Genomic DNA, 58,041 nt, shown 5'->3' on the forward strand with positions numbered 1-58,041 from the left:
AAGGAGGGTGTCAGTGGAAGGGTACTGGTTGGTACGGTGGGAAAGGAAGAAGCGGAGGGCTTTGAGTCCTTCGTGATGGGGGATGGAGGTGTATAGGGACTGGATGTCCATGGTGAAGATAAGGCGTTGGGGATCGGGGAAGCGAAACTCATGGAGGAGGTTGAAAAGAGAACCCAGTCAAAATGTTGGTATTATGAAGCAAGTGATAAAATGTATCCAGGTAACTTTGAAGAAAGCTTCAAACATCAAGTTAAAATATAGGAGGAAGATGGGAAATCTTCCAGCTCAACACATCTGTTGTGCTTAAAGACAGCAACTTTGCTGCAAACAGAGCAGTTTTGATGATGATACAATTAATAAATCAAATATGAAACATTGTTCTGCCCGTTCCTTACTTTCTACTTTCCATGGGACTACCTCTGTTTCTCAAATAACTCCTGGAATCACTTGCCCTCTATATAATGTCTGAGTCTGAATATTAGTTCACCTGTATTTTATACTGACCTGACTCTTTCTACAATTCAACTTTATTAAAGGAATATAGGAACAGGAAGAGGCCATTCAGCCCCTCAAGCCTGTTCTTACATTCAATGGGATCATAGCTGATTTGTGGCCCTCTGTGGGAGATGCTGGCCTAGTGGTATTATTGCTGGACTGTTAATCCAGACACCCCAATAATGTTCTGGGGACCATGGTAGATGGTGGGATTAGAATTTAATTAAAAATAATTCTGGAATTAAGAGTGTAATGAGGGTCACGAATCCATTGCCGATTGTCGGAAAAACCAATCTGGTTCACTAACGTTTTAAGGTAAGAAACTACCATCCTTACCTGGTCAGGCCTACATGTCACTCCAGACAACAGCAATGTGGTTGACTCTTAACTGCCCACTGGGTAATTATGGATGGACAATAAATACTGGTGCAATGCCCTCATCCTGTGAATGGATTTAAAAAAACTCCAATATTACCAATTCATCTACCTTGGATTTTAAATTAACAACTGACCTGGCTTCAGCTGCCATTTGAGGAAGAGAGCTCCAAATCTCTACCACTCTTTCCATATACAAGTGCTTCCTAACATCTCTCCTGAACAGTCTGGTCCTAACTTTTGGATTGTACCCAGAGTTCTCGAATCTCTAACGTATTATCTTTATCTCCCCTGTCTTTTCCTGTTTATATCTGAATACTTCAATTAGATCATCCCTTAACCTTCTAAATTCCAGTAGAATCAGGATTATTCTGTATAACATCTCTTAATAATTTAACCCCTGAAATTCAGGTATCATTCTTGTAAACCTCCATTATACTCCCTCCAAGATGAATACATCCTCTCTAAGGTCTGGTCCCCAGACCCTCTCACTGCACTCCAAGCGACACCTAAACAGCTGACTTACATTTCAAACCTCTAGACATAAAGGCCAGAATTCCTTTATCCTTCTTGATTATTTTTACACATGCTAATGGCATTTTAAAGATCTATCCAACCATGATACCACTAATTTAGTGTATGACTTTTCCTTATGATCTGCCCTTTATCCTCAGTTTGAAATTAGGACCTATCTATTCGAATTTCTACTGTAAATAAGGAGTGTAAATTTACTGAGCCTATCTTTCAGGCTTCTTGGTCCTCATTCTGCTCCTTTATTTTCCACTTGCAGTACAGGATTCTTTTGTGTTCTGCAGCCTGGCTTATCAATGATATTTCTTAATGTCCAGAATGGTTGTGCCCTATAAGGATAAATAGAATGGCATTGGACTCAGCACATTCAAGACTCTAGATAATTTTGTATGGCTTTGCTGGGCCTTTGCTATAACAGAGATTGAATCTGTGAAGCTACTTATGCTGAGACTTACGTACATTTTGTTATGACCACGTGAAGACGGGTAAATTTCAGCACACAGCTATATCAACTTTCAATTAAAACATTGTACTAGTCAAATTTAAGGAATTAATTACAAGGCTTTCTTTCTGGGTGAAAGAATGGGACATTTAATCACTTGCTAACCCTAAGGAAAATAACATAACACAACAGCAAACATATGTGCAAACACAGGTATAATGTTTAAAAAGGGAGAAGGGTGTCTAGTACAAAAATAAAATAAAGAACTCAGACTTAAAAGATTGTTATAGGCTTTGAATTGTGAGGATTGAGGAAAAGAGATGGAGAGAGAGGCAGAGATAGAAAGAGATCCGTCCAGGATCGAACTTCATTCATTCATTCAATGAATCAAATTTCATTCATTCGTTCAATGAATCAAGGTTCATTCATTATTTCACTTATTAATTTGTTTTCTTTCTAATATGGTTCAATTGTCTATTCCCAAGTCTGACTCTATTTTCTTTCCATATTTCCAAATTCTCATACAAATGCAAATTAACACAAGAGAAATTAACACAGGAGAAGCAAGTTTCTTGATGCCTGACTCACTTGGCTGGTTTTGGTATGTTTAGATAAAATGGCAATTTCAGTTCAGAGAACTTTGTTTATTCCACTGACCATAATCTCTGGTCATGTGATCACTGCAACTACTGCAGTCCCACATTTCCTTTCCACTTTAAAACCGTTTTAGTTAGTAAATGTCTCAGGCACTAAAATCAAATGATTATATTGAAAATTGGTAGTTAAAATGTTACCACTACCAGAACAATACATTGTTATGAGAACAGCCCTGAACTCTTTAACCTCTGCTGTGAGCTGCATCCCATGCATGTACTAGAAACAGCTTTTTCAATTTACTGGCGGATTCTCTGGACCATCACTCAATACATCTGGCAGCGTGCTGCTCAGGCTATACTGCTCTATGTTCTATAAGCGAACGTGCAATCCATTAACTCCAGTATGCCTTCATTTGGTATTGCTGCCCTTGAGTTTTAGCTACTTTTTGCTGTATCCTGCAGATCTTCCTAACAATGCACTTTTAGAATGTAGTTATCTACATTAAAAAAAAGTCACATTCTCTGCACTGTTTCAGGGTTCATAGTCTAATAAAGTTAAAGAATGTCTAGGTAGCTGATATAAACATACATATATAATTGATTAATAAAATAGACAGCACAGAAACAGGTTATTCAGCCTAACTGGTCTACAATCGACAAATGTAATGCTACCACATATATTTCATCCAAGCAAAACAGCATTATTTTCAATTTCTTTCTCTTTTATGTGGCTTGATTGAGTTCCATATTTATCATGCTCAACTCACGTACTGGTTATTCAGTTGGCTGGGCAGCTGGTTTGCGATGCAGACGCACGCCACCATCCTGGGTTTAGTTCCCATACCAGCTGAGGTTAATGTGAAGACCAAGCCTTATCAACCTCATCTTAATTGCGATGAGCCTCAGATTCAACTCACTGCCAGTCATCTGTCTCTAATGAGCGAGCAGCCTGCAGTCTTCTATGGGTTATGGCAGCTTTTCACTTCAAGCTCCACATTCCGAATTCTCCTTAGGTTATTCACAGCTACCTCAAACTTCTGGACCCAAATTATTTTCTTTCCCACAAGTGGAACCAGGTTCCAAACCTCCATCAAAATGTTATAGGTTTTCATGAATAAAGAAGAAGACTATTTGCAAATATAAGAAGATATCAATGAACTTTCAAAATGGTGTTTAAATCCATCCAATATAATATATCCACAAGACCCTTCACAAGCCTATATTTGCTTTTCCCCAATCTGTTCAATCTTTGCCCCTCAGTTCTGATATAATTTGGAGATGCTGGTATTGGACTGGGGTGTACAAAGTTAAAAATCACACAACACCAGGTTATAGTCCAACAGGTTTAATTGGAAGCACTAGCTTTCAGAGCACTGCTCCTTCATCAAGTGGCCTGGTGAAGGATCCGCAGTCAGAAAGCTTAGTGATTCCAATTAAACCTATTGGACTATAACCTGGTGTTGTGTGATTTTTAGTTTTGATATATTCCTTGTAAGTAAAATATTGTGTACCTCTCCACTGTCTCAATATCCTTTTCATGTCCTCAAAACATTTCAGAAAATCTGGAAGAGTCTGCATGGATTCATGAAGCATTAAGCATGCCTGACAAACCTCAGAGTTTATTGAAGAGCTGACAAAGGTGGTGGACAGAAGTATGTCAACGGAAACTGTTTATAAGGACATCCAGATGACTTATTAAAGTCCCACACAAGAAACTGTCAGCTAAGGTGGGAAGCCTAAGGACTTGAGGGCAAATTACTGACCCCTTGTTGGATTGATTGGATTATTCTTGGGCAAGGCCAGCCCACTCTGAAGCATGATTGACATGTTTAGATCCTATCTGTTGATATTCCCATTGAGGGTGAGCCTATTTAATGGGAAAGTTAATACAACACAATTTATCAGGTTATGGAGGTAGGTACACAGGTTCCCTTCGGTATGCTGCAAATATTGTCTAATCAACCTGCTCAGGCACATTATTACATACCTCTGTAGCAGGTGGGACTTGAACCCAGGCCTCTTGGCTTCGAGGTAGGGTTACTAACATTGCACCACAAGAACCTCTCCATGCTGCATGTCAAACAAGGACATAAGGTGCAAACCAGAGACTGATTGTATTGAACAGCCAATGGGTGGACATTTTAGATAAATATAATCTTGAGGTATGTGCTGAGAAAGGAGGTTAGATACATACAGAGAGTTTAATGGTAATATTCCATTTCCAAAAAGGCTGATGATAAGTGGAGAACGTTTGGGCTAGTAAAGCTAAGGAGTGGTGCATCTCTGAGGTGGAACGTGTGTACCTCATATTACTTATGCTGACAATTGCTTCCCACTTAAAAACAATAATTCCTCCTATAGGACTGGAAGAGATTTGCAAACTAACCTTGAGGTACACTTGTGGTTATGTCATCATCCATCTCCACTCCCATTCTTTGCTAGCCCTCAAGTCGGAAAGACACTTTTATATTTATTGAAAAGAATCCCAACATTTATCTCAATTCAGACACTTCAAAGGTTTGTTTCCATGAAGTTTCTCAAACCGATTAGAAACTTACACAGGATTGTTAGAAAGATTCAGCAGAAATCATCCTAGCTTTTTATTTATAGTTTAAATCAAGCTTAAACTCGCCAAGTAGTGAACATTGTAGAGACATCCACCAGAGTTTCAGCAGCAGACAATGACTGGGTCTTTCCATACTGCCATAATTTCCATAGTACAATGCACTGCTGCCATCTACTGTGCAGATTCCAAAAAAAAATCTTCAAAATAAATTGTGTCAATGACAAAAATATGTACAAAGGCAGAAATCTCTATGTAAGGTCAAACATTGAATAACAGAAGCTGCACTTTATCATACCACAAGCAATCTAGATTGCCATACAAATACTGTGAGTACAAGAGGCGAGGAATTCTGTGCACCTCTCTCCCCACAGCCTCTCCATCACCTCCAAGGCACAAATCAGGAGTGTGATGGAATAATCTCCACTGACCTGGACGAGTTATGTTCATTAGAATTACACAGCCATTTCTTCAAAGTCTCTGGGACAAAATCCTGGAATTCCCTTCCAAACAACACCACAGATTTCCCTACCTCCCAATGACTGCAGTGACTCACAAGGCAGGTTACCATCACCTTCTCCAGAGCAATTAGGAATGGGCACAAAATTCTGGCTCAGCCAACATTACCCACCTCCCATGAACAAATTGAACAACACTGAATAAAATGTTCCATTTCGACTTGTGTTTGGCAGAGGGAGATGTCGGGATCCACAACTCTCATAGAAACATGAAAAATAGGTGGAGAGTAGGCCAATTGATCCTTTGACTCTGTTTTGCCACGCCATAAGGTTTGGTTGATCATCCAACTCAGTGCCCATTTCCAATTTCCTCACCCCTTCCCCATGCCCTTTGATCCCTTTAGCCCTCATAACTATATCTAATTCCTTCTTGAAAACATTTAGTGTATTGGCCTCAACCACTTTCTGTGGCAGAGAATTCTGCGGGATCAGCACTTTCTGATGAAGAAATTTCTCCTCATTTCAAACAGAAATGGCTACCCTGCATCCTTCAACTGTCACCCTCTTGGTTCTCTCTAGATGTGGTCTGTCTGAATGCTCACGTCAGAAGAAAAAGGCTGGATATTGGAAACAAAATGCTAGAAATAAACAGCCCAACATCCATTCAATAAGAATAAGTAAAGTCAAATTAACGCGTCAGGTGTTGCAGAATTATTTGATAAGGTTACAGTTGTGCTACGTTTAGCTTTTACCTTAATCATTATATTGGCACAGTGGTTAGCACTGCTGCCTTACAGCATTTGGGACCTGGGTTCGATTCTAACCTTGGGTGCCGGTTTGTGCGCAGTTTGTACATTCTTCCCTGTGCCTGCGTGGGTTTTTGTCAGATGCTCTGGTTTCCTCCCACAGTTCAAAGATGTGCAGATTAGATGGATTGTCCATGCTAAATTGCTCATAGTGTCCAGGGATATGCAGGCGAGGTGGATTAGCCATGGGGAATGTATGTTACAGGTCTGGGTCTGGGTGGGATATTCTATGGGGTGGGGGGGGTCAGTGCCGACGTTCTGTGTCAGACTACTTTCCTGCGAGCCTGGTCCTTGACCTTGAGAATTTTTTAAAACAGGATTCTATGAAATGGAAGGACAACAGCTCGATGTATCTGCATCAGAAAGTCCCAGGTTCAAATCCTATATCGAAGTTTGAGCCTAGAATTCAGGCTGACAACTCCCTGCAATACTGATGATCTCAGTATTGTAACACCATTAGTCAGCTGAGGTATTAAGTGAGGTGTCACCTACTGCACCAAAGGATGTTGTAAAGATCATGCCTCCTTCAACCAATGTAATCGAATAAACTCATTTATCGTTGCTGATTGAGAACCATCACAGGTGCACTGCACAGCTGCCATTTTTAGAGTCATAGAGATGTACAGTACGGAAAAGACCCTTCAGTCCAACCCGTCCATGCCGACCAGATATCCCAACCCAATCTAGTCCCACCTGCCAACACCTGGCCCATATCCCTCCAAACCCTTCCTATTCATATACCCAGTCAGATGCCTTTTAAATGTTGCAATTGTACCAGCCTCCACCACTTCATCTGGCAGCCCATTCTACACGCGCACCACCCTCTGTATGAAAATGTTGCCCCGTATGTCTCTTTTATATCTTTCCCCTCTCACTCTAAACCAATGCCCTCTAGTTCTGGACTTCCCCACCCCAGGGAAAAGGCCTTGTCTATTTACCCTATCCATGCCCCTCATGATTGTATAAACTTCTATAAGGTCACCCCTCAGCCTCTGACACTCTAGGGAAATCAGCCCTCGCTCTGACCAATAAAGGAAAGCATACCAAAGGCCTTCTTCACTATCCTATCTACCTGCGACTCTACTTTCAAGGAGCTCTGAACCTGCACTCCAAGGTCTCTTTGTTCAGCAACACTTCCGAGGACCTTACCATTAAGTGTATAAGTCCTGCTAAGATTTGCTTTCCCAAAATGCAGCACCTCCCATTTATCTGAACTAAATTCCATCTGCCACTTCTCAGCCCATTGGCCCATCTGATCTAGATCCTGTTGTAATCCAAGGTAACCTTCTTCACTGTCCACTACACCTCCAATTTTGGTGTCAGCTGCAAACTTGCTAGCATTTTTACTTATGCAAAGTTTCCTTTATTTTAAGTAAACAATTGTGTGAAGCATTTCCCTGTTAATGTTTGGAGTTTTGATGAAAATAAAAGTATTACTTTTCAATAAATTCATTCAATTGATGAAAAGCAGAACTAAACTGAATATTTTTGTCAGAGATGTAACTGTAGGCTCAGATAAAGACTTAAAGCTGCTGCAACAGCTTCTGGATTTTTCTTTAAATTCCCATCACTAGGCCATCACCTCAATTTGAAGCGATGGCCTAGTGGCATTATCGCAGATTATTAATCCAGAAACCTTGGTAATGTGCTGGGGATGCAGGATTCACACCTGGCAGATTGTGGAATTCAATATAAATTAAGAGTCTAATGATGGCTATTGTTGATGGTAATGATGACGATGCCTGTCAGGAAAAACCCATCTAGTTCACTCATGTCCTTTGGGGAAGGAAACTGTTGTCCTTACCTGGTCTGGCCTACATGTGACTCCAGACCCACAGCAATGGGATCGACTCTTAACTGCCCTCTGGGCTGGCCAGCTGCACCCACATCCTCTCAATGCATTAAAAAAAACACATCAGCCAAATCTTGCTTGTTTTAATAATAAGCAAAATGAAGTTTTCGACAGTGGAGCACGAGAAAGTGAATTTAAAAATCATGTTATTAGTACAGATGTAATCATTACAAAAATAAATGCTGTAAATCAGGGAGATGAAAGGGAGAGAGGAATGATTTGGAGATGCTGGTGTTGGACTGGGGAGTACAAAGTTAAAAATCACACAACACCAGGATATAGTCCAACAGGTTTAATTGGAAGCACTAGCTTTCGGAGCGCTGCTCTTTCATCAGGTGGAACTTAGTGCACTTATGATCACTAGGGGAGCGATACTGAACAAACTGATCAAGCTTCATGTTGACAGGTCCCAGGGATTGATGGACTCCATCAAAAAGTTGGCTAATGGGCGAACTGATGCATTGGTTTTAATTTTCCAAAGCTTTCCCCACTCTGGGAAGGTTCTGTCACTCCAGAAAACATTAAATATAACTCCGCTATTCTCGAAGGGAGGGAGGCAGAAATAAGAACATCTATTTGTCAGAGGGAAGGAGTCAAATCAATCATTTTAAGGAAATTATTGTTTGCATTTAGAAAAACTCAGGGTGATCAGCATGAGAAAAGGAAATCATTAAAATATTGAATTTAAAAAAGCTTTAGGAGTTGTTTGCATGGATAAAGATGAGTCCATTAATGTAATGAATTGATGGGGTGGATAATCAGAGGGGTTTGTTTTCCCAGAGTGGAAAGATCAATTACATGAGGGTACAGGTTCAAGGTGAGAGGGGACAAGTTTAGAGGAGAAGTGTGGGGAAATTTTTTACCCAGAGGTATTACGACATGGGGTAAGCACTACACCCCCACCCCTCTCCCCCAACCCCCGACCCGTTCACTAGCAACACAGAAAAGATTTATCAGGTGGTATAATCTGTGAAAATTCAAGAGGCCAAAAACAATTTAAAGTAAAAATTAACAACTTTATTTCTTAAAGTATAACAGAGAATACTAAACTAACAACTATTCACACTCCCTCCTTTAACCTATCTTTTACTTTCCCTTCTATAATACTTGTCCGATAAAACCCCCGAGTAAGATTTACCAAAACTTCAGATTTCAAAACCAGGCAGCAGTCAAATCTTCCCTTTGTATCTTCCTCTGTAGATTCTCTTCTTCATAGGGATTTCCGTTTCATAGGTCATTGACTGATTAAGGTACCTTTAAGAGAGCTGTGTTTCGGGCAGTCTGTACATGCTGGTGGCTTGGCAGTTCTCCCTCAACTGTTCTAGTTTTCCCCGTCTTATACCCCAAAGCATCAGATTGTGTCATTGGCTTTTACTATTGTCAATACACTCAATTCAAACTTGATTGGAGTTTGGTATTTTTTGGTGTATAATTTAAACTACTTGGCCTAATTTGAATTTGTTTTTGTCTCCAGGCAACCAGCTACCCTAGCTGCCGGACCAAAAGGTTACATTGTATCATGTTCAGAACTCTTGGTGCTGTTTGGTAGTTCTGCTAGCTTTTAACTTTCTTAAAGGTACAGTACTTCATAATAGAGGGTGATGGGTGCCTGGAACACACTGCCAGTGGTGGTAGTGGTGGGACCAGATACATTAGCAAAGTTTAAAGCATATCTTGATAGACACATGAATGGGAGGTGAACAGCAGGACAGAAACTTCATAGAACATAGAACATTATAGCACAGGACAGACCCTTCAGCTTTTGATGTTGTGCCAACCTGTGGAACCAATCTGAAGCCCATCTATCCCACACTACTTCATTTTCATCCATATGTTTATCATACGGGCAATAAGTAGTTTGTCTAAATAAGGAATAGGAATCAGAGCAGGCTTGATGGGCCAAAGGGCCTGTTCCCATGTTGCATTGTATTGTTGTATCTTGACAAATTAACATATTACAGATTATTTGCAAAATGGGAGCTTATGGTGTAGGGGATAACATACTTATATTGCCTGAGATTGAAGGGCTGGTAGAATATAGAGTTTGTGTAAATGGGTATTGTTCTGATCAGCAGAATTGCACTTGTAGGTCTACAGGGGCCTCAATCTTTTGCAATTTATATCAATAACTTGGATAAGGCTGACTGAAGGGGAGTGAAGGCACAGTAACTAAATTTGCCGATGCCACAAAGATAGGCAGGACAGTATGTTATGAATAGAACATGAAGAGGTTGCAGTCAGATACAGATTGGCTGTGAGTGGACAAAGATCTGGCAAATGGAGCATTAGAATGAAGTTGACCACTCTGACAGGAAGAAGAACAAAAAAGCAAAATATTACTTAAAGAGAGAACCATTACAGAATTCTGAGGTGCTGAAGGATCCAAGTGTGAGAAAGTGCATGAGTGACAAAAGGTTAATATAAAACCAGAAAGTGCTCAAGAAACTCAGCAGGTATGGCAGCATCTATGGAGAGAGAGAAAGTGTTAACATTTTGAGTATGCTATGACTCATTGTTTGGAATCCCTACAAAGAATTAGTATGAGAGTACAGCAAGGGTGGTTACTGGAATTCTTTCCTTTGTTAGCAGAGAAATGAGTATGAAAGTAAAGATGTTCTGCTTCAGTCATACAGGGTATTGGTGAATATTGTGTGAAGCTTTGGTCTCCTTGTTTAAGGAAGGATGCAAATACGTTGGAGGTGGTTCAGAGGAGATTCGCTAAATTGATATTTGAAAATAAGCATGTTGTCTTAAGATGGAAGGTTGAAAAGACCAGGCTTAATTTAACTGGAATTTAGTGACCTAATTGAAGTATGTAAGATCCTGAATGGTCTTGACAAGATGGAAGTGGAAAGAACGTTTCCTCTTGTGGGAATTAGGAAGCATGTTTGAAATTTAGCAATTGCCCTTTTTGAATGAAGACGCAGAGAGGTTTATTCTCAGAGACTATGGATCTCTGCCTCAGGAATTGGTGGAGACAGGTTTGCTGAATATTTCTCAGACAGAGATGGATAGGTTCTTGTTGGATAGGGACATCAAAGGTCATTGTGGGTAGAGAAGAATATGGAATTCTAAACACAAAAACATCAATGTCTTATTGACGGTGGAACAAGCTCAAAGAGTCCAATGATCTACTTCTGTCCTAACCTTTATGTTCATATATTCTTCCTTTTACCGCCCATGTTTCAACAGCTGATGAAGTCCTCATACTAATCAAGAGCAAACAGTATCTCCATACAATGCTCATCAGATAACTGCTATGATCCTCATGATTGGTCACCAAAGGTAATCAAATTTAATACCTATACAAGTATCCAAGACCAATAGAATCTCTCATTTATAACCTTACAAACTATTTCAAAAGAATGATTTGATGATGAGTGGGTCTCACCTTCAGTAGTTCATTCGAAGAAATTTCAAAGATTTATCAATTCACATTGTGTTCAAAGCAAATATTTACAGGGAACTAACAGGAAAGAACTACCAGGACATATATCTAAGATTCTGCCACTGGATAGAGATGTTGTTTTCACCATATGAACCTAGTCAGTCAGTACATGGCTTCTGCTGTTCCTCAATGTGGAATTGGGGTTCCACAGCATTATTCATTTCTGATAATTGTGTGACTGGGGTCAGTGCACTCCCAACAATGATATCTCTTCCATGGTCTGCGACAGATTCCATTCATTTTCTCTTCCTGGTCTTTATCCATGTGGCTAAGAAGGAACATCGTCAGTCAGCATGGTCAATTTTCAGTTACGTCCCAGCGACACCCCAGATTTAGTTCTGCCATATCGCTTTTGATCTCAATTAACTGCACTTCCACCCATAAATATTAAACCCAGTACAACCTTAACCTCATTTCCTTGGTCAACCTGACCTCAGTATTATACATGGATGGCCAGTGTTGCTTGAAGTGATGTGACAGCCAGCTTCTGTCTGAAATAATTTCAACAAAGATTCTTCACAGAATCCCAAAACTTGCAGATTTTTCAACTGAGCTGCTGCAGACAGAAATCCAACAACTGAGGAAAGAGACTTTTGGCATCACTGCAATTAAGTCCATAAGGGGATTGATCCTGGTGCGATATAGGAGGAGGCACAATTGGCAAGGAGTGCTACTTCAACATATGCTGTTCAATTCTGAAGTGTTTCACTGGTCTTTCCAGGGCAGCTTTGGAGAGTTGCACCTTGTGCAACGCATTGTGCTTCATCCTATGTACAGCATACAAATACATATACTGTATACAACACAAAAGAAGGGAATAGGAGGAGGACTTGATTATTTGATCCTTCAAGCTTACTCCACTGTTTAATACAAATGTGGCTGACTTGCTACCTTAAACCCCCCCACCCTGTAAGATTCCTTGTCTTATTAATTTCCAAATCTTCCCAGCCCCTAGACAAAGCAGGTATTGACCAGAAAGTCGATAAAATCATGCAAGATGGTCGGTGAGGAATTTCTCAATGTCAAGATCAAAAGATGCATTTTGTAACGAAGTGTCAAATGGTGAGATGACATTCTCAGTAGTGAGTAACGTGAGGTCTATTTGCATGCATTGAATCATAGAATTCCTACAGTGTGGAAACAGGCCATTTGGCCCAAGAAGTCCACACCGACCGTCTGAAGAACATCCCACCAAACCCATTTCCCGACATTTCCCCTGACTCATGCACCTAACCTACACATCCTGAACACTATGGGCAATTTAACATGGCCAATTCACCTAAACTGCTCAGACTGATAATTACCCAACTTCACCTCATTGATGTGCAATTTCCCATTCTCCCATCTGCTAAATAGAACCTAGATGGTGACAATTCCGGAGATGGTAGTCAGTGTGATTACTTGGTGAATCCAGCTCGCTGCTGGTTCCTCTGACCTTTCACATCAGTCACCGACAATCCATGGGTAGTGACCACATGCATAGACCTTGGCATGACCGCTCCTTAATTGCACAACTCGATTTGATTCATAAGTTGGTTTTGTACTTGAACGCTGTACCTTAAAGCTCACTGGCACTTGTCATTGGAATACTGCTGCCAGGACACTATGTGCATAGGGAGGTTCAGCTAACTCATGCATTCCACCAGAGTGCATCTCAGGGCTCCTTACGTGTGCTTTTTATGCTTATTCACTTTGCACCTGCTTCAAAGTTCACAGCTTGCCTTTCTCGCTTTGCCTCCTCAGCCAAAACAGACTAACGGTCTTTCTGTCTTGCTTGCCAGCAGTGGTCAGTGCAAAAGGGAGTGGACGTGTTGCTGTAAAGCAGTGAGCTACAGCAATCTCACTCCAGTGTTGTGAACCAGCAGCATACACAGCAAACACACTGCATGTGCCTCAAACAAATGGCCATGACTCAGACTTTAAAGTGTAGGAGCCCTCAGTCCAGTTAGAGCAGAGTGGTTGTGTCAGATTCCAGCCCAGGGGCTTGGGCACAATCAGTCGAGTGCCTGGGGAGATCAGGGTCAGGGATCAGTACCTCTACAGTCAGGGCTATGGGGTCACATTCTGCCCTGTTGGTCCAGTTCAAACAGACAAAGGAGGTATGGGAAGTCAATTGGGGAGCTGCACAGAGATCAGTCAAGGGTCTGGTCAGTCATCAGTCAGTATTGCCTCTTCAAATGTGTTGAAGGGATAGGGGTCTATCTATTAAAAGTCAAGTGGCTGGACAGGGGTTTTTTAAGAGACCAGGAACAAAGTTGGGAAACTCGACTGTTGGCATGAGAGGCAGCATGCTGAGATTTGGATGGGATAAAGATTGCGAGGAAGAGGATACAGCATTGGAGGGAAGGGGATATTACAGGAGTAAGGTGATTGACAGTCAGCAACACCCTGCTTTCAATGAGGGGAACACTCGGGGGTCTCCAAACCAGGTATGTTGATTAGATATGTGACAGCCAGGGGTACAGAGGTGTTGTATGTAAAGTGAATAGATTGGGTGGGAAATAGGGAAGTTCAAAGCTGACGGGGTCAACAGGGAAGGCTACTGAGAACAGAATGTATACAATTGTGTGTTTCATGATGGTAAGAGGAAGAAATGAATGGAGGATTGGCTAACTAATAGAATACCAAGGGTTTATTTAAAGGGGGCATTTTCAGGATGACAATCTTTAACTGGGGTGTCCACATGAATCAGTGCTGGGGGAACAATTATTTACAATATATTTTGATGTCTTGGATGAGGAAAATGCATGGACTAGACCAAGCTCACAGATGACACAAAAATAGATGGGAAGGTAAGTGGTGAGGATGACACAAGGAGTTTAGAGAAGGATATTGACAGGTTAACTGAGTTGGCAAAAAACATGTTAGATAGAACATAAAGTGTGAAGATACGAGGTCATGCACTTTGGAGGAAGAATAGAGAAGTTAAATGTTATTTAAAAGGAGAATGACAGAAAGCTACAGCCCTAGAGGAATTTGAGAGTCCTCAGGCATTAAAGTCAAAAAAAACCAGCATATAGGTTCAATAGGTAATAGGGAAGGCTATTGAGATGTTGGTGTTTACTTCAAAGGGGATGGAGTATAAAAGTAGGGAGGTCTTCCTAAAAATGTACGAGACACTACTCAGATCACGGCTGGAATACTGTCAACAGCTTTGGGCCCCTTACCTTCGAAAAAATATTCTGGCATTGGAGGCAGCAGTGCAGACCAGGTTCACGAGGCCCATCCTGAGTTGGACAGGATGCATTTTGAGGAGAGGTTGGGTAGGTTGAGTCTGTTCTTATTGAAGTTTAGGAGGATCAGAGGCGACCTTATTGAAACATTCAAGATGTTTAGGGTACTTGACAGCTTACAGCAGGAAGGTTGTATTACCCTTTTAAGGAGAGTCTAGGAACAAAGGGCACAGTAGACATCACCCAATGAGGAGGCATTCCTTCTCTCAGAATCTATTCAATCTGTGCAATTTTTTTTACTACAGTGGTCAAACCTTTTCAAGGCCATGATAGACAGATTTTTAATAAGCAAGTTAAGGTTTATAGGGAAAAGTGGATTAAGGATTATCAGTTCAGCCAAATTCACAGACTGGTGGATCCAATGGGCTGAATGGCCTACATTTGCTCCCACATCATGGTCTTAGCCTGAGACTCGGTGCACGAAGCATGATTGTTGTTTCCTGCTATCATACTGGCAGTAACAAATGTGCAATGGAGCTGAAAACGGCTGTGACCACAGCTGGAATGGACCGGACAAGTGTGCACTGCTGTGAGGGTGGAGGCTCCAGTTTTAAATGATTTGGTGCCCATTAAACAGCAACAGCATCATGCAGACACCCAGATACCACACCTCCAGGACTATGCGGTACGTCAGCATTAACCTACAATCTGGAGGCAAGTCGTGGCCAAACATGGACCAGTTTAGGCTGAAGGGCCTGTCTCCATGCGGTAGGACTCTATAACATCCTTCTCCCTGCACCAGACACAACCTTCCCTTGCCCCTCATACAGATCTGCCACTCCTGCCTGTTGCCGATCCCAGTACTTGCTTGTGCTACAACCCAACACCCTCACACCATCCCTGCAGAGTGTACACACCCCTTCAAACACCAGACCTGATATCTCCCAACCACCCCAAAATCGACTCATTACTCCGTAACAGATTCAGCCCATTGGGTGTGCTCCACCTTGGCGCATATGTTTCACAAACCCATTCCTCTGTCTTCTCCCCATAACCCTTGATCTTCGTATTACTCATTCCAACACACCTTACCCCCGGAACTCTACCACCCCTCTCCCCCTAACCATCTGACACCCTGCATTTCTGACAGCCCTGTTTCAGATAAACCTTACATATTTACCCTTTGACAGCACCATCAACGTGGCTGTGTGGGATTCCGAAGCTGGGAATTATGGAATGCAGAAGCTCTCTGAGATAAGAAAGGGGATGTATTTTGCCTTCTCCCGCCCCTCCCCCAAATGTTCTACACTGTGAGGGATGGGCAAATTGGATGTACCACTTCTCATCTTTAAAGGAGCATCGATTGGAATCTCCCATCAGAAATACTGAGCTCTTTCTTTTCATAAACACGATTGCTACTGTTGAGAAAGTCCAGCCCGATATTCCTGATCCCAGGCCCTGTGCATCGTTCAAAGGCGTCCAATGAATAGCTCAAATACCTCTGTGTAAGATGAAGAAAAAGAATGGCTGCTGATATTTATCCAGACTGTGACACTCAGATTTATGTTACAGCTTAGCTATAGTCCAAGATGTACAACAAAGGCAATAATCAAATACAGTTAGTCCTCATTTTATACTGCCCACTATTAAATTTGATTTGTCATTTTAATTTTTGGTACATTTCTTCAAATTGCATTGGCATTTCCAGGTTTAGAAATGGCCTCTCAGTATTGCCTCACTCCCACCCCTCGCCTTGTCTCCTGCACGGCCTTCCCCCCCCGCCCCCCCCATCCTTGTCTCCCACACAGCTTCCCCTCCCATCCCCCCACCTTGCCTCCTGCACAGCCTAGAATAGAGTGGTGCTGTAAAAGCACAGCAGGTCAGGCAGCAGCCGAGGAGCAGGAAAATCAATGTTTTAGGCAAAAGCCCTTCATCAGGAATGAGGCTGTAAGCCGAGGAGGTGGAGAGATAAATGGGAAGTGGGGTGGCGCTGGGGGGAAGATAGCTGAGAGTGTGATAGGTACGTAGAGGAGGGTGGAGCCGATAGGTGGGAAAGAAGATTGACAGGACAGGTCCTGATGAAGGGCTCCTGCCTGAAACTTCGATTCTCCTGCTCCTCGGCTGCCTGCCTGACCTGCTGTGCTTTTCCAGCACCACTCTAATCATCCTCTGCATATCCCTGCTCTTGTATACAATTCCAGAGTCCACCTACACAGTGTGCAAGAGTGGGACAGTGACATGGGAATGTTTCCCAGTATAATGACAACAGCAGACCTTTAAAAAAGGTGTCTGCTGACAGCAACAACATTAGCTCTTCGAAACAGTAGGTGGAGTACACCCAACCTAGAGAAGGACATGGGCACATTTTCTCTATGTGCATTGCTTTAGGCATGACAGAGATAGTTACTTCAAAGTGATTATGCAACAGGTTTCCAAGAACACAGAGGTATGGCTGGCCCTCAGAATATTCTGAAAAACCAACAAATTTTGGAGCTTTGCCACAATTTTGAAGCTCTTCTCTCCCATTACCTGTTGAAATGAAAACTTCACGTTCTAAAACATTGAGCTGTTGCACCTATTTCCCCCTGCTCTCCCTTTCCCTCCCCAAAAGTGACTCTCTCCATTCGAAATATCGCAAGGACCTGGTTCTAGGAATGTGGTTTTACAACTGGTACCTCTCTCCCCCATTTACATTTAAATCTGGTTTTGGATTCATGAACTGTAGCTGACTGAATGTCTATGTGGTCAAAACTTCTGTCAAACCTATAATTCTAAGTACTGCCAACAGTGAGAGGATTGAGTGTTTAAATGTGTAAGAACTTCTCCAGTAGAATTCCATCACCATCATGTTCATTTCCATTTTAAAAGTATTTATAGAGCTTAAGCTCCTCAGGGTCACCAATATGTGCTATCTTTTGTATTTCACAGACGAAATGTATTTCATTTAAAAGCCAATAGAATCATAGAATCTCTACTGCACGGAAACAGGCCATTTGCCCTTTTGAGTCCACACTGACCTGCCGAAGAGTCTCCTGCCCAGACCCATCCCCTACCCGTAACCCTGGATTAGCAAATCCACCTAGCCTACACATCCCTGGGCACTATGGGCAATTTAGCATGGCCAATCCACCAAACTTGCACAACTTTGGACTGTGGGAAGGAACTGGGACACCTGGAGGAAACCCACACAGACACAGGGAGAATGTGCAAACTCCACAGGGTGGCACGGTGGCTCAGCACCAGAGTCCTAGGTTCAATTCCAGCCTCAGGCAACTGTCTGTGTGGAGTTTGCACATTCCCCCCCATATCTGCGTGGGTTTCCTCTGGAGGCTCCAGTTTCCTCCCACAATCCAAAGATGTGCAGGCCAAGTGAATTGGTCATGCAAAATTGCCTGTAGGTTAGTCAGAGGGAAATGAGTCTGGGTGGATTACTCTTCGGAGGGTCGGTGTGGACTTGTTGGGCCGAAGGGCCTGTTTCCACACTGTAGGGAATCTAATCCACACATACATTTGCCCGAGGTGGGGAAGTGAACCCAGGAACCTGGCGCTGTGAGGCAGCAGTGCTAACCATTGAGCCATCATGCAACCCCTATATTTGATAAATAATTGTACACTTGCAATTTCATAATGAATTATCTTTTGTTTAAGACTGGAAGATACAGCTTTCAAACACAGTAACAGTTAGTTTAAAACATTTAGTATATGGAATTCACAGCAATCTTCAGCCAGAATTACCAAGTGAATGATCCATCTCTGTCTCCTCCAGTGGTCACCAGTATTACAGATATCAGTCTTTAGCCAATTCGATTCACTCCGCGGGATATCAAGAAATGGTTGGAGGCACTGAATAGTGCAAAGGCTATAATCCCTGACAATGTTCCAGCAATAGCACTGACGACCTGTGCTCCACAAATTCCTGCTCCCCTAGCCAAACTGTACCAGTAGAGTTACAACTTTGGCATCTACCCAGCAATGTGGAAAATTGCCCAGGTAGGTCCTGTACACAAAAAGGACAAATCCAAACTGGCTGATTACCTCCCCATCAGTCTATACTTGATCTTCAATAAAGTGATGGAAGGTGTCATCAACAGTGCTATCAAGCAGCTCAGCAATAACCTGCGCAGTGATGCCCAGTTTGGGTTCCGCAAGGGTCCCTCAGCTCTTGATCTCATTACAGCTTTGGTTCAAAAATGGACAAAAGAGCTGAATTCCAGAGGTGAGGCGAGTGTAACAGCTCTAAACATCAAGGCTGCATTTGACAGAGTGTGGCATCAAGGAACCCTGGCAAAACTAGAATCAATGGGTATCAGGGTGAACTCTCTGTTAGCTGGAGTCATACTTGACACATAGGAAGGTGGTTATGGCTACTGAAGGTCAGTCATCTCAGCTCCAGGACATCCTACCGCAAGAGTTCCTCAGGGTAGTGCCCTCAGGCCAACTATCTTCAGCTGCTTCATCAATGACCGTCCCTCCATCATAATGTCAGAAGTGGGGATAGTTGCTGATGATCGCACAATGCTCAGCATCATTCGCGATTCCTCAGATGCTGAAGCAGTCCATGTCCAAATGCAATAAGACCAGGACAATATCCAGGCTTGAGCTGACAAGTGGCAAGTAACGTTCATGCCATATAAATGGCAGGCAATGCCCATCCACCATCTACAAGTGATGGAATGCTCCCCATGTATTTGGATGAGTGCTCAAGAAAGTGGACACCATCCAGACAAAGCAGCCTGCTTGATAGGCACCATCATCTACAAGCATTCATTCCCTCCACAATGGACAGTCAGTAGCAGCACTATTCACAAAATGCCCTGCAAAAAAATCATCAAACGTCCTTAGACAGCACCTTCCACACCCTTGACCACTTCCATCTTGAAGGACAAAGGCAGCAGATACATGGGAACGCCATCACCTGAAAGGTCCCCTTCAACCCACTCACCATTCTGATTTGGAACTAGATCATTGTTCGTTCCTTCATTGTCACTGGTCAAAATCCTCTAATGGCATTGTGGATCAACCCACGCTACATGGACTGAAACTCATCACCACCTTCTCAAGGGCAACTAGAGACGGGTAATAAATGCTGGCAAGCTAGCGATGCCCACAAGTGAATGAGAAAAAAATGCATTTATCTTTGATTAATCTCAGATAAAGTGTTAATAAAGACAAACAATTGCAATTTTTACCTACTATTCCCTCTTAAACATACACACCATGTAGTTCCTTTGGAGGCTGGCTTTGCAGAAGTGTATGGATGGACCAACCACTTTAATAAAATCAAGAGAAGACAAGTAATTCACTTCACCAAGGTGGATTTGCAAGCTCTTTATGTGAACTCTGGCAACAATTTTTGATTCCAAAAATGATAAAACTTCTGTAAAAAACAAAAGCTGCACAACACATTTCAACTTCAAAAAAGAACATTAAAAGTAATTAAAAACCTCACCTCCTCTAAGTATCTTCTGGTTTCACAGACTCATCAGTAAACTGAAAGGAGGTAATTATAGCTGTGCTCACACTTAACGAATTTAAACTTCTGGATGTGAAGAATTGAACTGACTCTTAAGAATGAAGGGTTAGGTTATGGACCCATCAGTATAGTGAAGTCAGACACAATCAAGATTTTCTTTAAAAAGGATACTGAGTAAACACGCAAAAAGAATGGTGCAGGGTTACGGTGAAAGGGCGTGGGAATGTAATTAGTTGAACTGGTCTATCAGAGAGCTAAAAATCACACAACAACAGGCCATAATCCAACAGACTTATTTGGAAGTATAAGTTTTCAGAGTGTTGCTCCATCCCTGATGAAGGAGCAGCGCTCCAAAAGCTAGTGCTTCCAAATAAACCTGTTGGACTATAACCTGGTATTGTGTGATTTTTAAACTTTGTCCACCCCAGTCCAACACTGACACCTCCTCCAAATCATGTCAGAGAGCTGACACGGACAGAGGAGCCAAGTGACCTCCTGTTGTGCTATACCTGTTCGAATGATTCTGACTTAAGCTGCCTCCCAATCCAGGTCCTAGAATCAGGCTGCATTGACACCACTGTCACTGCAAATAAAAAGTTTCTATTGATGCTACAGTGGCAGCACCTTGGTGACACACACTCCATAGTGGGTTATTTGTTAGTTGGTTGTTAGTATTCATTGACTTTGCAGAGTGCTTGGATGACCGAATTATCTTTGAAGTCTTCCTGCGAAAAACTAGTTCTTAAAACAAAATACAAGTTTTATGGTCTGCTAATTCTATGAATTAAGAATATAGAGCAAAAGGACACCTTAAATTTCAGGAGTAGGTAACACAGGCCATTCCTACTTTATAGTGTGAAAATCTGTCAGTATTCTGGATATCTTTGGTCTCTCTGAACCATATGTTAGATTAGCCAAGGCTTGTAACTGTCTCTGGGATGAAACTTAAAATAAATTCACACTAGGAACAACTAAAGGACTAAGATTCCATGCCTAAAATGTAGCTTTAATAAGCTCCCTCAACTTGGCTTGCCTCATTTGCAAACTTAGCCATTGCTTAGGGCTTTCTGCCTCTGCTTTTCTTGCTATCTGTCTTCCTTTAGTTTTGCGCCATTTATAGGAGACAAGGTGGAACTTTTTTAGACCCTGTCTAAAAAATGGGACAAGCAGCAGATACAATATTCCTCTTTTGATTGGCCCCACATTTCTGGAAGAAGGTTTCCAACCCCCTCACATCTGGAGCTGTTGTCACCACAATTCCTCTAACCACTGCCACTCTCCCACTTTGATGAACCAAATCAATCTGTGACAGCTTCCTCTCTATGAACATGTGAATACTTCGTTTTTTTCAGAATGGCTTTCACAAATAAACAAATATCCAAAAAGCTTTCCACCTCCCCCCCCCCCCCCCCCCCCACCCCCCGGCGACAATATGGAAATTTGGCAGACTGTGACTAAAGTCAATATATCATAACAATAAATCGAAAAAGAATTACACATTGCATTTCATGATTTCTCTCAAACATATTGTTGCATAGCATGACGAATTCAGACTGAAGGACACAGAAAGAGAGTCTCTCATTTCCTGAGGCTGTTTGGAGTCATCAGTTGCAAAGACGCAGCCTTCTTGTGCAAATGGCATTTCCTTGTCCTCTAACCACCGAAACACTAGTTGCTGAGGTTGTGCTAGGAGGCGCCGGTAGCATCCAGGTATGTTCAGTTGCAATGCAGGGATTCTAAACTTGCATCCCTGTAGTCCATCCCTAGCCAAAGTTTCCTGATACCATAATGCAAGTTTATTGCATGGATACTGGACACTGTTACCAGGCATTGGAAGAACGACCTTTAATTTAAAAAAAAGCCATATTACATTCCAATTTAACCAACTATCATTAAAGAATTCATGCTTAAAAGTAGCAGAGGGAGAAAGCAGGTTAGTAACTGTTTAAAAAATAATTTTAAAATAAAATATTGGAAGATAGTATTTGAATTTGTATTTGTTGTATTTTTTTCCGTATCTTTAATTGTACATGGGTAATTTCCATATTAGCCATGAAGACCCAAAATGCTTCAGAGGTAATTCATTGATTTTGAAATGTAGTCGATATTTCACTGGCAAACGCAGCAGCCTACTGGAGTACAGTAAGTTCCCCACAAACAACACAGAGGTTAACAGCCAGTTAAGGAATAACCAACAAGTAGGACGACTGCAAAATTCCCCCTCACATCTCTAAATAATGCCGGATCCTTTCAGGATTACCTGAGAGGATAGATGGGGCTCAAATCTCAACATGGACCAGTGTAGATTAATGTCTTTAAGTCCTGAAATGTGATTTAAAACTCTCAACCTCCTGACTAGAGAGAGAGGAGGGAGGAAGTACAATCACTGGGATAAGGTTCATGCCAAAGTTGATTTTTTTAAAAACTAAGTCAAGGAAATGTGGAGCTAAAAGGCAGCTCCATATATGTTCAGCTACATGTTATATTTTTTTCAAATCCTAAACAGGTATTTCTCATATTTTCCTAGTATCCAGTCAGCAACACCTTCAATAGTCACCTTCAATGGTGAGCAAAGTTGCATTTCTTCTGTAAAATACAGTGAACACCTTCAAAAATCACTCCTATATACTGCTCTTGGAGAAAATAATGAAGGGATGAGTTGGTGAAGACTGAATAAGGGAATTGGCCTTACTTGGTTAATTGTGTAAATGTTTGACTTCAGATCTTCAGCTGTCACAACGTGCACCTGCTGAGAGAAAATAAAAAAAAGTGCAGCACATTTTAATTTGCAAATCTCCAGGAAAATTAAACAGAAAAATACTGATTGGTTTTACTCAACAATGCCGCAGCAGATACTGAAAGATTGAATGTTATTTGCAAACAGTTTTCAGGGAAAGAAATACCAAATTAAACCAAAATACCATGAACCTAAAGTCAATCCCAACGTAAATTGCGGTATTCTTTAACTTAATTCACAGTTGGTGTGTGTAACTTGTGCAACTTGTGGACCTGGACTTAATAACTAAGTGCACACTCCACCAAAAAGTATGATTTGTGATCCTGCAGCAAAATTAACATGAACATTTTCCAAAGTACAAATTCATCCTGCGGTGTGACTGCCACTCGAGAGATCTTAAGGATTATTTACAGCCATTGTATAACAGAAAACTGCTCAGATATGCTGGTAGTTGTACGCTCTCTTCAGTTATAAGTGTCACAACAACTCTTCATTACAAATCAAATTCTAAAAAAAAATGTTTCAAATCCCATACAGGTACAGGCAGTATGCTCTTCATCTTTCAAAACAAATGTGCAGATAAAATCATGTCTCAAGGGTTAACTTAAGTTGCATCTTTGAAATGCTTTTTACAAGCTCAGAACAGACAACTGCTGAGGTGTTGGCAACGTTACAATATAGTTAATTTGTGGACAGTAGGAATAGTTTGGACAGTCCCTTGAGCTGGCTCTGCCATTTAATAAAAACATGGAACATTTTGTAGCAATTACAAGATACTGAAAAACCACCTCGCACCTCCCTCCCAACATCCACATCCACATCCACACCCCCACCACCACTTCCTTCCATCCCTTAATTCACTTGGTGTCCAAGAGGCCAGTTCTGGTCACCCTGTTACAGGAGGTTTATTATTAAGGGGAGAGTTCAGAAGAGATTTACCAGGACGTTGCCGGGAATGGAGTTTGAGTTGTAAGGAGAGGCTGGAACCTTTTTCACTGGAGCGTAGGAAGGTAACCTTACAGAGATTTAAGATTGTGAGGGGTATAGATGTGGTGAATGGTAGGCGTCTTTTCCCTAGGGAGGGAATTTCAAGACAAGGAGGCACATTTTTAGGGTGAGAGGAGAAAGATTTAAAAGAAATATGAGGGGCTTTTTTTTTTAACACAGAGTGTGATTCGTGTGTGGAATGAACTTCCAGAGGAAGTGGCGGATATGGGTACAGTTACAACATTTAAAAATACACGAATAGGAAAGGTTTGGAAGGATACGGGTGAAACACAGGCATGTGGAACTAGCTTATTTTGGGATTATGGGCAGAATGGACAGGTTCGACCGAAGGGTCTATTTCTGTGCTATATGACTCTATGCCACAAATTAATGAATCAATAATATGATTGCTAAATTGAAGGATTGTTACTGACTACAAGGAAAAATCTCCTCCTCTTCTTTGAAAAGTACCACAGAATCATTTGCATTGGCCTGGTAAAGATAAATTAGGCCTTAAATAAGTTATGAACAATTTGACAGAGCAGGATATCCTTCCTATCAAAAACAACACAGGAAGGTGCTGTGTCCCTGCTGTGTGCTAAAAATTAAATCATTGTCTGGTAGCATTTGACTTGAAAAGGAAAGCTGATGAATGCTGAATTCTTCAATTGTAGTCTAGTCCCAGCCAACATTTGCCGCTTGCTTCCCACTCATTAAGACAAGGCTCTCTGTGTATCTGCTATTAATGCAAGCTTGTATCATTCTCCTGTAACTGCTCCACTGTAAAGACATATCCAGGCAGACTTCCTGCTTAGACATGGTAGCAGACATTGCGAGTGCGTTTTGGAAAATCACACAGTTAGAGTCAACGATTCCTTTGTCTCTTAAAATTTAGGTCGGATGTGATTAATTGCTTGCATTGCTTATAAATACTGGCAGCACCATGCAGAAACTCTCTCATGCAGGGCAATGGGTTAGCGAGTTAGAGATTTCAGAAGATATTTCCAACAGAGCCACTTGAACTCATGCAAGGATTTAATCCACAGCTGATTCAACAACAACTTGCATTCACATAGTGCCTTGAAATTAGTTAAATGCCCTAGGTTCCTTCACAGCAAAGGGCGATAGATATTAGGATGATTCTAATCATCATCTGGATTTGCAGCTACTTGCAATTTGGATTTCTGTTCTTTAATGTGAAACTGCTGCGGGTCAAGGGGAGGCAATAGCCCAATGGTATTATCACTAGATTATTAATCCAGAGCACCAGGTCATGTTCTGGGAACATGGGTTCAAATCCCACCATAGCTTATGTCTAATGGTGACCACGAAACAATTAACAGGAAAAACCCCATCTGGTTCACTAATGCCCTTTAGGGAAGGAAACTGCCATCCTCACTTGGTCTGGCCCAGGCCCAGGCCTAGACCAATGTGCTTGACACTTAATCAAGGAGAGGCAATAAATGCAGACCCAGTGACACCCACATCCCATGAATAAATATAAAAAGACAACATTTCACCAACGCCTTCTCAAAGGTGTTTATGGACAGGCAATAAATGCTGACCAGTCAGCCATGCCCATGTCCTATTAGTTAATTAAAAGAAGGATGTGTGACAAACCTATCAGAAGGATATTGTGAAACTTGAAAGGGTTCAGAAAAGATTTACAAGGATGTTGCCAGGGTTGGAGGATTGGAGCTAAAAGGAGAGGTTGAATAGACTGGGGCTGTTTTCCCTGGAGCATCAGAGGCTGAGGGGTGACCTTATAAAGGTTTATAAAATCATGAAGGGCATGGATAGGATAAATAGACAAGTCTTTTCCGTCGGGTGGGGGAGTCCAGAACTAGAGGGTGAGAGGGGAAAGAATATAAAGGAGATCTAAGGGGTAACGTTTTCATGCAGAGGGTGGTACATGTATGGAATGAGTTGCCAGAGGAAGTGGCGGAGGCTGGTACAATGGCAACATTTAAGAGGCATTTGGATGGGTGTATGAATAGGAAGGGTTTGGAGGGATATGGGCCATGTGCTGGCAGATGGGACTAGATTGGGTTGGGATATCTGGTCGGCATGGATAGGTTGGACCGAAGGGTCTGTTTCCATACTGTACATCTCTATGACTCTAAGTGCCAATACCATCTCGCTTCTTAGTATCAATCTGCTTAAGAACATCACAGTCCATCTTCTCGAATTCTGTACTTGAATTCTCCTTCTCCCAATAAAGACAGATGTGAAGTGTACATTTAACACGCTACCAATGTCCTCCACTCTCATGTGCAGTTTGCATCCTTGGTCCCCAGTTGGCCCCACTTTACCCCTGGTTATTCTCTTCCCCTTGATATACTTTAGAATACCTTGGGAGATTCTCCCTAATTTTGCCCACCAGTATTTTCTCATGGCCCCTCTTTGCTCTCCTAATTGCTTTCTCGAGTTCCCCTCTGCACTCCCTATACTCCTCCGAGTCCCCTGCTTTGCTCCCTCTGTTTTGCGTCCCTCTTTTCCTTTTGATCCAATCCCGAATATTCCTAGACATCTAGGGTTCACTGGGCTTGTTGCGGCGACATGTCGTTCTCATGGGAACATGTTGGGCCCACATTCCTCCAGTACCTTTTTAAACATCATGCCCCTCCAGAGTTCTGCTGTAGAATTACCTTCAAGTAGCTGTTCCCAGTCTACTTTGGCCCGATCCTGTCTTATTTTTAATAAAATTTGCCTTACCTCAATCCAAAACCCTTTTCTGCAGACCATATTTATCCTTTTCCATACCAAACTTAAAAAGTATGGTGCTATAGTCACTTTCACTAAAATGCTCCCCATTGAAACCTCAAGCACCTGTCTGGCTTCATTCCCCAGAAATAGGTACAGCACTGTGCCATCTCTTATAGATCATATCCAATACTGACATAAATAGCTCTCCTGAATATATTTCATAAAATCTACATCCTCTATTATTATTCCAATTAATATTGGGGTGGTTGAAATCCCCCTAATATAATTGACCTATTTATTACTCTTTCATCATTTACATTATAATTGTGACTGTACTGAGGGACCTATAATACTCTCCAAACAGTGTGACTGCCCCCATTTTCTTCCTAAGTTCTACCCACAAAGCCTCATTTGACCACCTTCCAAGGTATCACTCCTCCTTGCTGCAGTAACTGACCACCTAACTAATGCAACACCACCTACACTTTTGCACTCCTCCCACTTCCAACCCACCTGTCTTTCCTAAAGAGTCTTTCCCCCAGAACACTAAGTTGCAAGTCTTGTCTCTCCCACGGCCACGTGAAGGGTCAGGATGTGGCCAGATGAGGCAGGCATGGCAGTTCCCTTCGTTAGAGGATATGAATAAATTAGATGGGACTTTTCCTACAATAGACAATAGTTGCTCTTTTTATTCCACATATTTGTTGAATTCAAATTCCACTATCTGCAGTGAACCCAGAACATTACCTGGGTCTCTGGACTAATAATCTATGTGATAATACCACAAGGGTCAGAGATGGCCTACAAGAATAAAGGAGGAATCCAGATAAGTAAAGTAATAGTTGTCCTTGATCAGTGGGACGTGACAATGATAGAAAATCTAACATTGCATATCAGAGGAGGAAGCATGAACAAATTTACTTCCAAACGTAACCTGTTGTAGGAAATTTGACTTGCATCAGGAATAATTGGTAACCCCACATCTCCTCAGGAAATATCAGTGTTGCTGCTTTCCAATGACAGCTATGAGTCTGTGTACATATTCTTGGTGAAGTGGGTGCAATCATTTGAAATGCACTGATTTTGACCAAGCTTGGTTCGAAACTAAAAGGTAAACTGATTTGACCACAAGAACTCAGTTCAAAGTCCTAACTCCTCTCCTCAGAGACCACTAGAATCCAGCGTCATAGTTGAGCTTTTCTGTGAGACATAGCGGATGAATATAGATAAGAAACCCCAACATCAGCAACTAAAATGCATCCCGTTCCAACTCCAATTCATCTACATACAGCCAGACATAGACTTTAAGATGATCAAACTGTTGCAGTAAGAGGCAATGTGAACAGGTCACATTTGGTTTGCATCACCACATCCAATTCAGCTCAGTGCACTAATGTAATGCAGGAGAGGTTAGATTTGAACACTTTCATTGTCTGGCTTGTCTAAAGTGCCAAGGAAATTTGAAAAGGCAAAACCATTTATTTTGTAACATGTTTGTTTTCACTGCTAGGGACAGAATCTGGCATCTCTCACAATGAAGATTAGAATATTTTCTGAACTGATGGAAATAAACACATTGCAAACAATAGGGAAAGGTCGACACTGATGCTCAATGGGAATCATTTCAATATAACACAGAAAAAGAGAAAATTAGATGTTTGCAGTTTCTAAAAGCAGTATGTGTTTCCTTCAATATCTCCTGCAATATATTTGTGGTAGAGTGCAGCAAACAACAAGAACTTATCAAAATAAAAGCCCGGCACTAATTTGAAACCAAAATCAATTTTAAAACTTACAGCATTTTCCTGATTCAATGGATCCCTCTCGAGATTATCACAGGCAACTAAGTCTCCCTCTACAACCTTCAAGTCATAAGTCCTCAAGCGAAAAGAGGCAGCTCTATTCCAGACCTTACTGCAATACGAGTGGACGTAAAGTACACGCATGGAGTATGGTAAACTAAGCCAGGCCCGGGCACAACCCTCCTGATTGTTGCCGTAGCGGTTTAATGCACGCAACATCATTCGCTCTCTTGTTTTGTACTCTGGCATCAGAGCAAGTGTCCCCTTGGCATCCTCTGCAGAAGAGAAAACAGTATTGATATGATGTAGAAGATCTTACAGTGGCACAGTACAGTCCAATGGTGTTTAAACCTTTGCATGAGAAGCCCCTACAAATGTTGACACATCCCTGGGGAACCCCTGTGCTAACTTCCAAGACAGCGTCAGCTGACTGAAGCCAAACAGGAAGCCAAGGCTATTTTGGAATTAAAGTCTGTGAGTCTTTATTTTGCATTTTGCAAGCACAAGCTAATGGCCTGCATAAATAACGGAAAGTAATCCATTGAACACTTTGACTCTGTAGCGCTGATGTTAATTCAATACAAGTTCTTACTTACAACTAACAATCCATAAACATAGCCAGAGTACATGGATTTAAATGTAATTGACAAAAAAAAATGTTTTTTAAGATTTGGAGATGTCGGTGTTGGACTGGGGTGTACAAAGTTAAAAATCATACAACACCAGGTTGTAGTCCAACAGGTGTAATTGGAAGCACACGAGCTTTCTGATGTTGAATGGTTTTTAAGGTTTTGTTAAATGCAGTGAGGTGATGATCTGTACTGCATCACTTAACAAAAGGTGAAAGTAGATTCACTAATAAACTTAAAAATATTTTAATGAATATATGTTTGAAAGAGAACAATTTGCAGGAATATGGAAAAATGGGTCTAAATGGATGTTCTCTAAAAAGAGCTGATACAAGCACAGTAAGTTGAATGGCATCTGCCATTATTTAAGGTTCCATACAGAATATATTTGATATCAGACTGTTTGTTTAATGAAAGCAACTTACAATCAAAATAAGTTAAACAAAAAATAAAAGAGTGCTGATTGTGGAAACAGAACCTTACCAGTCTGAATAAAATGTCTCTTGGCCTGATTGACAGGGTCATCTCCTTCTTCTGCTGTAAAGACTAAATGCACGGCCTCCACCTAAATAGAATACATATGTAAAAGATCTGTCTGGAATTTTATAATTCATAACTCTCACAACAATAGCATTAGCACTTATAATCGCACCTCTAACGTAGCAAAACGTCATAAAGTGCTGCTCAGGACCATAAGATGATGTGAGCTAGAGAAGGTATTAGGACAGATAGTCAAACACTTGAACAAAGAGTTTAAAGGAATATTTGAAGAAGAGAGGGAGTTAGAGGTGATGAGATTTATTGAGAGTTTCAGAGCTTGGTGTTCGGGCAGCTGAAGGCCCAGTGGAGAAATGAAAGTCAAGAATGGGCAAGAGGTGAGTTGGAGGAGTACAGCGATCTTACAGCATCCAAGGGCTCCAGGCAACTGTACAGGCCAAAGAGAGGCTTTGAAACAAAAGTAGAAAATTTAAAATTGAAGTGTTGCTACACCAGGAACCAGTGTAGGTCCACGTACACAGGTGTGACGGGTGAAGGGAGCTTGAGATAAGTTTTGCCAAGGCAGAGTCAGGCAAATAATCATTTAGCCCTTAGGTGTTTAACCTTCATAAAGGACAAATTGCCACAAAGACTCAGGTAGCCCTTAACTTAGACCCAAAATGGTATCCAGGTAATGTTCGACAGGGTCTTGGCAATCATCATTAATGTTATATAACTTTAAACTAAACCAATTATGAGCAGCCTTCTCCTAAATTAATTTTATGACCAACTAATTAGCAACATATACACAAAAATATATTAAGAATTCAGCAGGCCTTCAACATCCTTGTCATTTTCTCAAGTTCCATTCTGAACCACAAGAGGTCACCGAAAGGAAAAAGACTGAATCTACACCTTACACAGTAAACTGAAGTAAGACCATAGCACGCAGGAGCAGAATTAGACTATTCAGCCCATTGAGACTGCTCCCTCAGAGAGGGGAAGGAAAATCACAGACCACTTTTTTCTTAAAAAAAAGGCAAATTTTGCAATATGAGTGAATTATCTTCATTGTAGACTTTTAAACTTCTCATTCCCAATGGAACCTAATGTTCCAACTAGCTGCTGTGTTTGCCTACATTGGCACAGTCACTGTAGTACTTCACGGTTTGTGAAGCTCTGTGTGGGGTGTCCTTGCTCACAAAAGCCAATGTATAATTAACCTTTCCTTAAGATTCATGCCAGCCACCAGCTTCTCAATCCAACAGTCAGTGTGTTAAAATGGAAAATGCATCATTTTCCACTGGCAGAGGAGGTTTGTCGACACTAATCAAACATTGCCTCCACTAAAGTGGTATTCATTCCCGAAAAACAAGAGCAAAATAATGTAGGTACTGGAAATTTAAAAGAAATCACCAGATATCAGAACTGAAGAAATTTGGAAACCCTATTACATTTCTAAGTTTCCTCAAGTCTGATGGAAGGTCAAACATTAACTCTAGTTTTTCTCCACACTGTCTGGCTAAGTGCATCCAATATTTCCTGTTCTTTCTGGTGTTTATTTGACAGACAGATGAAAAATAACACAGACAGCAATTTTGAATGACAGAACAAACGTCTAACGCAAAATGATTTTCGAGGAAAGAGTTCATCGATGTCAACTTAAGGAATTCTGAATCTGAATGCTCTCAGTATTCACTTTTGATAAATCTACTTCATCAGGCTTTTTCAACCTCTATACTTGAGATTAAAATGTATTTGCAGCAAACACCATTCCTGCAGAAAATATATTGATTTTTAAGGTAGCATTTACAGGACAGAAATATGCCCTTCATTACACAGTTCCATTCTTGTGGATGTATATCCTAGGAATGTCCACCCAATCCTGTCAGCATAACCCTCCATTACCTTCTCCTGCATGTGTTCATCCACTTTCCCCTTACATGCATCATTTGAATTGCATTTTTAACCTTACAAACGTTTGGCAATAAAACAATGTAATGAATATTCCATTCTTGATTCTGCATAGTCACTGATAAAATATCAACTGATCACATGGCAGTATCACTCACAGGTTAAATGCAGTTCTAGGCTAGCTGCACACTTATGATGACTCAACAAAGAGTTGAGAAAGCATAAAATTTCAAGCTGAGAGCCCTGAAGCAAACCACAATCTGCACAGCAGGTGCAAAGTCTGGCATTTTAAGGAACACACTCAGCATTATTTGTTCCTGACCTAAGTACACGTACAGGTGATTAAACGCTTAACATGGAAAGGGGCCTTACCAATTTTCCCTTGAGAAGCGCCAAACCAATCTGATCTGCCTGGACATTTTGTCCCAGACCAAAACGCTGAGGTCCATAGTAGTTCACAAATCCTTTCTCCTGTGGTTGAAAGAATCAAATATACTTATTTGATCAGAAAGGCAGTGCAGACTTTAAAAATGGCGTTCTAGGCACTAATGCAACACTACCAGCTCAAAGACAAAATTTCTATTGGTAATAACCTGGCGTAAGAATGAGGAATAAATGGACACTTTGGAGTGTCTTCGCCAAGAAATTTAACTAAAGCCAGCTATAATGATTTAGCATCCTCACTTTAATCTGAAGATAATGGGGCAATAGAGTTTTTTTGCCAATAATTTATGTTTGAGCAGATGCTAATGGACACTACACTACCTAATTGAGGTGTGATTATGCCTATCTCAGGGAAGTATAGACTGCAGCATAATCACCTTGAGTTTATAATGTCACAATCACACTAATCCCTGGGAAACTGCACACTCAAAATCAGATACCATTGTTTAGTCGGGATTAACAGCCGATCAGGGAGAACAGTCTTGCTGCTCTATTATTTTATAGTGGAAGAACCTACCATGTACAGTATAAATCAGCAGCACGGTGGTTAGCATTGCTGCCTCACAGCGGCGGTTTTGGTTCTAGTCTCAGGTGAATGTCAGAGTGGAGTTTGCACATTTTCCCCATTTGTCTGCACGCGTTTCCTCTGGGTGCTCCGGTTTCTTCCCACAGTCGAAAGATGTGAGGTTAGGTGGATAGGCCATGTAAATTGTCTGTAGTGTCCAGAGACATGCAGGCTAGTGCACCAGTCATGAGAAATGCAAGGTTACAGGGAATAGGTTAGGGGGGTGGGTCTGGGTGGGATGTCTTCAGACGGTCAGTGTAGACTCAAAGGACCGAATGGCCTGCTTCCACACTGTGAGAATCCTATGATAAATACTGCTTGGCCGTAGAGATCACAAACGTTATTAAAAGGTGAGACAAAGTTAGAGCTTTGTTTTCGACAAGGTTCCACATGGGAGACTGGTTAGCAAGGTTAGATCTCATGGCATATGGGGAGAACCAGCCAACTGGATACAGAACTCACTCAAAGGTAGAAGACAGAGGGTGGTGGTGGAGGGTTATTTTTCAGACTGGGGGCCTGTGACCAGTGGAGTGCAAGAAGGATCGGTGCTGGGTCCACTACTTTTCATCATTTATATAAATGATTTGGATGTGAGCATAAGAGGTATGGTTAGTAAGTTTGCAGATGACACCAAAATTGGAGGTGTAGTGGACAGCGAAGAAGGTTACCTCAGATTACAACGGGATCTTGATCAGATGGGCCAATGGGCTGAGGAGTGGCAGATGGAGTTTAATTTAGATAAATGCAAGGTGCTGCATGTTGGGAAAACATATCTCAGCAGGACATATACACTTAATGGTAAGGTCCTAGGGAGTGTTGCTGAACAAAGAGACCTTGGAGTGCAGGTCCATAGCTCCTTGAAAGTGGAGTCGCAGGTAGATAGGATAGTGAAGAAGGCGTTTGGTAGGATTTCTTTTATTGGTCAGAGTATTGAGTACAGGAGTTGGGAGGTCATGTTGCGGCTGTACAGGACATTGATTAGGGGCCATTTTTGGAATATTGCATGCAATTCTGGTATCCTCCCTATTGCAAAGATGTTGTGAAACATGAAAGGGTTCAGAAAAGATTACAAGGTTGTTGCCAGGGTTGGAGGATTTGAGCTATAGGGAGAGGCTGAACAGGCTGGGGTTGTTTTCCCTGGAGCATCGGAGGCTGAGGGGTGACCTTATAGAAGTTTACAAAATCATGAGGGGCATGGTTAGGATAAATAGACAAAGTCTTTTCCCTGGGGTCGAAGAGTCCAGAACTAGAGGGCATAGGTTTAGGTGAGAGAACAAAGATATAAAAGAGACCTAAGGGGCAACTTTTTCACGCAGAGGCTGGTACGTGTATGGAATGAGCTGCCAGAGGAAGTGGTGGAGGCTGGAACAATTGCAACATTTAAAAGGCAGTTAGATGGGTATATGAATAGGAAGGGTTTGGAGGGATATGGGCTGAGTGCTGGCAGATGGGACTAGATTGGGTTGGGATATCTGGTCGGCATGGACTGGTTGGACCAATGGGTCTGTTTCTGTGCTGTACATCTCTATGACTCTATGACAATTACAACATTTAAAAGACATCTGGATGGGTATATGAATAGGAAGGGTTTGGAGGGATATGGGCCAAGTGCTGGGAAATGGGACTAGATTAGGTTAGGATATCCAGTTGGCACACACAAGTTGGACCGAAGGGTCTGTTTCTTGACTCTTTTTGCAGTCATCAGGACTTGGAAACCAGAAACCGAACTTGGAAAAGAGACACCAATTTATCCAGCATGAGAAGTGTGTGCTGATTGGTTGCACATGGAGATGTAGCAGGAACTGTCAATCTTAGTTCCCAGATCAGACAGGTGGACTCTGATTTGTCAGAATGTTGTCATGGGAATGCAGCAGAGATTGACAGTCTCCCTGACTCCATGTGATGCAACAAAAACAGAAGGTGCTGTCAAAATGGAGCAGAATTGATGACGGGTCACCAGACTCAAAAGGTTAACTCTGCTTTCTTCTCTGCTGAGTTTCTCCAACAATTTTGGTTTTGGTTTCAGATCACCAGCATCTGCTGTTGTTTGTTTTATTGGTGCAACAGTGTATCTAAGAAGCTACATATATTAATACTCAGCAGCCTGTTTTATGGAGACAAATAAAATTCACACATACACTGCATGCTTTTCATTGTAAAGAAAATGGGTCTCGGCGACTACCATTTACTGTTGTATTTCCATGAGAACACAACCCTGACGAATCAGAGTCTACCGGTCTGATTTGAGATCCAAGATTGACAGGTTCGTGCTGCATCACCATGCCAACCATGGTCCAATCAATCAACACTCACTTCTCACACTATATAAATTGGTGTCAGTTTCTCCAGGTCTGATTTCTTGCTTCCTTGTCCTGATAAGGGCAAAACTACAAGCTTTCACTTTAAGTTTGCTTTTAGCAATGTACAAGTACAGTCCCAATGCAATTTTCAGCCCATCATGGAGCATTTCGCAATACATTGATAGCTATGACAGACTCACTTATCATTTTGCAATGTAACTCAAACTGTCTGAAGATGACAGAGGAAGTATTTTGCACCACACCTGTAATGGAGGATCAGTTCTCCAGGCAGAACGAAAGTTAAAGTTCAAATAACGAGTCAAATTATTCTTAATTTCCAGTAATTTCCTGCTGTCCACTGCTGACTCGGCATGGACTGGTTGGACCAATGGGTCTGTTTCTCTATGACTCTATGACAATTACAACATTTAAAAGACATCTGGATGGGTATATGAATAGGAAGGGTTTGGAGGGATATGGGCCAAGTGCTGGGAAATGGGACTAGATTAGGTTAGGATATCCAGTTGGCACACACAAGTTGGACCGAAGGGTCTGTTTCTTGACTCTTTTTGCAGTCATCAGGACTTGGAAACCAGAAACCGAACTTGGAAAAGAGACACCAATTTATCCAGCATGAGAAGTGTGTGCTGATTGGTTGCACATGGAGATGTAGCAGGAACTGTCAATCTTAGTTCCCAGATCAGACAGGTGGACTCTGATTTGTCAGAATGTTGTCATGGGAATGCAGCAGAGATTGACAGTCTCCCTGACTCCATGTGATGCAACAAAAACAGAAGGTGCTGTCAAAACGGAGGAGAATTGATGACGGGTCACCAGATGCATGTGACACTCTTCATTTCCTCCTTGGCAAACAATCACTTGGTCAAATCTTTAGAGTGTATGATGCAACAACACTGGTTAAAACTCAATGCTTTCAGGGACTTCACCTTGACATTCTCAATTGCTTCCAACACTCGAGAAGTAAGACTGCTGTCAGGGTCATCTTCTTGGTGCTTGCTGACGTTTCTGATGATAATACTGAAATGGTTTCCTTTCAGCTGGCCCACCCGTAAGTGCTTAGTTGCACGGCGCAGGTTATACACTTTCAGGCCTTTGCTCTGGATTGATAATTGCTTTGCTTTTAACCTTGATGGGGAAACAAATTGGTACGGCTGATCATCTCAAAACACAAGCATTTCATTTTATTCCCTCACAATCTACAGATCTAAACTAAAACGCAAGTGAAGGTTTTGAGTTTCACAAATTAAGGTCAGTCGTTTTTGATTTGGACCTCCTTATCATTTGACAAAAAAAGATGTGAAAGGGTTTGCAGCTTTCAATGCTATGAGGAGGGGAAGGAGAGGAACCAGAGATTTGGACCCACGTAACAACACTGTTTGTTGCAGCCTTGTGAGAGCCAAGGCTGCCATTATAACCCAGATTTTTAAAGGGAGGAGATAAGAGTTTTGCAGACACCCTGACTGTCACCTTCTAACCTTCTTGTGACTGCACCTCTATTGATACAAGACAAAAGATCAAAACCTGGAGAGAGTTATAAACCAGTTGGTGCAACATCTGACAGCAGGAAATTACTGGAAATTAAGAATAATTTGACTCGTTATTTGAAAGACCTTCAACAATTAATGTAAAACATGCACTGTATATAGAAAATCAATCTTTTACCACAGATGGGAGTGTGCCCTTTTCTACAACTTTGACACAGAATTCATGACAATGTCATGGGGCAAAGTCCATCTGGTCCTCACACCAAACTGTAGTAAGGAACACAGGCTGGTACACATGGAGGCAATGGGGATCTTGCCCACTGGTTGCGGGCTAATACACGACCCCTCAGATTACCCCTTTTAGGGAAGGCATGCCAATGTGAGTGCCAATGTCCACCAGCCAACAGCATACTGCAGTAAAAGGAATAATGGTTCTGAAAGAGTTAGTGTGGTAAACTGCATTCAGCTTCGCCAAATCTAATGTTATCATATAACCTTGGGTGAGGAAAAGAACAGTCTAGCTCAAATTCCCAATGGAGGCCGATGTGCCTTCACTGTCTCCTAGTTAGTCTTAAAGAGCCAATGTAACCTGTACCTATTGCTATCATGCAATAAACCATCTTTGTCAAGGCAAGTACCTCTTCTCATTAAGACTCACCAGTTAATCCTCTACCACAGTTACCCAAAGAAAGCCTTAAAACCCTTTCAGAAAGAAGGATCAGCAGAGACTGGGGTGCATCACGACCCTTAATAATGACATTTTGATTTAATGTTGATAAGTTTCCTATGACATCTTGATGTATAATTCCAGTGCCCCGCTAGGGGCAGTCGAAACTGTTAGCATTCATTTAAAAAGGGTAAGGAGGATTAGTAGCTGCACTCTAGCACAACCATTCCACAGCATATTCAGTAGGGTCTTCATCAGGATCAAAGACCCTGGCTACAGAAGTCTGGCCTACCGAAAGTTGCTGGCCACTGAGAGGGCAGTACCTCTTCTGGACTTGATGTTGTCATCTGTTGCTGGCACTACACCAGCCTGAGGCCTGGATTGAGGAGAAGTCTGGGAACGGGATGGGAAGGTGGTCAAAGGGAAGGAGCTAAAGGGGATGTATGACAGTATGGGTTTTGGGGGCAGGCGAGATCTCAGTGGTCTTCATCTTTCATGATGCCCAGGTTCTTTGATCAGGTACTGGATGGATTTGAACAAGAGACTCCCTACTGTACAATAACTCCCTGCTGTTATTAAACCCTGGTTTAATAACAGCAGTGCTAGGATAAGGCCCTTAAGTAGGCCTCAATGCCCAGTGGAAGATTTTGCTCATGGGTGGACCCAGCATGCACTCCACAGGATGGAAGTGAGAAGGTGGCAGTGTCCACACATATCACCTTCCCAGAGGAATAAATGCCCTCCCACCACCACAGGGAAGAGCAATAAGTTTTGCCTGTAGTTTCAGGACCTGTTTAGTGATATATTACCTTCAAAAGAGAAGTATCTAAACATTCAGAGACAATGCAAATACATAATTCTCTAAATGTTCAATTTCAAATCTGGGATTAATTTCCAAGGGACTCATTATCCAGTAACATTCCACCACCATGAATATCCATGGCCATTTCACAGCCTTAGTCTTTGGGCAATGACTACCTCAAGTGGTCCCCAATGATAATCCAATCTGAATTCCTGCAAACCCAAGACTGAGCTAAGGTCATTCAAATACTACCTGTGCTTATTTCCCCTTATCGAAAAGCCTGCTAATGATAGTTACAAGTTCAAAAGTGACGGGAAAACAATGAATACAAACAGAGATGCTCCCGGGTCAAATTCTCAAAGATTCAGGCACCTTCTTGCATGGACTCTGAATTTCTTTTTAGGATACTTGTACGGTTGAATAAATGGCAGATACCTACATTGCAGAATCATTTGAAACAAGCTCCTCAGCATATAATGCCATCCATAAGAAATAGGAACAGAAGTAGTACATTGAACCTGCTCCACCATTCAATAGGTTCATGGCTGATCCGACATTCCTCAGACCTACATTCCTCAGGCCTCCAGTCTGTAAAACAACCCTCCACCACCACCCTCTGTCTTCTACCATTGAGCCAGTTCTGTATCCAAATGGCTAGTTCTCCCTGTATTCCATGAGATCTAACCTTGTTAACCAGTCTCCCATGGGTAACCTTGTCAAATGCCTTACTGAAGTCTTAACTCTGTTTCGCTCTCCACAGATGCTGCCATACTGCCATTCCCTATAACCCTTGATCCCCCGGCTGGTCAAGAATCTATCTCAGCCTTTAATATACACAAGGACTCTGCCCTGTACCTCTCTGCAGTAAGGAACTCGAAAGACTCACAATCCTCAGAGCACAGATTTGTGCTCATCTCAGTCTTAGATTGGCACCCCTTTATTCTTAGACAATGCCTGTTGGTCCTAATCTCTTCATGAGTGGAGAAATCCGCTCAGCATTCGCCCTGTCGAGCCCCTTAAAAATCCTGCATGTTTCAATGAGATAGAGTCATAGAGATGCACAGCATTGGAAACAGACCCTTCAGTCCAACTCATCCATGTCGACCAATTATCCCAAACCAATCTAGTTCCACCTGCCAGCACTCAGCCAATCCCTCCAAACCCTTCCTATTCATATATCCATCCAGATGCCTTTTAAATATTGCAATTGTACTAGCCTCCACCACATCCTCTGGCAGCTCACTCCATACACATACCACTCTCTGCGAGAAAAAGTTGTCCCTTAGGTCTCTTTTATATTTTTTCCCCTCTTGCCCTAAACCTATGCCCTCTAGTTCCTGGACTCCAACCCAGGGAAAAGACTTTGTCTATTTATCCTATCCATGCCCCTCATGATTTTATAAAGTAATTAAGTTCATCCCTCAGCCCCCGATGCTCCAGGGAAAACAGCCCCAGCCTATTCAACCTCTTCCTATAGCTTAAATCCTCCAACCCTGGCAACATCCTTGTAACTCTTTTCTGAACCTTTTCAAGTTTCACAACATCCTTCCGATAGGAAGGAGAACAGATTTGCACGCAATATTCCAGAAGTGGCCTAACCAATGTCCTGTACAGCCGCAACATGACCTCCCAACTCCTGTACTTATTACTCGGACCAATAAAGGAAAGCATGCCAAACGCCTTCTTCACTATCCTATCTACCTGCGACTCCACTTTCAAGGAGCTATGAACCTGCACTCCAAGGTCTCTTTGTTCAGCAACACTACCCAGGGCCTTACCATTAAGCGTACACATCCTGCTAAGAGTTGCTTTCCCAAAATGCAGCACCTCACATTTATCAAAATTAAACTCCATCTGGCACTTCTCAGTCCATTGGCCTATCTGATCAAGATCTCATTGTAATTGGAGGTAACCTTCTTCGCTGTCCACTACACCTCCAATTTTGGTGTCATCTGCAAACTTACTAACTATGCCTCCTATGTTCACATCCAAATCATTTATATAAATGACAAAAGGTAGTGGACCCAGCACCAATCCTTATGGCGCTCCACTGGTCACAGGCCTCCAGTCTGTAAAACAACCCTCCACCACCACCCTCTGTCTTCTACCATTGAGCCAGTTCTGTATCCAAATGGCTAGTTCTCCCTGTATTCCATGAGATCTAACCTTGTTAACCAGTCTCCCATGGGTAACCTTGTCAAATGCCTTACTGAAGTCTTAACTCTGTTTCGCTCTCCACAGATGCTGCCATACTGCTGAGTTTATCAGCATTCTCTGTGTTTGTTTCACATTTCCACCGTTTTGCTTTTATTAAAAGGATTTGGATGATACATAAGATGTGACTCATCAATGCAGGAAATCCTTGAAGAAGACAGAAATAAAAATAATTATTTTGGGCATCTAATGTGGGTTGGCTATATTTTTCACTCACTAGTTATGAATGAGGAGAGGTTATTACATTACATAATGACATATATTTTGGACAACTAACAAGGATCCTCCGCCTCAGTTAGTCCATGGCCACACCCCTCAGTGTCTGTAAGTCCTTATAGTCCCAGTCCTCCATGAACTCAACATTGTTGTTGCCAATGCCTCCTTCACTGGTTGTGACAATTCTTTTCCCAATGCTGCTGTTTCTTCATTTCCAATGTTTACGCAGCTTCCCCTTGAAGGAGTTCATTCTTCACCTCATAGCACGTTCCACATTCTGACTTCATGCATAAAAACATTTCTCCTGAACTCTGCATTCTTATCATCATTTCTCTCGAACTCCCAACAGGATTTATTTGTGACATTTTCTTGGGTTTATACATTACTGGATTTTTAAGAAAAAAAAAATCATGGAGCAACAAAACGACACAGAGTTTGATACAACCTTTGTGTGTAGGTTGAAAGGTCAATGAGAGGATTCTTAAAATGGCAAGGAAAGGTTGGGTGGTTGGGGGGGATGGGGTAGTGGGGTAGTGGTAGGGTGAACCTGGTCATCATCGTCCTACTATCAAGTTACCCCTCCATTCGAGAGAGATGACTGATGGTGGTCTAACCTGAGGGTCACCATGCCTCAGAGACTGATAAGGAGAGTTCTTCATGGTAAGCTCAGCCAACCATACTACTATGTCACCAATGGAGAATTTGGAGAGTGGCAATTGAGGCCCTCATGGCCAATTACGGTTTGTCTCTGGTGTCTGGCCAACCATAAAACCATAAGATATAGGAGCAGAGTTAGGCCATCCTGCCCATTGCGGGGGTCTGCTCGTCATTCAATCATGGCTATTATGTTTCTCACACCCATTCTTCTGCCTTCTCCCTATAAACCTTGATCCCCTTACTAATCAAGAATCTATCTATCTATCTATCTATCTATCTATCTATCTATCTATCACTGTATTAAATATACTCAGTGATTTGGCCTCCACAGCCTTCTGAGGCAATAAGTTCAATAGATTCACCAGTCTCTGGTTGAAGAAATTCCTGTTATCTCAGTTCTGAAGGGTCATGCCTTCACTCAAAGGCAGTGCTGTGGGGTCCTAGTCCATCCTAGTAGTGGAATCATCTTTTCCACCTCTACTCTATTCAGGGAATATAGGAGTTGAGGTTGTACAGGACATTGGTGAGGCCTCTTCTGGAATACTGTGTCCAGTTCTGGTCGCCCAGTTATAGGAAGGATATTATTAAGCTGGAGAGGGTTCAGAAGATACTTACTAGGATGTTACTGGGAATTGAGCCATTGGGTTATAAGGAGAAGTTGGATAGGCTGGGATATCTTTCACAGCAGGTCAGGTAGCATCAAAGGAGAAGGAGAATCGACGTTTCGGGTATAAGCCCTTTTTCAGGAATTTATAAAATCGTGAGGGGTATAGATAAGGTGGATAACAGGTGTCTTTTCTCTAGGGTGGGGAATTTTAAGTCTGGGGAATACTCTTAAAGTGAGAGGAGAAAGATATTAAAAAGACATGAGGGGCAATTTTTTTCACAGAGTGGTTTGCCTGTAGAATGAACTTCCAGAGGAAGTAGCAGTGCGGGTACAGTTACAATGTTTAAAAGACATTTAGATATGTACATGAATAGGAAAAAAATGTTTGGAGTGATATGGGCCAAGTACAGGCAGTTTAGTTTGGGATTATGATCGGCATGGACTGGTTGGACCGAAGGGTCTGTTTCTGGGTTTTATGACTCTATTGACATGTTTACATTGGTGGTATTTTAGACATCCTCTGCAGTGGACTGCTTTGTTGTACGATGCCTTTCTCAATCACAAAGAGAATTGGCAATAAATGCAGCTTTGCTATTGAAAACTGACAATCCAAGAATGAACCGAGAAAACAATATAACTCGGAACTTACTTGTTAATTGTCACATTCTTTACCACCATCGATTGGGAAGTAATAGCTTTCTTGTCCTTGATGCCTGCATAACTGAAATCTGATGCCACCACGTCAAGCTCTGACGCCAGGCAAGCAATAGCTTCCAGGGTTTCCATGTTCACCTTACATAAGGTAAATGCTAGAGGGAAGTAAAGATTCCTGAGTCTTATCTTCATTATTTATAACACACAACCATATCAATTTTAACTATAATTTCTGTTTAACAACCGCGACACTTCTCCTGGGTACCTTGACATTTATAAAATAATAAATTTTATTGGATGAATGAATAGTTCCATTATTTACTGGTCAGTGACTGGGCTTAGGCGCCTTTGACCACTGCCTGTGCTAACCCGAACACAATTTTTGTTCCTAACCACTGGACATTAAATTCATTGGCTGCTATCTCAATTATAGATACCCAAGTCCTTTAACTTCATTACAATCTGCAGAAAATGAAGCATATTTGCAAAGTGCCTTATCCACAGCGAAGCTGTGAAAGGCATGCTCTTTCTTTAGCAGTGTTAGTTAAAGACTCACACTTAGAAAATTGAAGTGAATAAATTTTCTTCTTGTGTAAATACCTTCATTGTTCTATTGAATACTATAGTATTGTTTTAAAACTGGTGCATCCGAAGCTGATATAGCCCTCAGTATAGCATTCGGTTCAGTTCTAATCCTTAGACCAGAAACCTTACATTTCATATCCTTAAGAATTAAACCTTTCTTTACTTCTCATGCATTTGCTCCAAACTTCCATAACATATTTCAAGTAATTCTTTGACATTAAATGTTTTCGAAATAAATAAATCACAAAATAAAAAATCAAAGAAAATTCAATACCTGTGTAAGTTGTCTGGCAATCGTTGGCAGTTCGTTTCCTGCCTGATGTGATTTTGTCTCTAAATCTCACAGTAATCACTGCAGCCCTCTCACTGCTGCCATCTTGCTCCAAAAAACTCTTTGTTTCCACCAGTTTTCCAAAGTACTTGCTAACAAAATGATGGATGGCCTTCCGGTGCTCCTTATTCCTACTGGGCTGAAATGTGAACTTGGAACGTCTATCTTTTGCATCTAAGAAACCAAAGAACCCATTGGCTTCTTCATCAGATACTAGTTGGCAGAGTTCTGAATACTGAGGGTCAAGCCTGACCTCAATCTCACCGCAGCTGGTAACAGTCTTTAGAAAAGGAAATTTCTGCCGTACAGCCAAATGAATGGCTGCTCGTTGAGATTTGTCTTCAAAGGTTCCAAGTAAAAGCCTAGCTATGTCTTCTGTCCCCTCCTGTTTAGCGTCCTTACTTTCTTTAACCGAGAAGGCAAATTTTTCCAGATTTTCTGACAGTGAGCTACCCAAAAGCAAATCCAACACATCTCCCTGGGTTTGCACTAAAGGAGAATTAGCTGCAGATTCAGGTAAATTGCTGTCAGCAGTCTGGTTAATCTTGCCTAGTGCGACATTGGCATTCTTCGACTTGTCAAAGATTGGCAAACCGGAAAATGTTTCCGGCGCTTTTTCCGGTTTCTTCAGTCTCTTCTTCTGTGTTGGACGGGGCTTTTCTTGCTCGCTTTCAATGTCATCAGAATCCTGGGCGCTATCAGCTCCAATGTCACTGACTAGCTGCCCACGCGTATTGATCTCAGTCACCACAAAGTCGCTGGCAGAATTCTTAATTGTGCCACTGAAGCCAGTGTGATCACTGACCCAGCACGGGGGCAACACATCCATAACACTCTCCGCACACTCTTATTGGTAGCTTGAATGAAAAAAAAAATCACCGGTTTGAATATGAGCAAATTATATACCTGCGGAAATGGAAAGATGACCAAAAATGATTCAAGAACAATTGAAATCTGGAAAGGAGATGGTTAAGAAGATACTCTAGTTATACTGTACACGTGTTCCCTGAGGTTTTGAGTACTGTGGGTAGCTCCTATAAATATTCTAAACCAATCATGATTCTCCAGCCAATAAAAGTGTGGGCAGGTACTTTGAGCTAGCAATTCCTCTTTTGTCGTTTTCATACATTTGTAACATAATAATAGTTGTCACTTTATCTTCAGAGAACTACCACGGACTCAATAGGCCAAATGGCTTCTCTTTCACTAAAATGACTTTATAACACTTCAGATATCAGCTTATGCTCTGACTGAATAGCAATAACAGTAAAATCTACCAACATTTATGAACAATGTTCACTCCCTACTGCAAAGTGATGCATGAAAGATCGATTGTCACAATTTTTGATGCAAGTGAGGGTGCCTTTCCTTTAAATAGACCTCTTCCTGTGAGCTGCCAGAGGAAGTGGTGGAGGCTAGTACAATTGCAACATTTAAGAGGCATTTGGATGGGTATATGAATAGGAAGGGTTTGGAGGGATATGGGCCGGGTGCTGGCAGGTGGGACTAGATTGGGTTGGGCTATCTGGTCGGCACAGACGGGTTGGACTGAAGGGTCTGTTTCCATGCTGTACATCTCTATGACTCTATGAAAGCTACAAGAGTCAATCAGTTTTAAAAAACACATTTTCCTTTGAGTCATAGATTCCCTACAGTGTGAAAACAGGCCATTTGGCCCAACAAGTCCACACCGATCCTCTGAAGCATAATCCCCCCCAGACCCCATTCCACTACACTTCCCCAAACTAATGCACCTAACCCACACATCGCTGAACACTATGGACAATTTAGCTTGGCAAATTCACCTAACCTACACATCTTTGGATTATGGGAGGAAACCAGAGCACCTGGAGGAAACCCACACAGACACGGGGAGAATGTGCAAAAGCTGTACAGAGAGTTACCGAGGGTGGAATTGAACCAGGGTCTCTAGTACGGTGAGGCAACAGTGCTAAGCACTGAGCCACAGTGCTGCCCTCAGTGTGGTTCAAATCTCTACTCCAGGGTCTTTCATTAAAATAATTATTAAAACAATTTCCCATATATCGCCCACTTATAAATAGAAATATAAACACAGAATTAATATTTTTTAAAAAGTATCCCCCAGTTAATTCATGTTCATATTCATTTGCTACAATTGATCTCACCAGGGCCTATCACCAGTTGTTTTTGATCGGTTCAGAAGGGTCATAGTGTCATAGAATTCTTACAGCACAGAGAAAGGCCCTTCAGCCCATTGTCAGTGCTGGGCAATTATCTATTTATTTTAACCCTATTTTTCAACACTTGGTCTATAGCTTTGTATACTAAAGCATTTCAGGTGCTCATTTGGGGATTTTGAGTCTGAATCGAAGATCAGGATGTTCCTGAAAATCAACACTCTAAGAAAGTGGCTCTAGAAATAATGGATGCATTGATGTCATCGTCCAGGATTCAACAAACTCTGGAAGAGTCCCCGCAGATTGGAGGGTATCAAATGTCATTCCAATATTCAAAAAGGGAGTTAGAGAGAAACCGAGGAATTATAGACCAGTGAGTCTAACATCAGTATTGGGGAAAATTCTCAAATCCATTAGCAAGGACTTTCTGGCAGAGCATTTCTGGCAGAGCAGGATCAGTCAGAGTTTCCGTGGATTTATGAAGGGGAAATCATGCTTGACAAATCTATTGGAATTTTATGAAGATGTAACTAGTAGAATTGACAAGGGGGAGCCAGTCGATGTGGTATATTTGGACGTTCAGAAAGCATTTGACAAAGTCCCATATAAGAGATTATAGTACAAGATTAAAGCACATGGGGTTGGGAAGTGTATTGAGATGAATAGAAAACTGATCAGCAGAGAGGAAACAATTTCAAATTGGCAGGCAGTAACTCGTGAGGTACCACTGGGATCAGTGCTGGGACCCCAGCTATTCACAATATATATTCATGATTTGGATGAGGGAACAAAATGTAACATCTCAAAGTTTGCAGATGATACCACGTTGGGTGGGAGGGTGAACTGTGACAAGATGCAGAGATCCTTCAGCATGACCTGGACAGGTTGGGTGATTATGGGCAAATCAATGGCAGATGCAGTATAATTTGGAAGCAAAAACAAGAAGGAAGATAAGCAAGCAGGTGATAAAGAAGGCAAATGGAGTGTTGGCCTTCATTGCAAGAGATTTCAAGTCCAAGAGCTCGGATGGGTTGTTGCAGTTATACAGGGCCAAGGTGAGGCCACAACGAGAATATTGTGTATAGTTTTGGTCTCCTTTTCTGAGGAAGGATACTCTTGCTCAGCGAAGGTTTACCAGGCTGATACCAGACATGGCAGGACTGATGTATGAGGAGAGATTGACTCGGTTTGGATTGTTTTCACTGGAGTTCAGATGAATGATGGGTAAATCTCAGAGACTTATAAAATTTTAACAGGACCAGACAGGGTAGATGCAGCGGTGGGGGGGGGGGGGGGGGTGTTCATGGTGGTGGGTGTGTCTAGAACCAGGGCTCACATTCTGAGGATTCTGGGTGGACCATTTAGGATGGAGATGAAGAGTCATTTGTTCACCCAAAGAGTGGTGAGCCTGTGGAATTCATTACCACAGGAAGTAGTTGATGCCAAAACATTGAATGTATTCAAGAGGTGGCAAGATATAACACTTGGGACGAATGGGACCAAAGGTTATGGGGAGACAGCAAGATTAGGCGATTGACTTGGACTATGACCATGATGAATTGCGGAGCAGACTTTAAGGGCCGAAGGGCCTCCTCCTGCTCCTATCTTCTATGATTAAGTGAGAATTAACTCCAACATGAAATTATATTCAGAGGTACAGGATCACTTCAAAGAGTCAAATATTTAGTAGCACAGGACATACAGGTAAAAATACGATTCTTCTGCCTGTTGGGCAAGTCACAGATTGAGCAGACCTAGCAATCGCAAATATATTTTCGCCGGCACCTTTTTCTCCCCTCTGCATTGGGGTAGTGCCCCTTTAAATCCAGGCGCCTCTGCCTTTCCGCTTCCTTCTGGGCTCTCCGCTTTTTTAGCGGCGGCTGCTCTGAGCCCGGGAGGGGGCCTCGACGCAAAGTTTTACTGCAAATGCCATTCGTGGCCAGGAATGTGCGGCTGCACAATTTGCAATGCGCGGTGAAGCGAACAGCGCAAAAAAAAACCACCAAAATGCAAAAGGAAAAGCACGTTTTTGTTTTCAGTGCAAACGGGCACGATCAGAACAGGAGCTTGGTGTTACCTCTCTGTAGGATGCTTGCCCCCCTCTGCGAGCTGGTGCTCACACCCCTGGTTGGAGATAGAGGCTCAATGCAGAGCTTAGAGCTTCATGCGAGGGCGTTAAAGTGCCCTCCCTTCCTTCAATGTCACTCCCAAGATCATTGCTCTTAAAGGCAACGTTCCCCCATTGAGCCAACCCTGAGCAGCATTGTCGCTGACTCTTCCGGGATGCTTAACTTCTAAAGCATAATTTTTATTTTTTAACTGATGTCCGGATTGATTGATTTTTGGGGAAAAAAAAGACAAAATTCATTGGTGGGATTTGGGTGTTGCTGGCCAGAGGGTCGTTACGAGTTGTTGTGGGTCTGGAGTCACATTTGGCCAGACCAGGTCCCCCTTCGCTAAAGGGCATTAGAGAACCCAGACGGGTTTTGACGACAATCGAAGGTCACTATTAGGACAGCTTTTTAATTCCCGTTTTAATTGAAGATCAAATTTCGCCCTCTTGCTGTGGCAGGATTTGTCCCCAGAACAGTCATCTGGGCTCCTGGATTACCATTTTGGTGACAGCTTGAAGGAAAATCCAATAAAACTTGCGAATGGTGGTCTGACTTGTATATCTCAAACTGTAGCTCCTGTTCAACCAGTATATCACATTTCCAAGTATTGCTGTTTCTTTTTGGCCACAAGGAATACCACAACTCTACCATCTCCCCAGATCTCTGATCTTCACTTTACACTGCAGGGTTGGCAGATAGTATATGGCATTTGACGTTATATAAAGTTGTGAGAAGGCTTCACATTAAAATCAAGGAAGAGTTGACACCAAGTTAGTTGGGATATTATGGGTAAAAGGCATTGAAGTCATAGAGCTGTACAGTATGGAAACAAACCCTTTGGTCCAACTCATCGTGCCAATCAGAAATCCTAAATTAATCTAGTCCCATTTGCCAGCATTTGGCCCCTATCCCTCTCAACCCTTCCTATATATATACCCATCCAGATGCCATTTAAATGTTGGAATTGTACCAGCTTCCACCACTTCCTCTGGCAGCTCATTCCATATACACACCATCCCCTGCGTGAAAAAATTGCCCCTTAGGTCCCTTTTAAATCTTTCCCCTTGCACCTTAAACTTACGTCCTCTAATTTCAGACTCCCCTACCCCAGGAAAAAGACCTTGGCTATTCATCCTACCACGCCTGTCTTGATTTTATAACCTTCTGTAAGGTCACCCCTCAGCCTCCGGCGCTCAGTAGAAAACAGCACTAACCTATTTACCCTCTCCTTCTAGCTCAAACCGTCCAACCCTGGCAACACTCTTGTAAATCTTTTCTAAACCCTTTCAAGTTTCACAAAATCCTTTGTATAGCAAGGAGATCCAAAAGTGACCTGAGTGTACAGTCTGCCATGATTCTGTTAAATGATAGAGCAGAATGAATGACCATTCCTATTCATAAGATGTTAAAAGAGATTTTTGTTTAGACTAGGGTTTGTCATGAAGACTTTTGAGCAGCATCTTAAGAGAGATACAGACCTGTCAATGAGTTTCTCTTTCTCTGCAAACCTTTGCCATTTTACTGCTGCTTATCTGACTAAGGACATGTGGTGTTTTTGTAATTTTAATATAAATTCTACATTAAATGTATCTATTTAATGTAAGTTCTGTATAAAGACAGCTTGTTTGCAGCAATAACCGGGGTAGTCTGAGAGAGCTCTTAGGAGTGAGAACTGGCACCGCTACTCTGCTAATTGTTTTAAACCTTAGCTCAAGCCTGGTTTGCAGGTATCTATGTTATAGTGTAATATAGATAAATAAAGGTAATTATTTAAACTGTAAGAGTTTTATATTCCAGACTACCATATAGTATAATCTCTGGGACAAAACAAGACAAGCTGACAGTTCAAATCCATTAGGGATTCTCTGAACAGTCTCAAATAGGTACTTTAACAAGAGTTCAACAGGTTTATTTGGTTAAAAATCACACACCAGGTTATAGACCAACAGGTTTATTTGGAAGCACTAGCTTTCAGAACACCGCTCCAGCATCACAACCACTTGATGAAGGAGCAGTGCTCCAAAAACTAGTGCTTCCAAATAAACCTGTTGGACTATAACCTGGTGTTGTGTGATTTTTAACTTTGTACACCCCAGTCCAACACCGGTTCCTCCACATTATATGTTTTGCAAACAAAGCTGACTGCCTCTAAAATGGAGATTCCACCCGCTCTGGTGAACTGGACTGGGCTGCTGGCTTCAGTTCACTGAACTCTGTGGACAGGTGCACTCAAGATCTTCTTGGTATGAATGTGGATCTCACACGGAGCGTTCTCCAGCCGAGGCTTCACTGAGGGAGTGACTGCCGGGTGTCCCTTCTTATATCCCCTTTCTGAACCCTTCTGGAATGTTCTCTGACATCAGCCAATGGTGCCACAGTGTTCAGTGAGTTTAGGCCTGGTTCATCCTTGGTGTACCCATCCCCTTGCCAAGATATGACTGCTCCATGATGGCTGAAACTGGGGATACACAAACATAATGTCTCTCCCTATTGTTCTGGCTGAGTATCTCTTAATGAGTCACAGGTCATAACAACTCTCCCATTGTTAATGTCAATCACCTCTGTTCAATATAATAGACAGGTCTCCCCACCTCCACCTCAATTCTATTTTGATTTAATCCCTATCCTCCCCCTTCAATTTTTTCACTTAAGCCCATTGCACTTGTCAGGTTTGGCTTGTTACTGCTTCACTGACTGCAGTGGTGTTCCCCTGATGGTGGAAAAATTGAATAACATTTTTTGCTCAGTGGTGTCTTTACTGAATCATATACACAGGTGCTGTACAGGTAGTGTAAATGAAAAAAATATATAGGGGCTTCAGAATCTCCTCACTTCTGGGAATTAAAGAAAGGACAGGTCTGCAGGTGACATCAAAATTGGAGGTGTAGTGGACAGCTAAGAAAGTTACAGATTACAACGGGATCTTGACCAGATGGGCCAATGGGCGAGAAGTGACAGATGGAGTTTAATTCAGATAAATACGAGGTGCTGCATTTTGGGAAAGCAAATCTTAGCAGGATTTATACACTTAATGGTAAGTTCTAAGGAGTGTTGCTGAACAAAGAGACTTTGGAGTGCAGGTTCATAGCTCCTTGAAAGTAGAGTCGCAGGTAGGTAGGACAGTGAAGAAGACGTTTGGTATGCTTTCCTTTATTGGTCAGAGTATTGAGTACAGGAGTTGGGGGGTCTTGTTGCAACTATACAGGACATTGGTTAGGCCACTGTTGGAGTATTGCATGCAATCCTGGTCACTTTCCTATCGGAAAGATGTTATGAAAAATGAAAGGGTTCAAAAAAGATTTTCAAGGATATTGCCAGGGTTGGAGGATTTGAGATATAGGGAGAGGCTGAAAAGGCTAGGCTCCCTGGAGTGTCGGAGGCTGAGGGGTGACCTTATAGAGGTTTACAAAATCATGAGGGGCATGGATAGGATAAATACACAAAGTTTTTTCCCTGAGGTGTCAGAGTCGAGAACTAGAGGGCATAGGTTTTGTGTGAGGGGAAAAATCTAAAAGACACGTAAGGGGCAACTTTTTCATGCTGAGGGTGATACGTGTATGGAATGAGCTGCCAGAGGAAATGGTGGCGGCTGGTACAATTGCAACATTTAAAAGGCATCTGGATGGGTATCTGAATAGGAAGGGTTTGGAGGGAATTGGGTTGGGTGCTGGCAGGTGGGACTCGATTGGGTTGGGATATCTGGTCGGCATAAATGAGTTGGACCGGAGGGTCTGTTTCCGTGCTGCACATCTCTATGACTCTATGATTCTATGGTCTAGTCCTTGTCTGCTTTTGGCCTGTGGTAACTTTGGCCTTCTTGCATTCCATCAGGCCTTACTTTACTTGCAGAAACTGTTTCATTAATTTTATGTTGGGCCTAGTTGAGTTGGCCACTTGGCCGCACTGAGATTCCACCAGAATCATCATCTACCTCACACTGGCCAAAGAAAGATTGGAATCTGCCTGCTACATTGTTTGCCTGTATCCATTCTGCACCTGTGTATGATTTGTTTTTTTATTCATCTGCATGTTGGGCCAGAACATATTGACCATCCATAATGACTTGTTTGAGTCATTTGACCAGCAGATGGACTATGGTCTCAATCTCCTGAGAGGAGATGGTGTGGTGCTTGCTGGAGTGGATGAGGCAAGAGACCTCTCAGGCCTGGCACTCAAAGATTTCATTGATGAACGAGTTGATGACACTCTTGACAAAGAGGGAGATGCTGGTGTCCATGTGGACCTGCTTCAGGTAAGGCCACACCTGGAGTACTGTGCAGTTTTGGTCTCCTTACTTGAGAGAGGTTTTACTGGCACTGGAGGGGGTTCACAAGGTTGATTCCAGAGTTGAGAGGGTTGGCTTATGAGGAGAGATTGAGTAGACTGGCATTGGAATTTAGAAGAATGAGGAGGCATCTTCTGGAAACATTTAAAATGATTAAGGGAATAGATAAGATAGAAGCAGGGAGGTTGTTTCCACTGCTGGGTGGAACCAGATCTAGGGGGTGTGGTCTCAAAATAAGGGGGAGTCGATTTAGGACTGAGCTGAGGAGGAAAGTCTTCACCCAAAGGATTGTGAATCTGGCAAGTGAAGTAGTTGATGCTACCCCATTGAATGTTTTTAAAGGTAATGATAGATTTTTGAACAGTAAAGGAATTAAGAGTTATGGTGAGCAGTCAGATAAGTGAAGGTGAGTCAGCCATGATCTTATTGAATGGTGGAGAAGGCTCAACCGGCCAAATGGCCTCGTCCTGCTCCTAGTTCTTACTTTCAGCACCTTGTAGATATAGATGATGCTGTCTTTCTTCCCGTTGTCCTTGTGCTTCTTCTTACCTTCGACATGCTTCTTGGTTCCTGCTTTCTCTGGACCTTTTTTGGGGGCCATGCCCATGGTCACCACTTCAGGCACATTGTGGATGAAGGTGGAGATATCCATCCCTAATTACCCTGGAGAAGGTAAATGCTACCTCCTTGAACCGCTGCAGTCCTTTGGGTGATGACACACTGTTAGGGAATTCTGGGATTTTGACGCAGTGCCAGTGAAGGAACAGTGATATAGTTCCAAATCAGAATGGTGTGTTACTTGCAGGTGACCCATGTGTTGTCTGTTACCGTCCTACTAGGCGGTATGCCATCATGTGCTGGCATCTGCAGGCTACAGAGGGAGATGGTGGGTATGGCTCACAGTGCAGATTGGAACAAAATGGGCACAAGCTTTTTCTGTTAACTGGCGGTAAGTGTCAGAGGTCAGAGAGAGATGAAAAAAACGCATTGAATGGGAAGGCTCATGAAGTATTTTGTAGTGGTCGTAAGTCACAGTATATAAAACCAACATTTTTAGCTGAGTTTTCTTCTCCCTGTAACTGGCCTGGGTTAATGGCTGCTATCTTGGTAAAGAAGGGAATATTTGAGTTTATCGCCATTGGTAAAGATGGCAAAGACGGATAGGGGGAAATCAATGAATGTAGCATCTTCAGATTTCAAAAAGCCTTTAATATGCTGCTGCACAAGAGGTTATTACACAAATTAGAGATGGAGGTAATGTATTAACTTGATTGTGCATGGTATAACTGACAGATAGAGGGAATAAACAGGATAGTTTCAGGATGGTGATCTATAAAATACAGAATGGCAAGGATTATTACTTGAGCCTCAGGTATTTACAATCTATATTCATGACTTAGATAAGATGGCCGAGTGTAACTTTGCAAGCAATTCAATGTTAGATGGGAAAGTAAACAAGGAACAGGACACAAAGAGATTGCAGAGAGATATTGTGATCTTGCAAATTGGGCAAAAACATGACAGGTGGACGTGGCATTGTGTACATTATCCACTTGAGCAAGAATGATATTTCAAAACATAGAATTTTTTTTGATTGATGAAAGATTGGGAAAGGATTGCATTCAGATGGACTGGGACCACCTTGTACGTGAATGTCCAATGGTTAAGATGCAGGTACAAAGAATAATTAAGGCAGCAAACAGTTGTATTGGCATGCTTGGGAAAATGGTGCAGGAAGGTGTGTGTTAAGGTTCCTGGGACAGTGGTAACTGTATAAGCTGCACATGAGCAGAGCTGGGATTGAGTTCCTGCATGGTGTTTTGCTCATGCTGTCAGTGACAGTGATGCTGTTGATGGACCACCAGGAAGTATTTGACACAATGCCACAGCACAGGCTCTGTGAGCAAAGGTCATGATAGAAAGTAGCAACATGGGTGCAAAATTGAGTGATTGATAGCAAGCAGCATAACAATCAATTTTTATTCTAGGTGAAAATTGGTGGTGAAAGAAATACCCATTATACAGAGAATGCATTCACAGTCAAAGTTTGAATAAATTTATTGAGTGGAGAATATATACCAATTTCTTTGCACAATGTGCACAATGACTTAATTTCTGGCCGAGTGACAGTGAGAGTTGTTCATAAATTACCCAATTTGTTCCGAGAGAATGATTTGGCTCCAGTCGTAATCAGACAGAGTCCGAGTGAGGGTAATTACAGGACAGTTACAGGACCAAGTTCCACTTATTCTTCCATCATGTGTGGTGACTAGAGCAATAGCTGAACAAAGTCCATCACTAGAGATCAGTGATGCCATAAACAGATATTAGAGTAACTGAGGAGATAGAGAAAACTGAAAGGAAGTGTAATCCAAAATACCAGTTATAGTCCAACAGGTTTATTTGGTAGCACTAGCTTTCAGAGCACTGCTCCTTCATCAGGTGGTTGTGAAGTATAAGATCATAAGACACAGAATTTATAGCAAAAGTTTACAATGTGATGCAACTGAAACGATATATTGAAAAAGACCTGGATTGTTTGTTAAGTCTCTCACTTTTTAGAACGGTCATGTTGGTTTCAGTTCTTTCATATGAAAAACCCAGAATTTTTTTTAAAAGTTACATTCTCAAATGAACTTTAACAATAGGTGCCATGTCAGCTCAGATAAAGCACTGAAGGTGTGAGGCTAATGTCTGTCTGCCTGTATTCCAATGTTCAGACTGGTTCTATTTCTAAACAAGAAATTTACAGAATCTTATGTGGATCCCTGCTGTTTTTGAGCAACATAAAATGTAATTCTGCAAGTAAAAATTCATCCCACAAACTTATATATACGTGTGTGTGTGTGTGTGGGGGGGGGGGGGGGGGGGAGGCGGTGGGAGGTGGAGTGTGAGTGAATGTGTGCGTGCGTAGGAGTGTAAAGTGGTATAGGTCTGTGAGAAGGTGCATGTGTGGGTGTGACTGTGAGGGGGTGTGTATGTGTGAGCATAGGAGAGAGTGCTTGTGCGTGAGAGATGGTCTGCGTGAGTATATGGGTCTGCAGGAAAATGTGTGCATGAGTGTGTAGTGCGACACAAACCCAAGGTCCTGGTTGAGGCCATCCCCATGTGTACCGAAATTGGCTATCAGCCTCTGCTCAGCCTGTCCCAAAGTCCACCTTGAAGGATGGTCCCCTAAAGTTTTGAGGCAGAGGGTGAATTTATGCTTGCAGAATTACATTGTATTTTGCTCAAAAACTGAATGAATCCATGTAAGACAATGTAAATCCCTTTTTTAGAAATAGAATCAGTCTGACCATTGGAACACAGACAGATGGATTTTAGCCTCATACTTTCAATGCATTAACAATAGGGTGCCGTTCAGTCAGCTCAAATAAAGTTCACTTGAGAATGTAACTTTAAAAGTAATTCTGTGATTTACATATGAAAGAACAGAAACCAACATGGTCATTCTAAAAGATGAGAGACTTAACAATCCAGGTCTTCTTCAATATATCATTTCAGTTACATCACACTGTAAACTTTTGCTATAAATTCTGTGTCTTATGATCTTTTACTCCACAACCACTTGATGAAGGAACACCATCCTGAAAGCTAGTGCTTCCAAATAAACTGTTGGACTATAGCCCGTTGAGAGATTTTTTTTTACTTTGTACACCACAATCCAACACCAGCGCCTCCAAATTATAATTCAAAATAAGTCTTATTTAATGGAGGCTGAATAGGCAGATGATGTTTTGGTGTGAAGTACAGGAGTGCAGGTACAACATGGAATCAAGGAGGCTAATGGAATGCTCTCTCTCATTAAGAGGGGAATGAAGCAGACAAGTAAGGCTGTTATGCTTCAGTTTTACAGGACATTTGAGAGATCAAATCTTAAAAATTGTGTGCGGTCTTGGTCTCCTTATTTAAGGGAGGCTGTAAGTACATTGGGAGGTGGTGCAGAGGAGCGTTATGATATTGATACCTGGAATGAACAGGTTATCTTCATATGATAAGGCCGGACTTGCTTCTATTGGAATTTGGAAGAGCAAGAGATGCATTATTTGAAGTGTACATGGTGGCTATAGAAAAGCAGCTTCCTCTATGGTTCAGACCAGAACTAGGGAGTATGGATTTAAAATCAGGGGTCATCCTTTACTGACAGAGATTAAGAGATTTTTATCTCTGAGTTTTGCGAAATTTGGAACTCCGGTTCAAAAGATGGCAGTGTTGGAGTCATTTTAAAGGTAGAAGTAGATAAATGCTTAAGCAGGGGAATCAAGGAATATCGGTTGGGGGTGGGGGGAGGAATTTGAAATGCAGACAGATCAGCCAAGATTTTATTAAATGGAGGAACTGGAGAGGCCTATTTCTGCTCTGATTTCATATAAGCAAATCCCCCTAAATGCTATAAGCTAAATAAGCAGAGCAAAATGAAGTCTTTATCTAAAAAGAAAGACAACTGGAGGGGACAGAACAGACATTTGCAAAATGTAGAATGCATGCTTTAAATAGTCTAGCTACTAAAAAAACATTCCAACAATCAGAAACTGCCTTGACAGCTGGCTATGCTGTGCGTTTAGTTTTGACTAACACAGCTAGCACCTGGGATCAGTACCATTAATTAAAATTCACTGAAATTATTAAGAGAAAAACAGCCAGCGACTCAGGAAACTTTGCAAAGTTCAATTTTGCAACTGGTTCCTGCAGGGCACCTTACCCAGCACAGAGGCTTTTAGCAGGTACAAAGGAAGTGAATCAACAGAGGACCTCGTGGAATGTAGAAAATGCAAGTACGAACTTAAGAAAGCATTTTAGAGGGCAAAGAGGAGACATGAAAAATAGCAGATGGGTAATATTTGGGAGAACCCCATGATACTGTATCAAGGGATCAAGGGGGCAATCTGTGCGTGCAGCTGGATGACAATGGTAGGGTGTTAAATGAGTATTTCACGTTTTCATTCTGGAGTGAATGATGTAGGTACAGAATTTGAGGAGAGGGGCTGTGAGGTTCTTGAGCAGTTTGACAGAGGGAGTGAGGTGGTATTGGAGGTTTTGGCGGGCTGAGAAGTAGAAAGTCTCCCAGGTCTCATCTATTGTGTCCATTGCTCTCGATGTGGTCTCCTCCACATCAGGAGACAGGATGCCAATTTGCAGAACATTTCAGGGAACATCTCTGGGACGCACACACCAAACCACCTCACCACCCTGTGGCTGACCAATTCAAATCCCACTCCCCCAAGGACACGCAAGACCTGGGCGGCGTCCACCGCCAAATCCAAGCCACCCGACAACTGGAGGAAGAACACCTCATCTTCCAACTTGGGACCCTCCAACCACATGGAAGCAACATCAATTTCACCAGTTTCCGCATCTCCCCTCCCCTCCCCTCACCTCAGATCCAATCCCCTCTTGACATGTCCATCTTCCTTCCCAGCTATCCACTCTACCCTCCCCATCAACCTATCATAATCACCTCCACCTGCATCTACCTCTTGCCTTCCCAGCTACTCTCCCCACCCCCCCACGCACACACCTGATGAAGGGCTTCTGTCTGAAATGTCGATTCTCCTGCTCCTCAAATGCTGCCTGACCTGCTGTGCTTTTCTAGCACCACTTTTCAACTCTGATCTCCAGCATCTGCAGTCCTCACTTTCTCCCTGAAAGAGCTTTCTAGCCTAATCTTTGAAATAAGCCTAATCCCCTTTGCAGCTTTTGAGCTATAGTCCTACAGGTTACATATCACTTAAGGTGCATATGAAAGGAATTTTATGTATCGAGGGTTTCTGCCTTTCCCACCCTTTCAAGCAGCACATCGATTTTGCTGCTCGTCGGATGCTGCCTGAATTGCTGTGCTCTTCCAACACCACTGATTCAGAATCTGGTTTCCAGCATCTGCAATCATCGTTTTTACCTCATCCATTACATGATGGCTGATAAAAAACATTTCTCCCTAGTCCCCCCCTCTAATGCTTCTGGCAATCATGTCAAATTCATCATCCAAGTTATCAGTCTTTCTGCTGGAGAAAATAAAAGGTTTCACATCTCTCTTATCCAGGGATCTCCATTTTGTACATTAGGTAAGCCTTCCCTTTTTCAATAGCAAATCTCAGCTATGACTAAGTTAGATAGGCTAAAAATTTCCAATCTAGGAGAAAGTGAGGACTGCAGATGCTGGAGTGGTTAGGTGGAGTGGCAATGCTAAATTGCCCAGTAGTGTTGAAAATGTGTTGCTGGAAAAGCGCAGCAGGTCAGGCAGCATCCAAGGAGCAAGAGAATCGGCGTTTCGGGCATGAGCCCTTCTTCAGGAATGGGGAAAGTGTGCCAAGCAGGCTAAGATAAAAGGTAGGGAGGAGGGACTTGGGGGAGGGGCGTTGGAAATGCGATAGGTGGAAGGAGGTCAAGGTGAGGGTGATAGGCCGGAGTGGGGTGGGGGCGGAGAGGTCAGGAAGAAGATTGCAGGTTAGGAAGGCGGTGCTGAGTTCGAGGG

At 42.1% G+C, this 58,041-nt stretch overlaps 1 protein-coding gene across 4 annotated transcripts; it reads right to left on the minus strand.

Annotated features, from left to right (window-relative positions):
- Positions 1 to 21,623: 21,623 nt before the first annotated feature.
- pus7l (pseudouridine synthase 7 like) lies at positions 21,624 to 47,411 on the minus strand. 4 transcript variants are annotated; one of them, XM_043709086.1, is made up of 9 exons: positions 47,248 to 47,411; positions 42,955 to 43,868; positions 42,091 to 42,250; positions 35,721 to 35,919; positions 31,837 to 31,935; positions 29,557 to 29,638; positions 28,439 to 28,719; positions 22,905 to 22,958; positions 21,624 to 22,055 (listed from the first exon to the last, which is right to left on the minus strand). In XM_043709086.1, exons 2-9 carry the CDS (start codon positions 43,838 to 43,840, stop codon positions 21,705 to 21,707), a joined length of 2,112 nt encoding a protein of 703 aa, XP_043565021.1. In that variant the 5' UTR covers positions 43,841 to 43,868; positions 47,248 to 47,411; the 3' UTR covers positions 21,624 to 21,704. The 4 variants fall into 4 exon arrangements, with proteins under 4 accessions (XP_043565021.1, XP_043565020.1, XP_043565019.1 ...); XM_043709085.1 differs by having other exon boundaries at positions 22,905 to 22,961; positions 42,955 to 43,917; XM_043709084.1 differs by having other exon boundaries at positions 22,905 to 22,961; positions 46,956 to 47,411.
- Between the last annotated feature and the right edge of the window lie 10,630 nt (positions 47,412 to 58,041).

Source organism: Chiloscyllium plagiosum, chromosome 19, assembly GCF_004010195.1.
Source record: "Chiloscyllium plagiosum isolate BGI_BamShark_2017 chromosome 19, ASM401019v2, whole genome shotgun sequence".
In the NCBI taxonomy this organism is placed as follows: domain Eukaryota; kingdom Metazoa; phylum Chordata; class Chondrichthyes; order Orectolobiformes; family Hemiscylliidae; genus Chiloscyllium; species Chiloscyllium plagiosum.

Bases quoted from the DNA above. Each gene is read 5' to 3' on its own strand.
- pus7l (XM_043709085.1), bottom strand. From the start codon at position 43,840: ATGGATGTGTTGCCCCCGTGCTGGGTCAGTGATCACACTGGCTTCAGT. The intron at 35,920-42,090 runs GTAAGTTCCGAG...TTCCCCATCAAG, and splicing joins AAGAATGTGACAATTAACAA to GTTAAAAGCAAAGCAATTAT. The intron at 22,056-22,904 runs GTAAGGCCAATT...TTTAAATTAAAG, and splicing joins ACATTTACACAATTAACCAA to GTCGTTCTTCCAATGCCTGG.